Source organism: Camellia sinensis, chromosome 1 (assembly GCF_055761805.1).
Source record: "Camellia sinensis isolate YWXY chromosome 1, ASM5576180v1, whole genome shotgun sequence".
Taxonomy (NCBI): Eukaryota; Viridiplantae; Streptophyta; class Magnoliopsida; order Ericales; family Theaceae; genus Camellia; species Camellia sinensis.
The window spans coordinates 114909783-114981871 of NC_138961.1; the positions used below are offsets into that span (position 1 = coordinate 114909783).

General features: G+C 41.3%; 2 protein-coding genes across 2 annotated transcripts; both read left to right on the top strand.

The window, feature by feature from the left end:
* The first annotated feature begins 7485 nt into the window (after nucleotides 1-7485).
* Nucleotides 7486-8702, top strand: LOC145819256 (uncharacterized). The gene is made up of 3 exons (XM_082913224.1): nucleotides 7486-7722; nucleotides 7816-7871; nucleotides 8255-8702. Exons 1-3 carry the CDS (start codon nucleotides 7486-7488, stop codon nucleotides 8700-8702), a joined length of 741 nt encoding a protein of 246 aa, XP_082769350.1.
* Nucleotides 8703-27040: 18338 nt separating this feature from the next.
* On the top strand, nucleotides 27041-30882 carry LOC145819265 (uncharacterized). The gene is made up of 5 exons (XM_082913237.1): nucleotides 27041-27187; nucleotides 27310-27375; nucleotides 28008-28190; nucleotides 29206-29793; nucleotides 29941-30882. Exons 1-5 carry the CDS (start codon nucleotides 27041-27043, stop codon nucleotides 30880-30882), a joined length of 1926 nt encoding a protein of 641 aa, XP_082769363.1.
* The last annotated feature ends 41207 nt before the right edge of the window (nucleotides 30883-72089 follow it).

The window sequence follows — 72089 nt, forward strand, 5'->3', positions numbered from 1 at the left end:
ATGCTCGTGCTCCTCCAGGCACTTGAGTGGAATCTCGTGGGCTGTCCCATTTGGTGGCCAGTAGGTGATCACAGTTGGTTTCATAAGGAGACTAGCCACATGAACAGCAAGGGCAATGCCTCCAGCATTAGGCTCAGCCACAGAAGCGATACCTCCAGCGGCAGGTACATCAACAGCGCCACTTGCGCAAACTCTGATTAGAGGAGGCATAAGGTGAGTTTGGATAAAAGCAGTGTTGTCTCCCACTTCGTGGTACAGATCAACATCCTGTCCTGCCATGAATGTCACAATAGCCTCAATAGGAAGACTATTACGGTCCTCATAGTTGGAGGAGCAGGAGCAGGAACAATAAGGTTGGCAAGGCCAAGAGTTTAGCACACAAAGCGCTCCTCTAAATACCAAGTCTTGCAGAAAGGACCCTCCAGCTGAATTCTTAATCAGGAGGTATCCGAAGAACTGACATAATCATTCCTTGTCCCGGTAGGCATGATCACCTACGACAGCCAAGTAATCTACAAGTTAAGGATTCATAGTTGAAGTTAGTTGTCAAAGTATGGGCCAAAGTGATCGAGATGGAATAGAAATGGGTATGAGTTTTAGATTACCTCACGGGCTATCATTGTGTCAAAAAAGCAACGATAGTAGGCAAAAGTAGTGACACTACGATGACATGGGTAGCACCTGCCAACATACAACCTCGAGCGAGGCACAACTGGTGTCACTTCAACCTTCATAGCCAAGGCAAGAGTGGGGAAGTAAGCATAGACCCAATGCGGCCAAAGGAGAACAGTTTGTATGTCAATAGGCAGAAATAGAAATAAAGGCAGAAAATGCAAAGTAGAAAGCATAATTTACGACAAAAATTGAAAGTAAAAATGTAGGACATACCTCCCAAGCCCTCCAGTAGCCGCCAACCTTGTTCCCTTTCTTGCTGGAATCGAAACTTGTGTAACCATACAGGGTGATCACGAAAAAAGTACAGGACATACCCCCCAAGCTCTTCTATAGAAGTGATTATAAAACCAACTATATCACACCATAGATGGCCTGTCCAACTGAGGGCGCGCTTTAAGAAAATGAACCTAAGCAGCCCGGCATTGGGCCATGTCCAAGTCAAAAGGAATCAGATCACCCCCTACTGATAGCCCAGTGATCATGGAAAAATCATAGGGCGTCATTGTCATCTCACTTGTGGAGGACGAGTGGAAGGAGTTAGTGGTGTCCCATTACCTCTCCACCAAGGCACTAAGCAGAGGGCGGTTCGCCCGTAACTGTGAGAGCCTGGAGCGAAAGAGGTAGAAGCTCACATCATCTACCATCTCTTGGACCTTGGCAGGGAGTACCTAGTACCAATCCCTCACCATCACAGCCCTGTAAGCCCTCCAAGAGTAAGCATCGCGTTGTGGTGAAAGAAAAATATGTTAATTCATGGCTAGATGAAAGACTATAATGAATGTTAAAGCAAAGTTCATGAAGGGATAAAGGTCCTTACCTCAGAGGCATTGCGGGAAAGGTGCAATGTGCGCTCTCGTAGGAGAAAGTCATCGGGTGCTCCTCGGTGGAAGTCATCGAATCTCAAAATACCACAGGAAACCGTCGCGTGAGTACGTGGGTGGTAAGTAGCTGGGTCAAAGGGCCTCTCCCTCAACGGTGGCAACTCATGCTTAGGCTCAGGAAGGTAAATCTCCTCCGCTGCAATATCAACAGGGATATCCCTTACCACCACGTTTGCCTTCTCTAACATCGGGCCTTCTACACCCGCGATGGGCGGCAAAATGGATACCCTAAGAGGGGCATCCCCTTGTGGAGTATCATCAGCCATGGAAAATGTGTTGGGTGGTGAGAGAAAAGCAAGAAAAATGAGAGAAATAGGTGAAAAATCCCAAAACCAAATCCTATGAGAGAGAAAATGGGGGAGAGAGAGTTTTTGGATTATACATGTGTGAAATGAGTAACCAAAAGTGTGTTTAAATGAGCCTCAGGTTTGAAAATCCGTAACTGCCCCCGAAGTCAGTATGTTTGGCCGATCAACCATTCTTTATACAGCCGGCTAGCTATTCTTGTATGCATGTTAAAAAATAGAAAATTAAAATATTTGAGTTTGCTTCAACTTTAGAAAATTCTGAGATTGTATTCCGAATGCATCGTCCTAGGTCCCACCATTTCTCCGAAGTGTGAATGTGCCTCGAGCTCTAGCTCGAGCAGGTTTTACCCTCTTTTTAGCATTTGAGGACCTTTAAACTGTGAGTTAAAGGGAGATGTTTTAAAAACAGAAAAAAAAAGAAGAAAAAAAGAAAGAAAAGAAAAAAGAGATCCCCGCCAGAGTAAGATAGTTCATTGCTATCTTCCCTCATGGGGTGTTTTTAAAGCCACCCCTTTTTGTTTATCTTCTCTATTATGTTGCATGGAACATGCATCGCATTGTATTTTGCATCAACTATAGCAATTGTATTGCATTCATATGAATTGTGACTATATCATCTTATTTTGTCCATCCATATCACTCAACGGCTTGATTTGGCATGTATTCACTCTTTTCGTATTACATGCATTAGGCTTGTTCTCCCTTATCACATGAGTGTGGTTTGGCCTGTACCCTTTCACCTTTTCTGTGCGAGGCATAGTTTGGCTTGTATCTTTCATCCTTACCAAATAAATGTGGTTTGGCTTGATATATTTTCACCCTTTTTGCGCTCAGTGTAGTTTGGTTTTTATCTTTTCACCTTTACCAAACGAATGTAGTTTGGCTTGTATCTTCCATCCTTACCACACGAATGTAGTTTGGTTTGTATCTTTCACCCTTACCACACGAATATGGTTTGGCTTGTATCTTTTCACCCTTTCTACGTGAGGCGTAGTTTGGCTTGTATCTTTTCACCCTTTCTGCATTAGGCGTAGTTTGGCTTATATCTTTTAACCCTTTCTACGCGTGGCATAGTTTGGCTTGTATCTCTCACCCATTTTGCACAAGGTGTAATTTGGCTTGCATCATTCACCCTTTCTATGTAATACGTAGTTTGGCTTATCCCACCTCCCCACTTTATAATTTTCAGGCTCATTTGTGATTTTGATCATTGCATTGAATATTGTTGGTATTCTATCCTGAACTACGCCGGTTTGATTCGTTGCAAAGGGATACATAGGCAACTCTCGAGTTCAACGAACTGCATCTTCATTTTTTTTGTTTACCTAAGTCTTACGGCCTTGTCAAAAGGGTCGTCTTCGGGCTTTGACATTCAATCACGTCATGAAATGACTTCAAGCTTTGTCAAAAAAGGGCAACTGTAGATACCCCATTTTGACCGTCCTCAAGACATGGGTGCTTCACTCTGAACATCCAATGATGAAACGTTACGCTGCATAATCTTTCGAATCTTCAGCTAAAGAATTTGCTTTCAAGCTTCAAAACCTAAACCTTAAACCCTATTTTGACCAAAACCTTAGTTTTTCTTCCCTGACCACTCAGAAAGCTACATGCGCAATTATGGGCCGGCCGACAACTTTCTTCGGCCGGCCGTACAATTGAATGGCCAGTCAGCCATGTTTAGTGTTAGATACTGTATTTGTAGCACAGGCTGCTCCCATGCAAAGGATTTGGCACCCTGTCCTTTTTTGAAGATATTGCCGACATGAGAGGTTGAAATTCTATAAATAGAACACCACCCTCAGAGTTTGGGGCTATAAAAAATTCCCAAAAGGCCTAGAAGATTGTCCAAAACACTTCTCTACCCTCTTGAATATAGATACACTATAGAAACACCATTAAAGCTCAAACTTAACGCTTTTTGCTGAAGTTTTGAACCATATTTTAGATAATAGAGGGTGTTTGGATTGAAGTTTGCTAACTAAGAAGCTGTTCCTGACCCCGACTTGGCTGACATGAGTTTACCCAATACCGTGCTTTCCATTAACACCACAGCCATCACATTGACCATTGCTTTTGTCTCCGTCATGAGATCTCGGATCTCATTGACAATAAAGTTATAGCACCACCACCAAAACCAAATGTGACCACCAATCCACTCCCCATTCATAACCAGCTCCTTCCCATGTATAAATGCCAACCTAATCCATACATAGCCATCGACCTAAAACCCTAACATATACATCATTCCAATCCATTTACACACGCTTGAGGTGTTTATTCCAAAAAGCACGGACTTGTGCAAGTTGAATGCAACACCCGAACACCAACCAAAACTTGTGGTGACGGTAGTCGAGGAGAAGGAATAATTATTGAAAGAAGAGATGTTTGATGCCCATGTTATGGAAAAAGGACCATCGCTCGTGGAAAGGTTCGATCCCACCCGACACATCGTGGCCTTCAATCAACCAAAGCAGCCGACACATCGTGGCCTTCAATCAACCAAAGTTGACGATTGTATTACTCGACTCACTCAGTATCAACATTGTCAAAGACAATGGGCCAGAACAGGGCCTGATGACCTGGTAGAAAAAGAAGAAGACTTTGAGAGCCTCTACTTATTTGAGGGACAAGATTTAGGGAATGTACATATTGGATAGTAGGATCCAAGCCAGTCTGAAACTGATCACGGGAGGTCCAATAGGGAGGAAGAGTTTAAAACAAAGGAATAGACAGAGGAAAAGACAAACAAGAACGGATAAAAGAACATAAAAGGAAAGGGCTTGATAGAAGAGGGAAATGGTGATGGAGATGGCAAGTTTGTGAAAGTGACAATTGCTAAAAGAGAGCAAGCACTTGGACAATTTCAATAGGAAAGAAATGAAGAACTACGGAGATTAGGACTGCTCTGGGAGCAGATAAAGGAAGGGGAGACTTCTTCTGATATTCGGCTTGTCTCAGCTTTTCAGTCGGGGAATGGTTATCACAGCATCCACATGATTCGGGTAGAACTGAACAATTACTCGGTAATGATTGACGGGGAGTGGTAGGAAGATAATGATCTGAACTGCGCTTATACTAATGAGGGGTGGGGAACCAATGCCCTTGGTGATACGTGGTATACAGAGGAGATCAACCACTTGACTAGAAGTGACCGCTATTTCAAAACCCTACCCCTAGACCAAGGAGAGCCCTCTAGTAAGGACATTGAGAAAATGAAGAAAAAGAAAGTAGAGGAAGACCTAGTGTTGAGGCAACACAAGAAGATTCAGGCACATATCCCAATTTGAGGGTTACTAATTGTTTCTTGAGAACAGAGACAAGCGTTGTTGGAGGCATTGAGTAAAGTCAAGCTTCCTTTAGATACTACACCCGATCAATAGATGTCCTTTGTCACATCCAGGGACGTTACCCCAATGTTGTCATTCACCGACAAGGAATTGCCACCTGAAGGGACCAAATGTAATAAACCTCCCAATGTGACTTTGGAAAGTCATAAGAAATGGATCCCAGTGGTGTTGGTAGACACTGGCTCAACAATCAATGTGTGTCCGGTGAGGACAACTTACGCTATAGGCTTGAAACCAGCTGACTTTGCGCCTACAACTCAAGTCGTCCGAGCCTATGACAATACAAGCCATGATGTTATGGTAACATTCAAAAGCCAAATATTGGTCGGTTCGTCTGAACATGTGGTTGAGTTTCATGTTATGGATGTACTTGAGACCTTTAATTTGCAATTGGGTAGGCCTTGGTTACACCAAATGAAAGCAATTTCTTCGATGGTGCACCAATTGGTAAAATACTCATTCAAGAGAGGGTTGCAACAGTCTATGGCAAGTCTTCAATCCATCCTCCCCCAGGAACCACCACACCCTTATTGGAGATATTAGATGAGGATGTGTTCCTCTCTGGGTTCACCTTGGCAGAGGCACGGTTGGTAGAGGCCATTATGGCAGAAGGTGGGGGAAATTATGTGAGCGCATAGTGCATATACAAGATGAACAAACATGGACATCTCCCTATATCAAGAATGGATAAAAGCAAGCGGCAAAAAATCAATGCTACCAAAGAAGTGAGTCATAACCCTCATGCTTTCGGGTTGGAATATGAACCGACTAAAGAGGACTACAAGAGGAAAATAGATGAAGTGAGGGAACGAATCAAGGTAACAAAAATTGCAAGGCAGTTTCAGTTGATCCACAAACCAATCATGGGGACTTTGAATGGACGCTTTGTTTGTCAAGGACTTGACTTCCCTTCTGTGGGTTCCCAAAATCATGGAATGAACAAGAGACAAGGAAGAGATACCCGGGGTTTGAGATTTTCTTCAATCATCAGCGGTCAGATAGCAAGGAAGAATGGATCTATCCGAGCATTAATATGGGTCATGAAACAAGTGCGACTTCAGAGAGCAGTGAAGAGGAACTTCTGGGGATGACACTGACTGACCTCCTCGTTGATTCCAACACCGGGACTGAGACTACTAACTTGGGAGATAGTGTGACTGTTTCTGTGATCGGGGATGGACCAGTAGTGGATTGCACCGGTCTTATTCTGGATGCAGCAAAGGCCTCACATTTGGTTTTTGAATTCAAAAAAGGTTCCAGTGGAAGTTCTGATTTAGATAACGAGTATGAGTTTGATTCGTAAAAGTCTACTGAGTCAAAATCAGAGTCAAGTCAATCCGGTGAGTCCGAGCCTGGCACTTCCAGGGGTGGTAACTCGAGTGCCAAGGTCCTATACAGGATGTTTTTTAGTTTTTCTTTTGAATGAACTGTAACCAAGGACCCTGATTTTATCAGTGAAAGTGCAGTAGACTTTGCTTACTTTTTTATTCCTTTAATTTTCTATTTTGAAAGTGATTTTCAAAATTTTGACCAAAACAAAGAGGATAAAATTCCTCGGGATTTAAAAACTTTACTTGATCGAGAGGAGGAAAGTTGTGCTAAACTCTTATTGGATGAGATTGTGTGAATTAATGTGGGTACTGAGAAAGATCCACGCTTAATACAGATTGGTTCCACGTTGTCTTCGGAGGAGCGTGAGCGATTAGTCACTTTGTTAAAAGATTTCAAAGACGTTTTTGCATGGTCTTACGAAGAAATACCTGGAGTCGATCTTGAGATGGTACAACATAGGATCCCTCTTGACCCTATGGCCTGACCAGTTTGGCAGAAGCTTCATAGGATTCATCTAGACTGGGCATTGAAAATCAAAAAGGAAGTCACCAAGAAGATCAACACAAGGTTCCTAATGGTGTACGAATATCCGACTTGGTTGGCAAACATCATCCCAGTTTCGAAGAAAGATGGCAAAATCAGAGTTTGTGTCAACTTCAAGGATTTGAACAAGGCTAGTCCTAAGGACGACTTCCCGTTGCCACACATTGACGAGCTAGTGGACTTCACTGTAGGGCATGCCTTGTTGTCATTCATGGATGGGTTTTGGGATATAACCAGATCATGATGGCACCAGAGGACAGGAAAAATACTACATTCACCACACCATGGAGTACCTACTGCTCCAGGGTCATGCCATTTGGGTTGAAAAATGATGGGGCTACGTATTAGAGGGTTACAACCATAATACTGCACGACATGATCCACAAAGAAGTCGAGATGTGTGTGGATGATATGATTGTGAAATTCAAGGAGCAAGAAAGCCACTATGTTATCCTGGAGAAGTTCTTTGAAAGGATCAGGGAGTATAGGCTAAGGTTGAATCCACAGAAGTGCACTTTTGGGGTAACTATAGAGAAAATGTTGGGTTTTCTGAGTACACAGAAAGGAATTGAAGTTGATCCATCTAACATCAGGGCCATCGTAGAAATGCCACCACCAAGGACTGAAAAGGGGGTGCATGGCTTTCTAGGAGAAGTACAATTCATAAGACAGCTTATTTCTAAATTAACCTTAACTTGTGAACCACTATTTGGTCTCTTGAAAAAGGGGAAGAAATTCCAATGGGACGATCGATATCAGTTCGCCTTCGAACAAGTTAAGCAGTATCTATAGAATATGCCTGTGTTGTCACCACCAGAGCCTAGAAAGCCACTAATCATGTACCAGTCAGTGACAGAGTCAATTATGGAATGCATGCTAGCACAAGAATCAGAAGCTAAGGTTGAGAAGGTGATTTACTATCAAAGTAAAAAGCTACTGGAGTATGAGACCCGTTACACTCCTTTGGAGAAAGCTTGTTTAGCTTTGGTTTGGGCCCCAAGGAAGTTGAGAGACTACCTGTTAGCCTATTCGGTGATTCTGGTTTCAAGATTAGATCCTATTAAATATCTCTTTGAGAAGCCAACACTTATGGGTAGGCTAGCTCGTTGGTTGCTTCCTCTCTCTGAATTCAACCTCTAGTATGTCACACGCAAGTTGGTCAAAGGAAGGGCTGTAGCGGAATTTCTGGTAGGCCATCCAGTGCAGGGAAGGAAGAAGTAGAGTATCTATTCCTTGATAAGGAGATCCTACAAGTGGAAGAAGAGACGTGTAAAATGTACTTTGATGGAGTGGCTAACCAATACGGTTATGGATTAGGCGTGTTGCTTATAGCACCCGATGGTTCCCATATACCCCTAGTTTTCAAACCTTGTTTCAAAGTGTCCAACAACGAAGTGGAGTATGAGGGGTGTATTACTGGATTAGAAGTTTCCCCAGAACTAGTGACAATAAGATTGGACATCATTAGAGACTCGAACCTGGTTGTTTCTCAAGCCAATAGAGATTGGATGATTGAAGACGAGAAAATGAAAGTTTATCACCAGACGCTAGACATTCTGATTCCAAGGTTCAAAAAGCTGACATTTACACACCTGTTAAGAGAGAACAACTGATTTACTGATGCATTGGCAACTCTATCGTCTATGGTAGACATATCGATTGGGGTTAAGATGCGTCCAATTATTATTGAACAAAAGTATCCGCCCGCTTACAAAACAATAGCTGCAATAGAAGAGGTTCAAGACAAGAATCCATGGTATCATGATATTTTGATCTTTCTGAAGGATATGTCCCCACAAAGGGTAAATGCCAAAGATAAAAGGGAAATACGGCATCTAGCCATCCAGTTCACATATGTAGAAGTAAGTTGTACAAAAGGGGGCATCTAGGAATGCAAAAACTGTGTGTGGAAGATGAAGAGTCGAAGCATCTTATGGAAGCCATTCATGGAGAAGATTGTGGAGCACACATGAATGGTGTAATGCTAGCCAGGAAGATCCTCAGCCAAGGTTACTATTGGTCAACCATGGAGGGCGATTGTGTGAACTTCGTTCGGCGATGTTGTAAGTCTGAAATCCATGCTAATCGCATGAATATTCAGTCATCGAAGCTATACAATATGACTTCACCATGGCCTTTCTCAGTCTGGAGAATAGACATCATCAGAGTAGTCTCACCCAAGGGCTCGAATGGACACGAGTTCATTTTAGTGGCAATCGACTACTTCACCAAATGGGTAGATGCACAGTCATATTCTGTGCTGAAAGCTTTGTACGTGGCCAAGTTCATTAAGAATGACATCATTTACAGATATGGGATGTCAGAAATTATATTGGACAGTGGCTCACACTTCAAAAAGGAAGTTGTAGATTTACTTGAGAAGTACAACGTGGCTTTTCCAAGTCATCAAAATACCAATGGAGCCGTTGAAGCCGTAAACAAGAACATCAAGAATATTCTGCTACAGATGGTGGAAACCTACAAGGATTGGCCAGACAAATCACCTTTTGCACTTTGGGGTTATAGAACATCAATCCGAACTTCTACAAGGGCAACCCCCTACGCTTTGGTATATGGGATGGAAGCTGTTTTGCCAATAGAAATCAAGGTGCCGTCGCTGAGAATCATGGCTGAGTGTCAGATAACAGTGGCAGATTGGCAACATAACAGTTTTAAAGAGTTGTTGTTGTTTCATGAAAGGAGATTGAAGGCGTTGTATCACATCTAGGGTTATCAGCATAGGATTGCTAGAGCATTTAATAAGAAAGTCAAGTCCAGAAATCGGAAAGATGGAGATATGGTGCTTAAAGATGATCGAGCTCCTATCCATGACCCTAGGGGCAAGTTCTGACCCAATTGGATCGGTTCCTATATCATCAAATCTATCTGGTCAGGATGAGCAATCATCTTCTTAGATTTAGATGGCTTGGAATTCTCACAACCGATTAACATGGACAAGTTCAAAATGTACTATCATTGAGTGGCTTGCCAGGCCAAAAACCCAAAAGGGCAACCTAGGCAAAAGTTAGACCATAAAAAATTGGAAATAAATGAAAATAGAGCTCACAAGGATGAAAACCTGAAAGGCGGCTTTGACAAATGTTAGAGCACAAAAGGAGAGAGTTAGTACCCAAGTGGACCCTACCTGGGAACTATGTAAGGCCTGATTCCTATCTTTAGGATATGTAGGCAACTTTATCTTGAAGTTTAGCCCTAACCATTTTCAACTCAACTGCCCTATCCATTATTAATCGGTCCATCTCACCATCAGTTGGCTTGATTGTTTCACCTCCATCTGGCTGAACGTCCTATTGCAAGATAAAGAAAGAGGTAGAACAATAGTGAATGTGAATGTAGTTATGAGCAGTTATGATCCTCTTGATTCGGGATTGCACGTCTTGAGGATTGATTGCATGTGTATTAGGTAGTGACCACCTGTGAAAATTTGTTTTGAAAGGTTTTGATGAAGTTGATTTTCTGAAAATTTTACTTTTTGCAAAACAGACCGTTCTTTGGACCCAAGAAGGAAACTTTTTAGTACTCACAACTTTAATTATATGACTTCACAACAAGTGCACCATCCAACTCTCAGGTTAAATCAAAGTTGCTTTTACATTATAAAGCTTCAAAAGAAAAGTCAAAATAATAAACTAGGGGTACAGATAAGTCAAGTGGTGGTCCTCCGCCGCTTGCCTGCACTCTCAGAAGTTTCTGCCACCGAAGGTGGCCTAACCCATGTCTCATCCTCAAGACAAGCCAAGCACTCGCCAAAAAGGGCACAACTAAAGCTAGCAACAAGGGACAAAAGCTTTCTCATCTCCAAGAAGTGAGATATCGAGCCAAATGTGGAGCACAGACTGGAAATGGAGTTGGATATTCGACTCGCTCATTTGGGCGAGTCTAGTCTTGCGTAAACTGTCGTCTCATCCGAAATGGGAAGTAGAAAACATAATGTGTGAGACCGATCACTTGTATACCTGGCCGACTGGACATGCTGTAACTCATCTCGGTCAAGTTAAGCTAATGGTATCACCAAGTGATGTTAGTTGCTGATCTGCTTCACATCCACTTGCATCAAAACCCCTCTGTGGGAAAACTCACTAGTTGTAAACAAAAGAATTAGGATCTACCTGAGTACTCACGGCAAGGGTGCACAACTTTCAGCTTATCCATCAACCACACTTGGGAAGGGATTAAAAAAAAAAAAAGAGATTTTAAAGAATAGAGAGATTAAAGAATAAAGAGATGTGTTGAGAGAAAAAGTAAGGAAAGGGTTTTCTTAGAGAAAATAGAGATGGAGTGCCAAAGTGATGTGAGAAATCATAAATGAGAAATGATGGGAAACAATGCCTGGAGAAGCAGTGGACTCCTCGCAAATGGAAAAGTCTCCTGCTTGTGGAAAGCATCCAAGCCCATTAACGTTTCGGCCAGTGCCCAACCTATACAGCTTCGGCCCTCCTTAAGGCGTTGGGCCACTTCGATCAATCTAATATTGACTCCACTACCACAAGTAGAGAGCGTGTTGGTGATAACCTCACCAAAAAAGATCACGCCTATTTCTGATATCGGAGAAATGGCGAATCAAACCAAGAATGTCCAACTCTCCATCGTGAGCCAAAGATTCTGCCTCATTGAAAGAGAGACCACACATCTGTTCAACAGCTGGCGCATGGCCAAAGTGGGGTTGAGGCGTGATCTCTTCATTACGACGAGACAACATTAGCGTTCAAAACACTTCAAGAGTGGGATACATCTCTTGCGATCTAAAGCAAAATACATGAGGAAATGGGTCCCAACAACGAGCAGTTGCGTGGAGAAATGGAAACTAAAATGGAGTGTGGCTCAAGGAGAAAAGAATGTTTATGCTGAAACCATTGAAATTCATCTTTCCATGCCATCCAAAGTGGCTGTCCAATCTTTGAGCCTATCAATAAGGAAAATCTCCATTTTTAGAAAAAACTATCAGAAAAGTGCTGCTCTGTCGTAAAAGCAGCAAGACGGGGCCTTTATAGGGAATAGGGGTGTGTGAGTGGCTGCCAGCTATTGCTAGCTGTCTAATCGCATTTTTTGGCTGACCGGCCATTTCATCAGTTGGTCGAACATTCAATTGGTCGGCCGGCTAAATATGCCCACCAAACAGTTTGGCATAAGTATTATGTCTATCCTATTTGTTTTGAGTCTTGTTTTGAGTCCTTTTGTTTCTAGTAAGTGTAACTAGATGTGTTTAGGTTGGTTTTACTTTGTTTTTCTTTTGTTGAGTCGTATTTTGTACTCTGGTCAGTCGTTCACTCAATATCCGATTAATAACGCATTCTCAATTTCAATTTTAGAAATAAATCATTTTTGTGCTCAAAGTGTTGTGTCATTCTCAAACATGATATGCAAAACAAAATTTTATTGTTCATAAAATGGAGGGTCTGACCCTGATCATAGTTTTACAAAAATATACAAGCTGTCAAAAAATAGAAAGCAAAAAGTAAAGGACATATCTGAAGCTACATAACTTCTGAGCTACAAAGCAAAAGAAAAGAGAAAGTGCAGTTTAAAGTGAGTGTCAGTCGCATCAGGTACGTCAAGAAGCCATCTTCGTCCTCTTTCAAAGACAGGATCACTATCACCATCAGCATCGCTATCACTGGAAGAATGTGACTCTGAGCTAGTATCATCCTCTCTGTCCTTGGACTTAGAATGCTGACTCGCCGTCTGCTCGGTGTCCCTGGTCTCGGTATCATCTCCAGTCAAGGTCCTCTCTAAGGAAAATGAGGTCTCCTACACCCGGGACTCTCTATTGTGGCTCCGACTCTGGGCGTCTCTACCCCTACCTCTACCTCTACCTCTACCTTCACTCTTACTGTGTGCTGGAGCCTGTTTGTTCTTCCTCCGCGCAGCTAGTGGGGGTGCCACTAGTGCAAACGGTGGCTTAAAAGAGTTTGCAAGAAAAAGCGTCAGAACAACTTGGTGAAGTATTAGTATGAGTATTGCAAAAGGAAACCAGGGGAGTCTAAGGTATGAGAAAACTAGATACCTGATGACCGTAGTAAGTGAGCAATACCCCCTCCTCTGTACCATGTGGGCCAAGGAGTTGACCAACTCGAGGAGGCCGTCCAGATAGCCCACCAGCACCAACAATTAAGCTTGAACATTAACATATAGGAAAAAGGTAGTATAAAATACGAATAGCAAGAAAAATTGCATACCTACTAGACATTACGGTCTAGAACATACTTTCGCTTTTTCGGGTGCTCGAGTGGAATTTGGTGGGCTGTCCCATTCGGTGGCCAGTTGGTGATCACAGTTAGGATCATAGGGAGACCATCCACATGAACGGAAAGGGCAACACCTCTAGCATCAAACTAAGCCACAGGAGCGGCACCTCTAGCAGCGGATACATCAACAGTGCCACCTGCGCAAACTCTGATTAGAGGCAGCATAAGATGTATCCGGGTAAAAGCAGTGCAGTCCCTGACCCTGCGGTACAAAATAGCATCCTACCCCACCATGAAAGTCACAATAGCCTCAACAGGAAGACTATCAGCAATACTCATAGATGGAAGAGGGGGAGTAAGAACAATAGTGTTGGCAAGGCCCAGATTCTGGCGCACAAAGCGCTTCCCAAAATACCAAGTCTTGTAGAAAGGACCCTCCAGGTGAATCCTCAATTGGGATGTATCCCAAGAACCAGCATAATCATCCCTTGTCCCGGTAGGCATGATCACCTACGGCTGCCAAGTAATCTGTAAACAAAGGATTCACAGTTGAAGTCAATTGTCAAACTATGGGCCAAAGTAATAGAGATGGAATGGAAATGGGCATGAGTTTTAGATTACCTCATGGGCTGTAACTGTGTCAAAAAATGGCGGCAATAGGTAAAAGTAGTGACACTACGGCGATGAGGGTAGCACCAGCCACCGTACAGTGTCGAGCGAGGCACAGCTGGTGTCACACCATCCTTTAGAGCCAAGGCGAGAGTGGAGAAGTAAGCATAGACCCGATGCTGCCAGAAGTGAACAATTTGTATGTCAATAGACAGAAACAAAAATAAAGGTAGAAAATGCAAAGCGGAAAGCAAAATTTACAACAAAAATTGAAAATAAAAGTGAAAGACATACCTCCCAAGCTCTCTAGTAGCCGCTAATCTTGTTCCCTTTCTTGCTGGAATCGGAACTCGTGTAACCATACGGGGTGGCAAGGCCAGTGCCACCCCAGTTGTAGAAGCAAACCAGTGGCAATACCACTAGTGCACTTAGAAGGTATAAGCCCACGATGTTCCAAATGTTTACAAACATAGCGGTGCCAAGAAGGTACATGGGAAATCCTCGGGTGTATTGCTTCACCTGCTCCTCAGTCATCGCGTGACTCCTATAGAAATGATTGTAAAACCAACTATACCACACCATAGATGGCCTGTCCAACTGAGAGTACGCTCTAAGAAAATGAACCCAAGTGGCCCGCCACTAGCCCATGTCCAAGTAAAAAGGAATCGGATCACCCCTACTGATAGCCCATTGATCATGAAAAAATCATAGGGCATCATCATCATCACCCTTGTGGAGGAGAAGTGGAAGGAGTTAGTGGTGTCCCATTTCCTCTCCACCAATGCACCAAGCAGAGGCCGGCTCGCTTGTAACTGTGAGAGCCTGGAGCAAAAGAGGCAGAAGCTCGCATCATCTACCATCTCTCGGACCTTGGCAGGAGCACCTAGTACCAATCCCTCACCATCATGGCCCTGTAAACCCTCCAAGAGTATGCATCGCGCTGTGGTGAAAGAAAAATATGTTAATACATGGCTAGATGAAAGACTATAATGAATGTTAAAGCAAAGTGCATGAAGGGATAAGGTCCTTACCTTAGAGGCATTGTAGAAGAGGTGCAATGTGCACTCTCAAAAGAGAATGTCCTCAGGCTCTCCCTGGTAGAAGTCATTGAATCTCAAAGTAGCATCGAGAGCCATCGTGTGAGTATGTGGGTGGTAAGTAGCCGGGTCAAAGGGCCTCTCCCTCAACGGTGGCAACTCAAGCTTAGGCTCAGAAGGAAAAATCTCCTCCGCAACAATATTAGCAGGACTATCCCTTCCTACCACGTCTGCCTCCTCTAACATTGGGTCTTCTACACCCGCGTTGGGCGGCAGAATGGATACCTTAGGAGGGGCATCACCCTATGGAGCATCATCAGCCATGGAAAATGTGTTGGGTGGTGAGAGAAAAGCAAGAAAAATGAGAAAAATAGGTAAAAAACCCCAAAACCAAATCCTAGGAGAGAGAAAATGAGTGAAAAAAATAAAAACTCAAGAGTGAGTATGAAAAACTAAGAGAGCTCGTGAGAAACAAGCCAAAAACAATGAGAAGTCCAAAAACTCAACCAAATCAAAATCCAATCGGTTCAAAATGTAGAGGGCCAAAGGGATTTCAAGAAAAAAGTTTGCGAGGCTCGTTGGGTAAAGTGAATAAAGTGAAAATCTAGAGAGAGAGAGAGAGTACCTAAGAAGGGAGTTTTTGGATTATACATGTGTGAAATGAGGAGCCAAAACTGTGTTTAAATGAGCCTCGGGTGTGAAAGTCCGTAACTGCACTAAAAGTCAATATGTTTGGCCAGCCGACCATTCTTTTGTATAGCCACCTGACTATTCAAGTGTGTTTTGGTGTGTTTTGCTGGAATTTTGCCTAATTTAGGCATGGTTGTTCTTGTATTCATCTTAAAAAATAAAAAACCGGCGTATTTGAGTTTGCTTCAACTTCAGAAAATTCGAAGATTGCATTTCGGATGCACCGTCCTAGGTCCCACCATTTCTCCATAGTGTGAATGTGCCTCAAGCTCTAGCTCGAGCAGGTTTTACCCTCTTTTTAGCATTTGAGTACCTCTAAACTGTGAGTTGAAGGGGGAAGTTTGAAAAACAGAAAAAAAGAAGAAAAAAGGAAAGAAAAGAAAAAAGAGATCCCCATCAGAGTAAGACAGTTCATTGCCATTTCCCCCCATAGGGTGTTTTCAAAGCCACCGCTTTTTGTTTATCTTCTCTATTATGTTGCATGGAACATGCATCGCATTGTATTTCGCATCAACTATAACAATTATATTGCATTCATATGCATCGTTCCTATATCATCTTATTGTATCCACCCATATCACTCGATGGTGTGATTTGGCTGGTATTCACCCTTTTTGCATTGCATGCATTAGGCTTGTTCGCCCTTATCACATGAGTGTGGTTTGGCCTGTACCCTTTCACCCTTTCTATGCGAGGCGTACTTTGGCTTATATCTTTCACCCTTACCACATGAATGTGGTTTGGTTTGATATCTTTTCACCCTTTCTGCATTCAGCGTAGTTTGGATTATATCTTTTTACCCTTACCACACGAATGTAGTTTGGTTTGTATCTTTTACCCTTACCACACGAATGTAGTTTGGCTTGTATCTTTCATCCTTACCACACGAATGTTGTTTGGCATGTATCTTTTCACCCTTTATGCGCGAGGCATAGTTTGGCTTGTATCTTTTCACCCTTATGACACGAATGTAGTTTTGCTTGTATCTTTTTACCGTTTTTGCGCAAGGCATAGTTTGGCTTATATCTTTTCACCCTTTCTATACAAGGCATAGTTTCACTTATATCACTTATCCATTCTGCGCTAGGCGTAATTTGGCTTGTATCATTCACCCTTTCTACGTAATATGTAGTTGGCTTGTTCCCTTCTCTGTTTTATGATTTCTGGGCGGTATCCTCGTTTGTGATTTTGATCAATGCATTGAATATTGTTCGTATCCTGCCCCTGAACTACGCTGGTTTGATTCCTTGCAAAGGGATATGTAGGTAACTCTCGGGTTTAACCAACTAGATCTGCATTTTGTTTGTTTGCCCAAATCTTATGGCCTTCTTAAAAGGGTCGTCTTCGGGCTTTGACATTCACTCACGTCATGAAATGCCTTCGAGCTCCATCAAAAAAGGGCAACTGTAAACGCCCCATTTTGACCGTCTTTAAGACTCGGGCGCTTCACTCTAACCAACCCATGATGAAATGTTATGCTGCGTAATCTTTCGAATCTTCAGCAAAAGAATTCGATTTCAAGTTTCAAAACCTAAACCTTATACCCCATTTTGAGCAAAATCTTCTTTTTTTCTTCCCAGACCACTCAGAAAGCTAAAAGCCCATTTATGGGCCGGCCAGCCCCTTTCTTGGGCCGACCGTACAATTGATTGGCTAGCCGGCCATGTTTAGCGTTAGATACTATATTTGCAGCACAGGCTGCTCCTATGCACAGGGTTTGGCCACCTGTCCTTTTTTGAAGATATTTTCGACGTGAGAGGTTGAAATTCTATAAATAAAACACACCGCTCAGAGTTTGTGGTTAGAAAAAATTTCTAAAAGGCTTAGAAGCTTGTCCAAAACACTTCTCTACCCTCGTGAATATAGATACACTATAGAAACACCATTGAAGCTCAAACTTGAAACTTTTTGCTGATGTTTTGAACCATATTTTAGATGCTGGAGGGTTTTTGGATTGAAGTTTGCTAACTAAGAAGCTCTTCCTGACCCACTCCTGGCTAAACATGACCCTACCCAATACAGTGCTTCCATTAGCAGCACGGCCATCACATTGACCATTGCTTTTGTCTTTGTCATGAGATTCAGGATCTCATTGACAATAAAGTTATAGCACCACCACCAAAACCAAATGTGACCACCAATCCACTCCCCGTCCATAACAAGCTTCCCCATCCAAAAATGTCAACCTAATCCACACACTGCCATCCACCTACAACTCCAACATATGCATTACCCCAGTCCATTTACACACGCCTGAGGTGTTTATTCCAGAAAGCACGAACTTGTGCAAGTTAAATGCAACACCTGAACACCAACCAAAGCCTGTGGTGACGGTAGTTGAGGAGAAGGGAGAATTATTGAAAGAAGAGATGTTTGATGCCCGGGTTATGGAAAAAGGGCCATCACCCGTGGAATGGTACGATCCCAGCCGACACATCGTGGCGTTCGTTGAACCAAAGCCGATGATTGTGTTACTTGACTCACTCAGTATTAACGTCGTTAAAGAGAATGGGCCAGAACAAGGCCTAGACGACCTGGTAGAAAAAGAAGAAGACTTGGAGAGCCTCTACTCATTTGAGGAACAAGATTTAGGGAACATATAAATTTGATGATGAGATCCAAGCCAGTCTGAAACCAACCATGGGAGGTCTAGTAGGGAGGAAGAGTTTAAAACAAAGGACTAGACGAAGGAAAGGATAAACAAGAACGGAGAAAGGAACATGAAAGAAAAGGGCATGATGAAAAGGGGAAATGGTGATGGAGACGGCAAGTCTGAGGAAGAGACAATTGCTGAAAAAGAGCAAGCACATGGACAATTTCAATAGAAAAGAGAGAAAGATAGAGATCAGGACTAGTTTGGGAGCATATAAAGGAATGAGAAATTTCTTTTGATATTCGGCCTGTCTCAGCTTTTTAGTTGGGGAATGGTTATCACAGCATCAGCATGATTCGGGGCAAAACTGAACAATTACCTGACAATGATTGACGGGGAGTGGTGAGAAGATAATGATCTAAACTCCGCTTATACTGATGAGGGCTGGGCAACCAATGCCCTTGATGATACATGGTATACAGAGGAGATCAACCACTTGACTAAAAACAGCCGCTATTTCAAACCCTTACCCCTGGACTAAGGAGAGCCCTCTAGTAAGGACATTGAGAAAATGAAGAAAAAGGATGTCATGACCCGAACCCGCTCCCATGGGTCATGACTCGAACCCGCCCCTATGGGTTAAGGACATAACTGGCCAGTAATCCTGAGATTACCTACGGCCTCAAACCGAATCAGACATAACTCATCAGAGTAAAGGGACCAAACGGAAGCAAAATTTAAAACATTGTCTGTAAAGCTGTGCTTACATGGCACGTCATAACAAACCATACACATACATGTTAATAACTCACTTCAGAAAATATAGTAGCATAAGGTTCTGTGCAGACATGATCATTTAAGTCTAAGTCAACCCATGAAAACTATATACAATAGATTCAAAGTCTTCGCCAACATGACAAAATATAAATACATAACAAAAAGGCAAAGATGAGTCACGTGCGTGAGACGCAAGGGCTGACTCTTCAAAACCTCGGTTGTTCCACACAGACTTCACTGAGGCTGGGTCTTGACCTCTCTTGGCTCACCAACAAACACATGAATGAGCGTGAGCGAAAGCCCAGTGAATAATATCAATTGAAGAAGATGCATTGGAACAATATACATCGGACGGCCTTAGGCCCAATTCATATTTCTATCTAGTATATAAATAGCTATAAATCAAGTGACTTTGGTTCCCAACACTTCGGATGGCCTCAGGCCCAATCCATTCATGTCAAACTGGCCTTTGGCCCATTTGTCATTCATTCATGTTAGACTGGCCTCTGGCCCATTCATTCTTTCATTCAGATCGTACTAGTTTCTGGCCCATTCATTCTATCTTTCAGATCATATTGGCCTCTGGCCCATTCATCCATATATGTCAGACTGGCCTTCGGCCCATTCATTCATTCATTCGTGTCAAACTGGCCTTTGGCCCATTCATACTTTTATGTCAAACTGGCCTTTGGCACATTCATTTGGCATAGCAGACATTGTCCACCAATCAGATTAACAAACTTATAAACTTACATAGAAGTAAGCAATTGGACAACAACATATTTCAGATATCTTTGTCAATATATTACTCACAGTGATCGGTTGGTTGGTTTGCCCTGGAGCTTGACCCTACACATCACATAACACATACGGGTCACAGATGATTCAATCCGTTCTTTAATTCACATATTCCTCTTTAGGCTTTATTCTTATCCCTTTAATTCATTTACAATGCTTAATGCATGCCTAAGAGTACTTAGAAGTGAAAGAGAACGGAAAACGAAACACAAAATGCACTTTTAAAATTTTCAGATGTAGGGTCCCCGCTCGAGCGAACCCATCAGGTCTGCAAAAGTGCTGGTCACATCAAATTTACGCTCGAGCGCGTACTCGGACGCTCGAGCGCGAACTTAGACGCTCGAGCTCGAACTCAGTCTACATAGCTCCCCGCTCGAGCGTGAACTTCCCCGCTCGAGCGGACGTCATGTCTGCAGAAAATACTAGGAGCTCGAATTTTACGCTCGGGCGGCGATTCTCCCGCTCTAGCGGACATCAAATTTTTTGGATTTTCCAGAACTTGTTCTTGAGCTTCAACTTGACATTTAAAGGCTCCAAACACATAATTTCAGCTCAAACTTCACATATACATGTACTAACATGGTACAAACACTAAATTACAACATTATGAAGTCCAATTTCACAAATTAATCACATGCATGTCTCAATCTCACATCAAATTCATTTCCAACATAACAAATTCATGCATTAAACTCATATTCTTATAGATTGTACATGCACGTGAGATATACTCATTGTTCCCAACTTAATTGGTAAAGAGATGATCAAATACATGGACTTCATTCACATTCAACATGGATTACACACTTTATGCTCAAACATGGAAATTTATAGCAATTTCCTACATGCATGTGTCTATTGACTTCAAATTCAAAAAAACTAACTCAATTCATATTCTTTATCATCATTCAACTTTGAATTCATAAATTACAAACTAAAATCCATGAGTCAAGGGTTGATTACTCACCTAGGAGCCTTAATTCTCACAATTGTGGTTGAATCTTGCACCTAGCCTTCCCAATTCACAAATCTTGAGCCAAAATACACAAAGGTGTCTCCTCTCTCTCTCAAGGTCGGCTCTCTCTTTCTTTAGGGAGTTGATTTCAGCCAAAATCATATTAAAGAGAGGAATTAAACATAATAAGGCCTTTTATATGCCCCCACTCAAACGCATTATTTTAATACCAATTAATTGAGCACTATGACATTAATTTAATTTGATTAATTTTATCCAAATCAATTTCCAATTAAATTTCACTGTAGGCTTTAAAAATTACGCTAATCACAAAGGCGTAATCAATTTCGGGCTCTGTGGCCGATAAGACCTTCAATTTAAATTCCAAAGCAGATAATCAAACAGATATTCCTACGGTAAACAGATAGAAATTCAAAACCACATATTTTCACATAATGGCACACAAAATCATATCAAACACATAATCACATTTATAATATGGACCAATTAACATTATACGGAAGAGGGTTATCACAGTCTTCCTCTATTTAGGAAGTTTGGTCCTCCAAACTTATTTTACCTTCGTCGGGAAACAAATATGGATAGCATAGTCGCATTTCCTCCTCTTTTTCCCACGTGGCATCCGTCCCATAATGTTCTTTATATTCCACTTTCACCATTGGGATGGACTTGCTTCTCAGTTGTTTCACTTGCCGGTCAACGATTCGTTCCAGCCATTCGGCGTATTCCATATTTTCATCAATGGCTACCCGGTGATAATCAATCACATGAAATGGGTCTCGGAGGTAACCCCTCAACATCGACATGTGAAACACATTATGGATTTGTTCAAATCCTGGTGGCAAAGCAATTCTGTAGGCAACTGGGCCAAGTCTTTCTAAAATTTGAAACGGCTCGATGTAACGGGATGACAGCTTGCCCTTCTTTCCAAACCTGACTTGGCTTTTCATTGGGGACACACGAATAAACACATGGTCACCGACCCCATACTCAAGAGGTCTTCTTCAAACATCCACATAATTCTTCTGTCGGTCCTGAGCTGTTTTGAGCCTTTGCCGAATAGTTTTCATCTTCTCAGAAGTGTCTTGCACAATTTCAGGCCCAAGAAAAGCTCTATCCCCGACTTCTGTCCAACAAATCGGTGATCTACACCTTCTACCATGCAAAGCCTCATATGGTGCCATACTGATGCTGGAGTGAAAGCTGTTATTGTATGCAAATTCCACAAGTGGCAAATAGTCTTCCCAACTCCCTTGAAAATCTAAAGCACACATCCGAAGCATATCTTCCAAAGTTTGTATTGTTCGTTCTAACTGCCCATCTATCTATGGGTGGAATGCAGTACTGAACCTTAGTTCTGTCCCCATAGCTTCCTGCAAACTCTTCCATAATCTTGAAACAAATTTCGGATCACTATCCGACACAATAGATATCGGGACTCCATGTAAACGGATAATCTCATCAACATAGATGGTAGCCAATCTATAAGCATTAAATGTAGTTCTAACTGGCAGAAAATGTGCAGATTTAGTTATTCTATCAACCACAACCCAAATAGAATCCATACCTCGAGGAGTCCAAGGTTGGCCAACAACAAAATCCATAGTCACATGCTCTCACTTCTATTCAGGAATATGGAGAGGTTGAGGTAGACCACCTGGTTTTAGATGTTCAGCTTTAACTTGCTGACACTGAAGACATTTGGACACATATTCTGCAATTTCTTTCTTCATTTTAGGCCACCAATAGGTTTGTTTCAAATCCCGATACATCTTATTGTTACTCAGATGCAAAGGAAACACTGATTTGTGGGCTTCATCTGAAACCCTTCTCTTTAGTTCTGGAATATCCGGGACGCACATTCGGTTTCGAAACCTCAACACTTCATTTTCAATACTAAACTCTGCTTTCCGACTTGTCTCAAATTCATCAATCACTTTCTTCAGGAATTCATCCCTTTTCTGTTTCTGTTTAATCTCATCAATGATTGCCGATTTAGCTGAAATAGCGGCTATCAATCCGCCCTGTTCACACAACACCACTTCAATTTCGGACTTCTCGAAATCTTGTAAGATCTCTTTCTGTTCAGTAAGCAAACAAGCCATACTTCTTGTTGATTTTCTACTCAAGGCATCAGCAACTGTATTAGCTTTTCCAAGGTGATACTGGATCTCAAGATCATAGTCTTTTATCAGTCCGAGCCATCTCCTCTGTCGCATATTCAATTCCTTCTGCGTAAAGAAGTGTTTCAGACTTTTGTAATCCGTGTAGACTTCACATTTTGCCCCATACAAATAGTGTCGCTAGATTTTTAAAGCAAAAACAACTGCGGTCAATTCCAAATCGTGTGTTGGGTAGTTTTTCTCGTGTGATCTCAACTGTCAGGAGGCGTAAGCACTAACATTTCCATTCTGCATTAATATACAACCCAAACCTTTATAAGACGCATCACTGAAAATTACAAAATTTTTCGTACCTGTTGGCAATGTCAGTACTGGTGCAGTGGTCAGTCCCGTTTTCAGTTCGTGAAAGGCAGATTCTCTTTCGTCGTTCCATTCAAATGATTTCCCCTTGCGTGTCAATTGGGTAAGAGGTACAGCTATCTTGGAAAAGTCTTTCACAAACCTTCTGTAGAAACCAGCTAAGCCCATGAAGCTGCGGACTTTTGTCACATTAGTCGGTGTAGGCCAATTCACAATTGCCTCTATTTTCTGTGGATCCACTGAAATTCCTTCCTTGTTGATCACATGCCCTAAGAAAAAAATTTCATCCAACCAAAACTCACATTTCTTTAGTTTAGCAAATAATTTCCTTTCCTAAATTATTTGTAGGACAGTTCTCAAATGATGTTCATGTTCAAGTCTATCTTTAGAATATATCAAAATGTCATCAATAAAAACCACAACAAATTTGTTAAGGTAGGTTTTAAAAATTCGGTTCGTTAAGTCCATAAACGCTGCCAGAGCATTAGTCATCCCAAATGGCATAACAAGAAATTCAAAATGACCATACCTCGTTCTGACTGCGATTTTCTCAACGTCCTCTGCCTTTACTTTCAGTTGATGATACCCGGATCTCAAATCGATTTTGGAAAACACTTGTGATACCTGCAACTGATCAAATAAGTCACCAATACGGGGTAAGGGATATTTATTCTTTGTTGTTACCTTGTTCAGTTCTCGATAGTCAATACACAAAAGTAGGGTTTCATCCTTCTTTTTCACAAACAATACAGGTGCACCCCATGGTGAAGTGCTAGGTCAGATAAACCCTTTGTTAAGCAAGTCTTGCAATTGTTCTTTCAATTCTTTCATTTCAGTAGCAGCCATTCTGTAGGGAGTTTTGGAAATAGGTTGGGTGCTTGGCATAGTCGCAATTGTAAACTCTATCTCCCTGTCTATCAATTTCCCTAGTAATTTGTTTGGAAACACATATGGAAATTCTCTAACAATAGGGATATCATTTAATTCAACATTTACAGATTATGCAGACAACACATAACACAAATAACCCTAGCACCCTTTCCTGATCAGTTTGCATGCCTTCATTGCAGATATTAATAAGGTGGAGGCACTACCCCGTTACCTACAAACACAATTTTTGTATGTTCTGGCGGTTTAAATACAACTTGTTTGGTCACATAATCAATGGTGGCACAATATTTAGTTAACCAATCCATGCCCAAAATTACATCAAAATGCCTAAAGTTCAAGGGCAACAAATCTACATATAGGATAGCATCCTCAATACGCATGTCACAAAACCGGTATATGGATTCACACAATACAGATTCCCCAGATGGAGCAGACACACATAGCAGATATGACAGTAATTCTAGAGGCCTACTTAGTCTAGATGCAAATGCACATGTCACAAAATAGTGTGTTGATCCGGAGTTAATTAACACAAAGGCATCCTGATTGCATATAGAAATAGTACCTGAGACAACTACGTTGGCATTCTGCATATCGCCCGGAACAAGCACAAAAACTCTTCCCTGTCTCACGGTATCCCCGGTGGTAGCAGGACTCATGGTATTCCCCGGCTTTGGGATTGATGCAGTGGAACTAGCAACTATCTTCCCAATATTCTGATTACAATCTCGGGCCATATGCCCCCGTTTCCCACATTTAAAATAGGCTCCTAACACATGATAACAAACCCCACGGTGCCTTTTGCTACAAATATTGCACATGAGAGATGTGTTCCGGGAAGAATTTGAAGTATTTGAGGAGCCCGTGTTTTGCTTTTTCAAAAATTTCTTCTTTGAGAAGAAGCCTTGCCTTTCATTGCCTTTCCAGTCAGTTGTGGACTTAGTCTGTCTAGCTATATTAGCTTCTGATATTATGGCTCTGTCTAGCACCCCAATGTAGGTTTCCAACTTCAAGACATTCACCCTTTCTAAAATGTCACTTCAAAGCCCACCTTCAAAATGTCTCGCCTTCTTATAATCAATATCAATCACATGTGGTGCAAACCTGGCCAATTCAGTGAATTTGGCCTTATACTTGGCTACAGTCATACTGTCTTGCCTAAGTTCCATGAACTCTGACACTTTCCTATCCCAAACACACTGTGGAAAGTACTAGTCATAGAAAATCTCCAGAAATTTCACCCAGCCAACATCTTTGTGATTCTCACGCATCAACATCCACCATCTTCTTGCTTTGTCTTCTAGCATAAAAGTGGCCAGAAGTACTTTATGTGTCTCCGAACACGGGAACACTTCAAACAATTTTTCGATGCCGAGAACCCATGCTTCGACCTTCAACGGATCTAATCCACCATGGAACTGTGGTGGTTTCATTTTCTTGAATTCTTTGGTGAGAGCTATTATCCGATCATCGTTTTGATTATCTAGCACGGGTGGTGCCGGAGGTGGAGATGGAGGATGTGGCTACTGCCACTGTTGTTGCCACTCTTGTTGTTGTCTCAAAGTCTTTGTCATTTCCTGAATCAACCTTTCCATTCTATTTATTCTGGCAGTAGAAGACTCCTCTATCTCATCACCTCTTGTTCTCACCATCTGATTAAACTTACATCATACTTCATACAAGAGTTTCACAAGTATGCATATACTAGAAAGCATACATATTCAAATAATTTGCAATACAAGCAAATCACAAACTTATAACATATAGTTGTTCATATCAAAACATTTAAGCATATTCTTGATGCTTTCAAATTCATAATCATCACATGAATGCATCCTAGATCTTTTCTAGACACTTATTGCTCTTTTGGACAAGTTTGTGAGTTATTAACTCGTGCTCTGATACCACTCTGTCATGACCTGAACCCGCCCCTATGGGTTAAGGACATAACTGGCCAATAATCCTGAGATTACCTATGGCCTCAAACCGAATCAGACATAACTCATCAGAGTAAAGGGGCCAAACGGAATCAACATTTAAAACTTTGTCTATAGAGCTGTGCTTACATGGCACACTACAAGAAAATGCATGTTTGGCGACTAAAATTGGCGACCAAACCAATTTTAGTCGCCAAAAACACCACATTGAGTGACAAAAAATAGCTTTAGTCGGCATTGATTGAACCTTTTTTGCTACTAAAGTATTTTAGTCGCCATATATTATAATTGGCGACCAAATTTTCCTTTAGTCGTTGTTTGTTACCCAATTAGGCTACTAACATTTAATTTTGTCGCCGTATTGTATCATTTGGCGACTAAACACTTTTGTCGCCTAAAAATGGGCATTTTTTGTGATTACTTTTTGCGACCAAATCTGGATTAGTCGTTGTTTATTCAGTATTGCCAACGAATTTTTTAATTTCGTAGCCAAAGAGGCATCTTTAGGCGACCAATTGTTTGTCGCCGTTAAGGTTTGTGGCGACAAATAATCGTTTAGTTGCCAAATGTTGGAAATTTTTTTTAGAGGGAAAATAAGTAATTTCGCGCCCAGTACATATATATTACACAGAGAGTTTTTCGTTCTCTTCTGTCTCACACACCGACATCAACATACCAAACCCGTCCCTACCAAACCCGTCGCTCATCACCGGCGATCATCACCATCGGAGGCCACCGGCGCTCGCCACCACCACCACTGCAAATCGGCGATCATCACCATCGCAGGTATGTTTCTATCGTCTTTTTCCCTCTCTGTCGATCTGGTTCTATCTGTTTGTTGATGTCTCTCCCATCCCCTTCTCTCACCATTAATTTTAGGGCTTGACATTTTTTGTCCTTTCATTTCCTATTTATTTCGTACACAAATTGTTAGGGCTTTTCCTGATTTCGTGAATGGGTGTGGTTGAAATTGTGGTTGTCCATTTGGATTTTGGATTGTGGATTTGGATTATTGATTTTGGATTCTTTTTGTATCGTTTAAATGTGCCTCTGTTTCTGCAAAAATGTTCCAAATGCGCCTCTGCTTTTTCTCCCTTTCAGGTTTTACCATGCTTATGACAACTATATGACTTATGCTTTTTCGGTCAGTTCTAGTTCCCACTATATGAAATATTATTTATATTTGATGAATATTATGAAGTTGTGGTCTATTGGTTCTGTAGCATGATGAACTAAAGCCTCTAGCCGAAACAATCACCGACTCCCTTGTCGAGCTGGGAAATTTGAAGGTAATTATTTATTTTTGAAATCTTTTGCAGTGTTCAGCTTTAAATGGATAATTTAAAATACCTACTGTTTCAAATTTTAGCTCGAACATTTGCCACAACAGTATCATGGATCTGCCCTCACACTTGTAGAATCGCTATCCAGGTATGATATACTCTTTCTTAGAGACAAGTTCTTAAAAATCAATGTAGTTGTATTTTTATCTTATATGCCCTTCTTATGCTGTCACCAAATATCTTTTCATTTCATTTTATTTCCATATTGTTACTGATTATGCCACTGAAGTACTTGTAACATAGTATTATGTTAATACTGTTTCTATTTCTCAGCCTTGTTATCATGGGGAACAACACAGAATTTGAAACGGGCTGCTCTTTGGCTTTCTGAAAATGTAGCTTTTGATGTTGATGCGAGGATAAATCTTTTTTAGGTATTTTTATTTTTTTCATTTAGGATTTAGTGAAGTTGTTTGACTTAAAGTTTCATTTAATGTGGCCTCAGTTGGCTAATGAAATAAAGCTTGAGCAATGTCGCTTTTTCTTTTTCTTTTGTTTTATTCTTTAGCAGGGAGTGCTAAATCAAGTTGCATTTGAAGTATCAGATTGTCTTTAATGGTGTTTTCACTGTTGTGTAGTGCAACATAAGAGTTCTTGGAGGACTTGTTTCTACTCATATTCTTGCAACTGATTCTACAAACAGCTTGGTCCAAAGAAATTATAAGAATCAACTTCTTATCCCGACTGAAGATTTACGGCGGCGCTTTCTACCTGCTTTTGATACCCCCACTGGATTGCCATATGCATGGATTAACTTGAAGGTACTTCTTCTATCATGCTTAAGTTATAAGACAAATTCCAATTCCCCAATTGTTTACAAATTGTTATGTATCCAAGATGTTTTATTTAACCTGGTAAAGTTGCTTTGAATTTTTTGTATCTCTTCTTAATCATCAATGGTGCTTTGCATTTGCTGTAGTACCATGGTTTCAAATGTTTGCATTGTGTTAACGTTAATGTTTGGGAATTTTGTAGTGTATACTATGTGGAACTCATGCCATATTGACTGTACGATGATATTTCCATTGTGTTGGCGTTATTTGTCACACTTAAGTATCTTATCAATATCACTTATATATTCATAAGTTTTTACCCCTCTTCTCTTGTAAAAACTTGAGGTTGATTTCTACAGGTGAAAATAATTTCTTTAAAAGTCAGCCTCAGTTGAGAAATCTGTGGCCACCACATAAGAAATTAGGATTACAAAGTGTGATTAATCAATAGCCTAAATACTCTCACATCTTTCTACTACAAACCTTTGGAACTCCATAGAAACAATAGAGGATAATATTCTTAATATGATGATTAAAGAACATGGTCGTCCTTTCACGCATAATTCGTTGAAAACAGATGAAAAATAATCTCTCTGATCTCCTGGGATAGCTGTACCCTTTCAACCATACCGTTGATTTTGAAAGCACCTACCTTGACAATCTAAGTTGCACAAGAAGTTGCACTATCTTACTGTAGAATGGGGACAACAATAGAATGGCAATGGCCAATGTAAGGCACCAAACCACATTCTAACTACATTTCATTTGTCTAGGCCCTCAATAGGCTTGGGCCATCTCTAGTTCTTGAGTGCTCTTGTGATATTGTTTAGTGTCAAAATTAGAGTGAAATTAGCCAACTATATGCAATTGACAAATTGGCAAAACATCCCGATCTGTTATTACTATTTTGTTCATTTCAAAAAAGAATGCTAATCGAACTCCTAAACTTACTTAAGCTCTCTTCCATTGCAGAGTATTTTTCCAAGTTGTCGTCCATTCGTAGGTTCATCTTCACTTCATGTCTACTGTTCCAATAATGGACAAGAGTTGGATGATGATAACGGATAGGCTAAAACGTAAAGAGTATGTACAAGGTGTTCAGTCATTTATTGAGTTCGCTAAGAAGAATTTAGGGCCGCGGGATGAAATCCGTTGTCCTTGTGTTGATTGCTTGAACGGCACGAAATTACCTCGACATGTTGTACGGTTGCACTTGATTCGAAGAGGAATCGCATGTTCTTATCGAACTTGGGTCCACCACGGGGAACGTGTTCCCATGTTTCGTGCTCATCCTACTATGCGAAACGATGATACTGAAACCGATCGAGCTGGAATGACAACCAATCACAAAAATGTGGATGAACTTCCAACCATGTTACAAGGGATTTACATGAGTGGTCTCATGGATGATCATATCGACGAAGAACGTACTTGTTTGGAGAGGCACAATTTGTTGAAATTCATGAAGTTGTTCGATGATGCTCAACGTCAAGTATATCCACAGTGTGAAAAGTTCTCCATCTTGTCTTTCGTAATTAAGATGCTTCACTTGAAGGTGTACAATAAATGGAGCAACAAATCTTTCGATATGGTTATGCAAGTTTTCAAAGACATTCTACCAAAGTGTGATGAAAATGTTCCATGGACCCTTTATGAAGCGAAAAAGTTCTTACGTGAGTTGGGTTTGGGATATGAGGCCATTCATGCATGCAAGAATGATTGTACTTTATTTTGGAAGGACAACACCGCATTGGAGAATTGCCCTACATGTACGGAGTCTAGATACAAGTTGAACGACAAGACGGGTAAAAAAATTCCACACAAAATTTTGAGGTACTTTCCTTTGACACCGAGGTTGAAGAGATTGTACATGTCGAAAAAAACAGCTACATATATGAGATGGCACAAAGATAAGTGTCTGGATGATGGAGTATTGCGTCATCCAGCTGATGGTGAGGCATGGAAGGACTTTGATAGGCTGCATCCTATGTTCTCTGCGGATCCTCGGAATGTACGGCTAGGGCTTGCGACGGATGGTTTCAATCTATTCGGACATATGAGTACATCATACAGCATGTGGCCCGTAATTTTAATACCTTACAATCTACCACCATGGAAGTGTATGAAAGATCCATTTGTCATGATGTCATTGCTTATTCTCAGACGATCCGCAGCTGGAAGGGACATCGATGTTTACTTGCAACCATTAGTAGAAGAGTTAACTAATTTGTGGGAGCATGGTGTGCAAACATATGATGCCTCAAACGACCAAATATTTACAATGCATGCAGCAGTCATGTGGACCATCAATGATTTCCCTGCATATGGTTCCTTGTCTGGTTGGAGTACAAAAGGTTACCTGGCCTGCCCTAATTGTAACATCGATGCATCATCTCAGAGTTTGCGAAGTAAGATTGGGTATATGGGTGCTCGGCGGTACTTACCTGAGAACTATAATTGGCGTAGAAGTGAGCTATTCAACGGTGAAATTGAGAATCGATCCAAACCTGTGGAGTTATCGGGAGAACAAATACTGCAGCAAATTAATTTGGGGACGTACAGGCCATATGGGAAGCATCCAACTAACCAAAAAAGACAATGGACTGAAAATCCAACTCCAAACTGGACAAAAAGAAGCATTTTGTTCGACCTACCCTATTGGAAAACACTTAAACTTTGACATAACCTTGATGTCATGCACATAGAGAATAATATATGTGACAATCTGCTTGGGACACTATTGAGCATTGATGGCAAGAACAAGGACACTGACAAGGCACGTTTGGATCTGGAGCACATGCAAATACGAAAGGAGTTACACTTGATAAGGCATGCAAATGGCTCTTTCCAGAAGCCTTCGGCATTGTACACATTGTCCCTGACAGAACGAATAGGGTTTTATGATTTCTTGCAATCAATTAAGTATCCTGATGGCTATGCAGCAAATGAATCCAATTGTGTCACGGCAAAAGGTGGAAAGTTAGTTGGCCTCAAGAGTCATGACTGTCATGTCCTTCTACAACGACTTCTTTCCATTGGGATGCGAGGATACCTTCCTACCGAGATTGGCCCCACGTTGTTTGAGTTTGGAACTTTTTTCAAACAGTTGTGCTCAAAGACATTGAGGGTGACTGATTTGGAGAAATTGCAAAAACAAAATCATACTTCTGCTTTGTAAGCTTGAAAAGATTTTTCCTCCTGCTTTTTTCGATGTGATGGTCCACTTGGCAATTCATTTTCCTTACGAGGCTAGGCTTGGAGGGCCTGTTCAATATCGATGGATGTATCCTATTGAGAGGTATAACAACGAGTCATAACTTTTTTCTTGTAATTATAGTTCAATATGAACATATTGACAATCACGCCAATGTTTACGTGTAGGATGCTCGGTCTTCTTAAAGGATTTGTGGGCAATAAAGCTCGTCCAGAAGGATCCATTGCGGAGGCTTGCATATCGAAAGAGTGTACGATGTTTTGTTCAATGTATTTGCATGGAGTTGAAACGGTGTTTAACCGGGAAGAAAGGAACTACGATGGGGGTGACAATGGCCCGGGGTTGGCGATTTTCACTCAAAATCTTCGTCCTTTTGGTCAACTCCCAAGGGTAATTGATGTGTCCATAGCTGACCGCGAATTGGCTCATTGGTTTGTCCTACATAATAGTTTGGAAGTTGACGAATATCTAGAGTATGCTTCTTCATCATATATGCAACATACCTTTTCTACATGGTTTTTATTTTTCAAAGTCTTCATTATTCCAATTACTTATGACTTACATCGTATTAACTAGGGAACACAAGCTCGTGTTACAACAAAAATATGGAAGTTCATGCAACATTGCAATGCGACAATGTAAAGAATTCCCTAAATGGTTCAAACATCGCGTAAGATTATGTAACATGTTAATGTTAAGTGTGGAGATAACGTTAAATTATTCTAAGTTTTAATTGACATGACATACTTTCTTGTGTAGATGAACCAATTGCGAAATGAAAACTCACCCGAAGCAACCGATGAGATGTGGTCATTAGCCAATGGACCTAATGCCTTAGTGAATACATATTCGGGATGCACTTGTAATGGCGTCTGATTCCATACTATCGACCGTGATAACTATCGTAAATGTCAAAATAGTGGGTTGGTAGTGGAAGGCAACCACGAAGGCCAGTTGATAAAGTTCTACGGCTACCTTTGTAAAGTGTGGGAACTGACATATTTGTTTGCACATCGGGTTGTTTTGTTCCAATGTGAATGGTATAACACTGGTAGTAGTCGAACTTTGCGCGTCGAACCACATGTGACAACTGTTGACGTAATAAGTCGATGGTATAAAGATGACTTGTTTGTGTTCCCAAGCCAAGTTCGACAAGTTTTCTACGTTCCTGATACGAAGTTAGGGCCCAATTGGCGAGCCGTAGAAAAGTTTCAACATCGACGAATTTGGGATGTGCCAGAGCTAGATGTGCCAGAATTTGATAAAGTGTTCCAAGATGATGAAAATAGTACTGTTGTACCAACTGAGCCTATTGATGATGTTGTTGTTTTACGTCGGGATGACATTGAACCGCAAATTATTTCAATGGAAGTTTCTCAGTCCAATAAGCGTGTACAACCGGAGGGTGTTATGGATGATGCGTTCATCAGCGATGACGACGATGAACTAACAATCTCGGGTGATGACGAAGAAGATGAGACGGAAACTGATTTTGATACAGATACGGGCCTAGAGTTTTAACTCAGTTTGTTTCTTTGTTCGGCTTGTTTTGTTGATGTCATGGGGCAATTAAGAATATTGATGAAATTGTAATTTCAATTTCATGCCTACTCTTGAATTTCATGTAATTTGAACCTTGTACTTTTAATTTCCTCTACGATTTCTATGAACTGTTAGAGCAAATTGAAAATCGTGAACATACTTAGTTCATATTTTCCATTCAGACAGCTGTGTTGTGTGGCTACTTTTCCCACAATCTGTGCAGATTTGCACAATTGCTCTATCTCTGTTTGCTGAGTTTGACAGTTCGCCGCTGTGTGCCGTGTGCTGTGTGCAGTCTCTGTAACGTGCTGTGTGCTGCTGTTTGGTTGTTAGATTTTATTTTCAAAATACTACTTTGCAATTACTTTATGTTGTTAGATTTTGGTTGGTGTCAATTCTTTTAAGCTAACATTCATGTGCTATTGCAACTTTTCACTTACCAATTCCATTTTAATGTTCTAAGTAGACTGCGTGGCCATGGGATCAAGATGGAATTTCACCTGGAATAGTTCTCAAGGGGGCACTTTGATTATTTTTACTATATGTTTGCACAAAATTTTGAACATGTTATATTGTTTCCTGAAGTGCACACAATTTGTGAAGCAAATCAACCATCTAGTTGTTATTACTTTTGAGGTCATTTAGATATACAGTTGTTTTGTCCTAAGTTCGTAACCTAAATTAGTATTATTAGTCGGCACTGCAATGGACTTTTGTTTTCTTGATGGGAGATTTGCAAAGAACATTTAAAAACTGTGTGTTTTAATTAATAGAGTAGCTGTTCAATTCCTTACTGGCATGTGGTTGTAGGAAATCCTTATAATAAGATACCGCTTAAGAACTGAAAGCAAGCTATTCCCTTCTGAAAATAAGAGGTTTTATTTTAATGAATGAGATTGTAAGTATCATTAAAATTATTTTAAAATTTAAAATAAAATTTTATTGATGCAACTCATTTGCAGTCATTAATTATGAAATAATAATATCATCATTTCCTACTTAGTCAAGACTCATGTCCATTAATCCTAATCCTTGCTCCTTATCCTTGTTGTACTTTCAGTAGGGTTAAAATCATTCTATGCCTCAAGCAAAGAGCATTTGCCGATCCCCGTTTGTAGTTACTATTACATTGTTGGGCCTATTTATGCCTCTATGATCCAATTCAATGATAACCATCTTGTTTTCATCATAGGAGGACAGTGTTATGATGTAAATCCCTTCCAAGCCAGCCCCTCCCTCACCCCTCTCCAGCCACCCACTTCCTTTTCTTGATTCACTATATAAATTACATTTATATATATATATATACGTTGTGTGTATTAAATTAGAAATTTAGTTAATTTCTAGAAATGAAAAGGTGTACCCATGATTATATTTTGCTTCGCTAGTGTCTGCCATAGAGCCCTTTTCCTTTTTAAAATTGGAATTAATTATTATAATTAGGTGAAGTCAAGGTAATGCATTGTTCATAAAACTTTTTTCACAAACAAATTTCTAAAATTCTAGCACAGCCATAGCCACAGCCACAGCCACTACCTCTCAAAATAATTTCTAAAATGAAAACACAAACAATAAGGTATTAACTGATGCTCCTCTAATCTTCATACTTTCAATCCTTCCTAGAAATGTTTATATCTTCAATAATTAATCTCATCCCTAAATATTGGAACCATTCAAACTGTCATCAGATATTTGACTGTTCAAAAGGGACACGAACAAAGAGTCGACCATGCAGGCTAACCACAACAGATGTCTGAAGCGGATCAATTCTTGCAGGTAAACTAACCACCTGAAAAACCCCACACAGCATCAGAATGGTATAGATTCAAACCAGCATATCAAGGAAATGTAATACCAAATGAATGATTTATAAAACCTTAACAAGATTGTGTGAATAATGTATGCTGATTAAATTGTGCAGGTTTTACATGCTGGTGGGAAATTTGGTGGTTCAAGTAGTGGTTATAGTGTCTCAGGGGCCCTACATGGTCTAGGCTGATCTGTTGTTAATGCATTATCTGAGTTGCTAGTTTCTTTTCTTACAACTTTATTTGGCCATTCACTTCAAGGTGGTTGAGATATGTATATATATTCATGGTTTTCTCTTTCATTTTAATGCTGTTGGTTTTGGTGGGCCTTTGAGTTCCTTTTGGCAGTGGAGTAGGCTTCAGTTGACTATAATTTTGTTGATATTATATATATATATATTGGTGTCAATTAACTTCGGGTCTCCACTTATGTATCCCTGCACTATGGTGGAAACATTTAAAATGATGGCCTTCATTTCAAATTTCAAGTAATGATGAAATGAGCTTTATACATCAATGATGAGAAAGGGTTACCCTTTGTCACCCTTACTGTTTACCTTAGTGGTTGATGTTATAGGAAGATTGATGGGTAAGGCTAAAGAGGTTGTTCTGTGAGTAGGAGGGATGGTGTATCTGTGTTTCATTTGCAGTAGTAAATATGATACCATTTTTTAGGCCTACCTAATGCTTGAAATTCAACTCGGAATGACCCTTTGTCTTATTTTCCTATTCTGTGACTTTCAGTTTGGTGGCTCATGGGTCATGGAAGTATTGAGACTCATTTATTCAAGAATCTGTCGAGTCTAAAGTTAGTGAGACTAAAGCGACAGTCAAATTCCAACTGATGAAGGTTCTCAACATGGGAGTTGCTGTTTCAAAATGTGCAAATGAGTGTTAATTTTCTGGTTTCATTTCATTAGAAGAACTGGCAAAATGTGAGTTTAGTCTCTTTACACAACTAGACTATGAAGTTGCCATGAATTCATGATTAATTTTACTCAACTGTTACTAGGGGCTGTGCAGGTGTATCTGAATTTCTGCTGTACTTTTCTATTATCCTTGCTTCGTAGGCAATTATAAACAAAAAAAACCAAAACATGAAGCCATTGCTACAACAACCTATCTCATTAATAGGCTTCCTATTGTCTCTCTATCAATTTGCTCTCATTTTGAATTGTTATATCACACTAAACCTGACTATACTTCTCAAAGTGTTTGGTTGCCTATGGTACCCTTGGCTTAGGCCTTACTCATCCCATAAAGTAGCCCCTAAATCTGAGCCTTGTGTTTTTCTCAATTACCTCCCCTGTGTCAAAGGCTATAGATGCCTCAACCTTCTTATTGGTTAAATTGTCTTATTTAGGCATGTTAGGTACTCTAGAGTCTACTTTTCCCTTTTCTTCTATTACTTCTCTCCCCACCCCTCATTTGTCCTCTTTTTAGTCCTTCTTTTGGTCTCCCTCCCCTACCTTGATATCCTCTTCCTATCAGCCTACTTCTTCACCTACCACTACTGTTTTCCCTCCACAGCATTTGTCCACATCAGTTCGGCCTTGTCCTGCATCTCAGCCACCTCACCACTAGTCCTCACAGGCTTACTTCTCAGCCTACTTATGTGCTGAGCTCAGACTACCTGTACATCTGTTTACTGCTTTGAAAACGTTGAATTAGTTAATGTACTTGGTATCAAAATATGTAGTATAACTATTTAATTAAGTGATGCAGGCAGCTTTTCTCTTTACGGTGGCAGGGACAATAGGCTTTTTGGGTGTTCTTGCCGGTCATCTTCCTGGGGTAACTTCACATAATATCCTCTATCCTCTTTCTCTATCGATGTTCATACACATTAATAAACTGTCATAAGAAATAATTTCAAATTCATATTATGTAGAGTTCTAAATTTCTCTTTTTTTAAACCTTTCTATTGTTTATTTTCTGTAAGTTTCAAGGAACAAAGGATAAAGGAAGTACAATTGTAGCTGTGGATTATGCTCATAGAAGCTTCTTTCATTCCTTTCTTATGAGATGGCTGCCTCAGTGACTTTTGATATGTTTTAATGTGAATAAAGATTCTAATGTCTTAATGTTCTACTCATCTGGGTAATAAATAAAGATATTTTTTTTTTTGCACTAATGTGTATTATGGTTAGGCTGTCAGACTAATACATTTTATTTTATTTTTTTTGTAAAGAGAATGGAAGGAAATTGAGGCATTTTCACATCTACTAACATTCTTATCCACATGTAATTGTCACATAGGATTGGGGCTTCTTTGTGCCATACTTGATTGGGAGCATTTCTTTAGTAGTGTTGGCTATGGGAAGCATTTCACCTGGGTAAGTTGTTAGGCATTAACTACGTTATTTCCTTACTACAGGCTGTCTTGAATATGTCAACAAACCTTTCAATTTTGAATTACCATGATGTTTAAATCAGAATATTGTATAATTGTTAGCTCAGTTGGGCACTTTTAAATTGTATAATGATTTATTGAAGAAGAGCACAGTTGAGGGATGACAAAGAATTTCAGGATCCTTGTTCTAAAGATGGGAAGGGTAATGTTCATTATTGGCTATATTACAGTTAGTTCATTATTGCTTCTCTCCACATTACCTTTCCCTGCACAAATCCCTTCCCAAATCCAAAATCCAAACACATCCTTAGGCTAATGAAGGGCATACCTTTGACCTTCTTGTATATACACATTTCTGCCAGCATCCCTACACCAACTCCAGCAACAATCCAGATTTCTGCCAGCATCCCTGCACCAACTTATAACAGAGTCACATGAGAAGCAGAGACACAAAATTGCACCAAGATGGTTCAATATCAAATTTGAGACAAATATGTTCACAAACAGGAGGGAACAACATAAGTACTGGAAATTTATGCAAAAGTTTCAGTTTTGCAGTTGAGATTAGACAACTATAGAAAACCATGCTGTGCAATACACTTTGAGTAGTCATCAGAATTCATAGTACTAGGGCCTTGAATAAATTCCTAAGGTAAGAATTATGGATACTAATGGAAAGAGTAATGCCATACAAACAAACTAATGTTGTAGCTGAGTTGTTCTTATCAATGGTTTGTTATCAAAATTTGTTGGGGTAATGAGTATATTAAATGAACAATGGACTATTGAGAAGTTTGTTTTTGTATCATCATCATGTTTTCTTAATTTATTAGTTAACATTGATTAACGAGCAATTTATTATTGAGTAGACATTGTTGTGTCATTATTGTAGTAGTTACACTACTAATGTATGTGATGTTTATTACTCATGGACGTTTGTTACGTAATGTAGGTACAATGGTTCTGGGAATCAAGACAGGGCGACAGAAGAGAGCAACAAGTGGCAACGTACTATCAACATCTGAAGCATGTGCACAGGAGATTGGCACCCCGATGACGTTCTCTGATGAGACGCAACCACCAGATGATACACAAACTGTGGTGGAGAAGATGCAACCAGGTGGAGTGGGTAAGAGCATACTATTTAGTTGTTTAAAAAAATTTTGGTTTTGTTTTGTTTGTAATGTTGACTACCTTCCCCTTTTGTACCAGGGAAAACGAGGTCAACTCGTGTTCGGGGATGTACATTAGGCAAAGGCGTGCAGAAAAAAATTGCTAGGAAAAAAGGGGAGAAATTACACGTCTATGTCAATCGGGTGTTGAACGCAATCACAGGAGGGAATGCTACCCCAGCGACGAATGAGTTGTGCCTTCAAATTAGACGGTTGTGCCCTCTTCAGAGCGTGAAGTCATGGATTAAAATTGATCAAAGTACGAATGATACGGTCGTCCAGGCGGTGCTAGTATGAGATTCATCTTGCCATAATGTCTTTATTATGTAATTTGTAATTAGTTAAATTAATTGTTCTACTAATTCTCTTACTATGTTTGTAGGACAAGCTTGTTATCGGCGATGATTTTGATACTGATGAACAAGCTCAACAGATCCTCGATAGGAAGGCATATTTCTATACAAGGATTGGAGGTACAATCTAAAGCAAGAGTTCCTCGAACTTGAGAAAAAGGGTGTTGATGACCCCTATTGTCATCCACCTAGTGGAGTGAGCTTGGAGGACTAGAAATATCTGATTGATGCTGCTTGGAAAGACGAATCTCACTTGGTAACAAATTAATTAGAAACCCCATTATTGAAAGTAATTTATGTGTTAATATGTAAAAATTATTCACTAATATATGTAAAACTTCTTCATTGAAACTAAGTAAAGCATGGTAAATTTATTTTTTTTCATATTATTGTAGAAACGCTCTACGGCTGGTAAAGCAAATAGGGGTATGCTCCCCTATAATCATACAAGTGGATCACGATCATTTCCTATAGAAATATCGCTTATGGTGAGAAGTTAATTTAGTAATGTAATGAATGATTGATTCTTCTTGATTTTGAATATTACCATGTACTAATTCGTCAATGGAATTTTTCCATACGTAACAGGCAAATGAGGATGGAGATATAGATTGCCTCGAATTTTATAAGAAGGCACACAAGTCCAAGAAGACGGGAGATTGGATTGACCCCAAATGTGGTGAGCTACATGTAAGTATTGAATGTTGAAACCAAGTGTGATGCATATCAATTAATAACGTTGTTGTTAAATTCCTTCTCCCATCTTGACTTTATTGTTTTCTTGCCATTACAGGATGATATGGTGAATCTACAACTAACAGCCACCGATGCGGGGTTGCCATTGACCCACGAAGAAATATCAAGGCAAGTGCTTGGGGAAAAAAAAAATTACTTGCGTGGATGTGGGATAGGTCCACAACCCTCTTCCACAGCCTCTAGTGCGGCACGAGCACGTGATCAACATACGGAGTCAATGAGAGCGGAACTGGAGGTTCTTTGTGAGTAGCGTCAAAGTGATCACAAGGAGTTATTGAAGGAAACAGAGGAGCGTAAAAGAGATCTGGAGGAGCTATTGAAGGAGAAAGAGGAGCGGCAAAGAGATCGGGAGGAGCTATTGAAGGAGTAAGAGGAGTGACAAAGAGATCGGGAGGAAATTACGAGGGAAAGAGAGCAGCTGATCAAACAAGTCGATGAAAAAAAAAAAAGCACGGGAGGCACAAGGTGTACAACTCAATCATCTGAATGACGTGGTGTCACGGCTCACAACCCTCTTGCAAGGTTCTGATGGTCATCCTACTATTCGGTAAACAGAATGTTCTTAACAAGCTACTGCAACTTATACAAAAAATATGGATCATATTGGCATAGAATTGTTTTCTAAAGTTGGTATGCAAATATTTTTTTCGTGATGTGCTTCGAATAGGTTTTGAGGCAAAATGCGAGTAGAAATTGCAGCAGCCAACTTGGTGTTTTGATATATTACACAAAGGACTGTGACGTAATTTCCATAAGGTAACCAAGTCCAATTGAATGTCATTTCAGATTTAAGAGTAATTGAAGAAACCAAGAGAAAGTAGAATGAATTTTGATTTAGTACAATATAACTAGTACAAAGGAGCTTTGATTTCAAAACTCTAACTGTGAAGAATGAATATGTGATATTAAGTTTCTTAATAATAAATCTTTACAAATAAAACCAACACTAATTTGATGAACAAAGCTCCACATTTTCAACTTGATTTGGCCTAGTTACAGGAGCTGATGCAACCTGATGTAACCTGGTTGGATAAACACTTGTGCTTGAGGCTGCCCACAACAGATTATCAACCTGATTTGGCCTAGTTACAGGAGCTGATGCAAACAAAGTTTTGATCCTTGAAACCTCCACATTTTCCTAATCATAAGCTGCCTTCTAAGTGTGCCATGCATTCTAATCACCTTATCATACAATTTGTTTGGTTCTTGGTTGTTTTCCAAGAGCTTATTGACTCATAAGAAGTATATTCAGACTAGAGAATCAAATCAAGGAAATCGGTTACAATATAGCCATAGGAATAAACAACCAAATTTCATTAAACTAAGGGAGAAAAATCCATGAATCCTCACCTTGTTGCCTACACTTGCATCCACCTGTACAATTACAGATGCGCCTATGTTTAGGCTAAGATCAATTAAATGTGTTCTCCAACATGCTAACCTGGTGGTGGATTGGCTCATATAAAAACACCATAAACATAGCCGAAAAAAGGCCTTTGAGGGTCGAAAATTGAAAGCAACCCCTGAACCATTGCGGGGATGGCACGGGTAGTTTCCTCGTGTGAAATAGGACCTGTGGGGATGGATGGGACGTAATTAGCACGTGTACGTTGGGCGTTGGCGTGAAATGCGCCATGAACTTAGCTGAAAAAAGCCCTTCGAGGGCCGAAAATTGAGAGCAACCGCCGAACCACTGTAGGGATGGCACAGGTAGCTTCGTCATGTCAAGTAGGACCTGTGGGGACAAATGAGACGTAATTAGCACGTGTACATTGAGCAAGGGCGTGAAATGCGCCATGAACTTAGTTGAAAAAAGGCCTTCGAGGGCCAAAAATTGAGAGCAGCTCCCCAACCATTGCGGGGATGGCACGGGTAGCTTCCCCGTATCGAATAGGACCTGTGGAGACAGATGGGACGTAATTAGCACTTGTACGTTGGGAGTTGGCGTGAAAAACGTCATAAACTTAGCCGAAAAAAGGCCTTTGAGTGCCAAAATTTGAGAGCAGCCCCCGAACCACTGCTGGGATGGCACGGGTAGCTTCCTCGTGTCAAAAAGGACTTGTGGGGACAGATGGGATGTAATTAACACGTGCACGTTGGGAGTTGGCGCGAAAACGTCATAAACTTAGTCGAAAAAAGGCCTTTGAGGGCCGAAAATTGAGAGCAGTCCTTGAACCACTATATTGATAGGACGGGTAGCTTCCTTGTGTCAAAGATGACCTGTGGGGATAGACGGGACGTAATTAGCATGTGTACGTTGGGAGTTGGCGTGAAAACATCATAAACTTAGCTGAAAAAAGGCCTTTGAGGGCCGAAAATTGAGAGCAGCCCCCGAACCACTATATTGATGGAACATGTAGCTTCCTCATGTCAAAGACGACCTGTGGGGACAAATGGGACGTAATTACCACGTGTACGTTGGGAGTTGGCGTGAAAAACACATAAAGCTTATACAAATATATATATGTTCTATAAGCATCTCTATATATGTACAGTTACGAATAAAATATATATATGTTTACACATTAGACTAAACTTGACTTGGGGTTGACTTGGAAATTTCTTTGCAGATTCAATACAACTTAATGTATAGAGAAACTATATTGAAATTCCTAAATTCAAACAATATTTACATACAATTGCAATTACAATTGACATGCTTGCAATTTGTGTTTTATAGATGGCTATAACTTTTTGTTTACAATGGAACTAATGAGTGTAATTTTTGTTGTGTAGATGGCTTTTGACATTGACATGTGGATCTTCTATTTTTTTGCCCGGAAGATAATTCACACTTATGCAAAGTTGGGAAGTTTTTTGTCATCCTATACTTTTTGTGTGGACTGTGGATGCATCGAACATATAATTTTGGGCGGGGTACAAACTATTTTTGGAGCTTGCATTAATTGCTCTGGTGGAATAGCATCAATGAACCGTGGAATTTGGATGCATCGTACAGATAATTGATAGTGGGGTACATAGTATTTTTGGAGCTTGTATTAATGGCTCTAGTATTAATTAATATAGATTACCTTTTGTTGTGGTACATATTACCATAGTAATTTGTACCTTGTCAAATGGTCATTACAATGCGTAGTATATAGTAAAAATGTTGTGTATAGAGGACATTGTTTTGGTAACGTATTTGGAATGTATGACGTTATTATTTGTAATTGAAATATATATAGTTGGTTCGTACATAAGTTTATATTATTATTTGTAGTTGGAGTATATATAGCAGGTGTTCATTTTTGTTTCATGGTTCTATGTGAAACATGCATTACGGAATAGGTGATAATATATATATGTTGTACACGTACAAGTTGTGGTGTATATATAATATAAAATAATAATATAAAATGAAACAAACAAAATGAAATAAATGACGTTTTTGGTGACAAATCAATTGGTAGCTAAAAAGAAATAAATCTTTTGGCGACTGAATATTTAGTAGCAAAAACGAATCAAAAACAGTTATGGCGACTAAATGTTTAGTAGCTAAAACTCAAACGACTTTTGGCGACTAATAATTTAGTAGCCAAAACAACTTGAAAATAGTTATGGTGACTAAATGTGTAGTAGCTAAAAATCAAAAGGCTTTTGGCGACTAAATATTTAGTAGGCAAACAACTCGAAAACAAAATAAAATAATTATGGCCGACTAAAGTGTTTAGTAGCTAAAATCCAACATTTTTTAGCGACTAAGGTTTTTAGTCGCCAAAATATAGTAAGTAACTATGGGCGACTAAACATGTGGTAGGTGAAAGTTGCACTCTTGCCGACTAAAAATGTCGTCGCCGAAGATATTTCACCTTTTGGCGACAAAAACTTTTAGTAGCTAAATATGTGAGTTAAAGAAATTAATCAACCGTTTGGGCGACTAACATTTTAGTCGCTAATGTCCCTTATCAGCGACTAAGGCTCTTTTAGTCGCTAATACCTATTATTTTTGCCTACTAAAAGGTTACTCGGTATTTTGTACTACTTATGGCGACTAAATCCTTCGGCGACTATGCATCCCCGACAAAGCCAGCGACCAAATTATTTAGTCGGCAATGTGTTTCAGCGACGAAATTTAATACTTTTGGTGACTTATTTTTTAGTCACCAAAAGTGTATTTTCTTGTAGTGGCACATCATAACAAACCATACACATACATGTTAATAACTCACTTCAGAAAATATAGTAGCATAAGGTTCTGTACAGATAGGATCATTTAAGTCTAAGTCAACCCATGAAAACTATATACAACAGATTCAAAGTCTTCGCAAACATGACAAAATATAAATACATAACAAAAGGGCGAAGACGAGTCTCGTGTGTGAGACGCAAGGGCTGACTATTCAAAACCTCTGTTGTTCCACACAGACTTCACTAAGGCTGGGCCTGGACCTCTCTTGGCTCACCTAGAAACACATGAATAAGCGTGAGCGAAAACCTAGTGAATAATATCAATTGAAGAAGAAGCATTGGAACAATATACATCGGACGGCCTTAGGCCCAATTCATATTTCTATCTAGTATATAAATAACTATAGATCAAGTGACTTCAATTCCAAACACTTCGGACAGCCTCAGGCCCAATCCATTCTTGTCAAACTGGCCTTTGGCCCCTTTGTCTTTCATTCATGTCAGACTGGCCACTGGCCCATTCATTCTTTCATTCAGATCATACTGGCCTCTGGCCCATTCATTCTATCTTTCAAATCATACTGGCCTCTGGCCCATTCATCCATTTATGTCAGACTGGCTTTCGGCCCATTCATTCATTCATTCGTGTCAAACTGGCCTTTGGCCCATTCGTACTTTCATGTCAAACTGGCCTTTGGCCCATTCATACTTTCATGTCAAACTGGCCTTTGGCCCATTCATTTGGCATAGCAAACATTGTTCACCAATCAGATTAACAAGCTTATAAACTTATATAGAAGTAAGCAATTGGACAACAACATATTTCAAATATCTTTGTCAATATATTACTCGCAGTGATCGGTTGGTTGGTTTGCCCTGGAGCTTGACCCTACACATCACATAACACATACGGGTCGCAAATGATTCAATCCGTTCTTTAATTCACATATTCCTCTTTAGGCTTTATTCTTATCCCTTTAATTCATTTACAATGCTTAATGCATGCCTAAGAGTACTTAGAAGTAAAAGACAACGGAAAATGAAACACAGAATGCACTTTCAAAATTTTTAGATGTAGGGTCCCCGCTCGAGCAGACCCATGAGGTTTGTAAAAGTGTTGGTTGCATCAAATTTACGCTCAAGCGCGCACTCGGACGCTCGAGTGCGAACTCGGTCTACGTAACTCCCCGCTCGAGCGTGAACTTCCTCGCTCGAGTGGACGTCGTGTCTATAGAAAATATTGGGAGCTTGAATTTTACGCTCGAGCGGCGGTTCTCTCGCTCGAGCGGACATCAAATGTTCTGGATTTTCCAGAACTTGTTCTTGAGCTTCAACTTGACATTCAAAGGCTCCAAACACATAATTTCAGCTCAAACTTCACATATACATGTACTAACATGGTACAAACACTAAATTACAACATTATGAAGTTCAATTTCACAAATTAATCACATGCATGTCCCAATCTCACATCAAATTCATTTCCAACATAACAAATTCATGCATTTAAACTCATATTCTTATAAATTGTACATGCATGTCAGATATACTCATTGTTCCCAACTTAATTGGTAAAGAGATGATCAAATACATGGACTTCATTCACATTCAACATGGATTACACACTTTATGCTCAAACATGGAAATTTATAGCAATTTCCTACATGCATGTGTCTATTGACTTCAAATTCAACAAAACTAACTCAATTCATATTCTTTATCATCATTCAACTTTGAATTCATAAATTACAAACTAAAATCCATGAGTCAAGGGTTGATTACTTACCTAGAAGCCTTAATTCTCACAATTGTGGTTGAATCTTTCACCTAGCATTCCCAATTCACAAATCTTGAGCCAAAATACACAAAGGTGTCTCCTCTCTCTCTCAAGGTCGGCTCTCTCTTTCTTTAGGGAGTTGATTTCAGCCAAAATCATATTAAAGAGAGGAATTAAACATAATAAGGCCTTTTATATGGCCCCACTCAAACACATTATTTTAATACCAATTAATTGAGCACTATGACATTAATTTAATCTGATTAATTTGATCCGAATCAATTTCTAATTAAATTTCACCGTAGGCTTTAAAAATTACGCTAATCACAAAGGCATAATCAATTTCGGGTTCTGTGGCCGATAAGGCCTTCAATTTAAATTCCAAAGCAGATAATCAAACAGATATTCCTACGATGAACAGATAGAATTCAAAACCACATATTTTCACATAATGGCACACAAAATCATATCAAACACATAATCACATTTATAATAAGGATCAATTAGCGTAATACGGAACATGGTTATCACAAACGAAGTAGAGGAAGACCTAGTGTTGAGACAACTCAAGAAGATTCAGGTGGATATATGTAGACCACCCGAACTCCATCCGCGCGCCCCCCTTTTCGGAGAGGGCGCAGATTGTAGTTCTAGCTACTACAGTTCGGACTCCTATCACGGTTCTGAATCTAATCTCACAAAGTGTAATGTAAGACTGATAAATCACCAAAGAGTCTAAATCCGGCAAATCATTTCAGAAAATTGATTTTAATCAAGATGTGCCAAACATGGACTGCTTTTCCAGATTTCAGAGTCGCCACCTAAATGTTTTGTTTTGGAAAATTTAGGAAATCCTGACTCGTGCCTAAGACCACGTGTCTGTCATCACCAAAGTTACCTCGGCTCGGGAACCTGGGTACGAAGGGGGAAGGACATGAAATGAGCACCCCCGCTCGCCCGATCAAAGGACCGGCCTCTACTAACATGATATGTTGTTTTTGAAAACACATGTGTTCTTATTCCGGTTATTAATCTAACTTACTACGTGATGTGCACAACATACAAGTTTAGACTCAATCACTCAATTTGGAACAAAACATCTCATGTTTGTTTGTTTGAAAATGGTTTGAAGGTGCTACTCGCAAGTAGGCTAAGACACGGATTTGCCACCCTGAAGTGGGCTTAAAAGAACATGATTTTGCCACTCCGCAAAGTGGGCTTAAAACGCATATTTTGATGAAATTTTCCAATCCAAGCAATGAAGCCTTCATTCATAAGAATGCATGCAGTTAATCAATTAAGCAATTAGCCTCATGGCAAGCATGCTATCATGGCCGTCACTTACACACATGCAAGGATGCTAAAGTATAAACACTTACAGTGTACTCTAAGCCCCAAAAGAAGCTAATTAGAAATCATGCATGATCCTAACTATACAAGATGCCTAATGCAACGCACGCAAAAATGCAACTAAAATAGGCTCGGCTATCTAAGATGGCATATAAATGCTACACTTGAAACATGTATTCAAATAGGAATTGAAATAAAGTGCAGTTTGAATGATGCGCCGAGCCCGGTGCATGTAATACGAATGAATGATGTATGCATGCAATGTATAAGTATGCTAATTGAAACATGTCTTAAAACTAACCATCAAAAGTTGGTAAATAAAAGGGAGAAAGACGTGGGGTTGGAAGACATTCACACACTCACGCACACTTATTACAACATTGTGCCCTCTCGATGGAGGGTTCGAATGAACAAGCTAAGCTAGGTACACAAAGCTAAGCTACTTAACTAATATAATAATCTAATTAGACTGGTTATTACACAACACAAATTGAATAACTAGCTACAACTAATTATTACATCACTTTAATTAATTAACAAATTAACTAAGTTACAAAACTAGCTAAGTAAGAAAAAGAAGCTAAATTAGGCTGCCACAGCTCTGCCTCGGAATAATGAATGATGCATGCTTGGTCGGCTTCGCTCGGAAATCCATTACCATGCCTCAAGATGCCTCTGTTTGCACTCTTTTACACTTTTGAAAATTGTGCCAAATTTCAAGATGCTTTTGATCCACCTTCGGAGCATGCTGAGGGATGATCAGCCAAGAGAGATGGCCATCGGCCAAAGTTAATGACCATCGGCCACTTCTGATAGTCGATCGGCAGTCTTGGTGGTCGGTCAGCAGACTTTATGGCCGGTCGACCACTGCTTCCTGCAATTTCTCCTTTTGCTGCAACAGAGCACAAATAGAGGTGTGGCAATGTATTTTCAAGAAAATGTGTGTGCAACCACACTTCTTATCATGTCTCAAGCTCAAAGGAGTGTGGTGCTCGGCTCTCGAGCCACCAATCACGCATCTCGATGCATGATGGCCAAAGAGTTAAGCTTGCACAATGTTGATGAATGCACAAACAACACATATGACTCGATGAACCTCCACCTTATCATAGATGATCAAACGTGTCGGTGACCTAAGGAATGAGGCACATTTCATTACTTTGAGTATGAAACGTCCCTTGTTCCTCATGTTTTGATTAACGACCGATCCAAACACAATGCAATGCAACGCACATGCAAACAATATGCTATCTACCAATGCTAGAGTGGCACTCATGAGGTTTCATCATATAAGCAATGCATGCATGGCATGTTTGGAGACTAAAGCATCAAAGCAAGTAAAGGGCATCATACAAGAGGCATGCAAGACAATGCTTAAGTGGCCAAACCAACACCAAACAAATCTCATGCATGCCAAAACAGTGGCCAATATGATCTAAAATGATAGCATGAATGGCAAGAGAATGATGCTCATGCAATGGCTCACAAACAAGGCATGAAGGTGGAAACCTCAAGAGCACTTAAAAAGTGAAAAACATGGAAGTGTGACAACACTATATGCTTTGGAATAGCATGCCAAATGATGCCAAAACATGCAAATAGCCCAAGCAATGCATGTTAGGAGACTCAAAGCTTAAGGCTGACAAAGGCATTTGCACCATAGCCATATCAAGCAAGCCCCAAAGGGCCAAGATGACTCAAAATAGCCTCAAGGCAGGTCAAAACAATGCCAAAACATGCATGGAGTAAAGCTAACACATGCTAGAATGGGAGGCATAAAGCATGACGCATACAAGGCCAATGAGGAGGATTACACTACACCTACCAAAACCAAGCATGAGATGACTTTACCAACAAAAATCAGAGTTGTATCATGGCAAAATGAGGCCAAAAAACACACTGAGATGGTAGCCCAAAAGCTTAGGCATGCATGCATAAAAGTTAGGCCATGATCAAGGCATAAAGCATGACTCTCCAAAAGCATTGAAAGAGTGAAGCATGAGAGAGTATGACCACACTACACATACTAAAATCATGGTAGAAATGAGGCCAAAGCATGCAAACAACTCAAGTAAAGCATGCTAGAGACTTTGAAACTCAAAGCTAGTGAGCAAGATTGCACTATGGCTATACAAATCAAGGCATGCATGACCCAAAACACTTAAAATAGAGCTTAAGCATGGAAAAACATGAGTAAAAGCTTGCTGGAGTGGAGCCAAAAACAAGCTAGAATGATGGCCCAAAGCATGATACACGTTAGGCTAGTGAGTGGAATTGCACTACAAGTGCAAGGAGCATGCAAGAGGTAACCAAACCGACCCAAAACGGAGCTAAGGCATGCTAAAATAACACCAAAAACACACTGAGATAGAACCAAAATAGGCTAACATGATGGCTCAAAGCATTGCGCACACAAGGCTAAATGGAAAGATTACACTATAAGTACAGAAAGCTTGCATAAGGTGATCAAACCAAGCCGAAACAGTGTTATGTCATGCTAAAATAAGGCCTAAGACATGCTAAGATGGAGCCTCAATGAGGTAGAAAATCATGCTAACTTGGTGAGCCATCAACACAAGCACACAATGGAAGAGGAGGGGGGACAACCCCCACCCATTTGGGGCCTCCAAACACATTTTCTACCAATGAAATCCACTGGATTTCAGTGGCTAAAAGGCCAAGAGAGGGTAATCTCAAAGGCCTAAAGAGATGGCACAAAACAAAGCCAAACAAGGCACAAAAGGGGGTAGACCACCCCCAACACCAAAGAGGCCTCAAACAAACACTTTTAATACTTAAAAATGAAGCTTTTTACAGTTGAAAGTTAAGCCAAAAGAAGCATGCAATTAAGGCCATATAAGCAATGAAAACAAAGCTTTAAAGATGCTAAAAACTCATCCTTGAAGAACAACATCAGAAAAGCAACGTCGAAGGCAAAAACCAAGCTAAAGCCACTCAAATGCAACCTCCAAGAACCTCAGCTCAATAGTGAAGGTGTTTCACTAGGTACTTTAGTGCAAAAGTGTGAAGAAAAACCACTTTAAGGCACAAACTAGTGCAAATATAGATAGAGAGGGAGAAATATATATATATATAGAGAGAGATATATATGTTTTGTATCTAAAATTTCTCAACCTCTGAAAGGGGACAGGAGCCTCCCCTTATATAGAATCATAAGTCTTAAGCTTGTTGGACAAGCTAAAGGCTTGTTACAATCCCTCCATACATGTATGGAGGATGCATTCTATGCTCACCAGCGGGCACAGCTGGCAACAAAATATCTAAAAAAGCGAAGAAAAAGGTCTCAGCCAAAAAACATGGCCGACCGGCCATCAGTAAAGCCGACCGGCCACCACTGATGGCCGATGAAAAGGGAGCATGGCCGATGGGCATGGGGCCTGGCCGATGGGTTGTAGGTTTGGCCAACAGGCCACCCACTTCCCTCAGAAATAAAGCCACAGGAACTTGGTCCATAACCAAGCACAAAACAGAAAAGTTGAGAGGCTCCAAGGCAAGGCGCACAACCAAGACCTTCAAGAACTCAAAACGAACACAAGCATGGATGATTATTGAGTGTTCAAACGATGACGTCCAAGTCTTGAGGACGGTAAAAAATGGGGTGTCTATAGGTGCCCCTCTTTGACAGAACTCGAAAGTCATGAGATGACGGGAATGAATGTCAAAGCCCAGAGACGACCCATTTTTGACAAGGCCGAAGACTTAGACAAGCATACAAAGCAACAATACAGAGATATGCCCGCGGGCTGGGGCAAAATGCAAATGACATGCACAATGCAGAACATAACTTATGATTATGCAAAGAGGGCTGTAAAGAAATATCATGCAATTGTTATGCAAAGAAATACTACATCAAACTCGTACATAAGCAAGTAAGTGAACACACCACGCTAGGGAATTATAGGCCGAACTACATTTCATGCAGAAAGGATGTAAGAAAATTATATAATTCTCACTGCGTCTCACGTGGAGAAGGCTAAAAGCGACTGTCGGGAACACCCAAAGTCTCAAACGAAACACCTTCTAGCGTATCAAACATAAAAGGAGCAAGGTATCCAAACGCGGGTCAAATGCGAAAGGAGAAAGATACGTCCAAACGCGTGTCAAACGCGAGAGGAGAAAGGATACGTCCAAATGCATGTCAAACGCGAATGGGGAAGGGTAGCAGTCAAACTGAACCGGAACTTCTCTTGAATGAACCGTACATACAATATCGTCTGGTTTCACCAACTTCAAATGAACCGTACATACAATATCGTGCCTGCACAAAAGAGAGATTTTGACAAGTACAATGTAATAGGAACACATGATCAACGTTATATCAAGATACAATTTCCATACAAGATAAACGCGTACACATATGATGCCAATGGAAAGGTGCATAACAATGCATGGGAGATGTGCATAATAACGCAAATGAAACAAGCATAACAATGTGAATGGAAGGGTGCATAACAATGCAAGTAGAATAGTGCATAACAATGCAAGTAGGACGGTGCATAACAATGCAAGCGGAACGTGCATAACAATGGAAGTGGAACGTGCATAACAATGCAACTGGAATGTGCATGACAATGCAAGTGAAAAAGGTACATAACAATGCAAGTGAAACGGTGCATAACAATGCGAGTAGAACCGTACATAACAATGCAACTGGAACGAGCACAACAATGCAAGTGAAATGGTGCATAACAATACAACTGGAACGTGCGTAACAACGCAAGTGGAACGTGCATAACAATGCGAGTGAAGTGGGCATAACAATGCAAATGAAGTGTGCATAACAATGCAGGTGTGCATAACAATGCAAGTGTAACGTGTATAACAATGCAACTATAGTGTGCATAACAATGCAACTGAAACGTGCATAACAATGCAACTAGAACGTGCATAACAATGCAACTAGAATGTGCGTGACAACGCAAGTGGAGTGTGCATAACAATGCAACTGAGAGCGAGAAATGTATGGTCCATGCAACATTAAGATGCGCATTTCATGCTAGGGTGAGAAGTGCGCATTCTATGCAAGCAAGGTTAAAACGCGCTCCATGCAATGCACATGCCTTATGCAATGTAAACACGAATACCTATTCGAGACAACGCGCATATGTTATGCAAACACGATGATGCATGTCCGATGCAAAAGTGAGAGAGGCATATCACAAATGCAAACCTCCTGAATGGGATAAGAACACTGTAAAGCCACACATTAAAGATAATTTTTGAATCTAGCATTATGCAAAAGGATACAAAAAGGATACATTTTGTGCATATCGAGTGCCACACACGAAAAACACGGTTCAAGGTCACCACAGAGACTGCTTGAGCTCAAAGGTGTATTTTCTTGAACTTTCTTGAGAGATGAGGGTACAAATCAACAGAAGAACTCCAAACAAGGGCATTGGAGGTCCATCGGCCGCAAGGGGGAGCCATCGGCCATCCATCGGCCACCATATAAGCTAATCAGCAAACAAAGTGGCCGGCCGGCCAACAATTTGGCCGATCGGCCAAACATGGTAGATTCGGGGCAGTTTGGTCCATTTGCCTCGAGTCTTTAAGTATAGGGTTCCAAACCCTATTCTTTCACTTTCTCAAGCTCGAAACTCCTTCCCCTTGTGCTCTAAATTAATTTCTTCCTTCGATCCACGCTTTATACACACTTTCAAGCGTCCCACGAACATTTGATTCGTGAAACCCTTGAGATTTCAAACACTTTGAACCGATTGAAAAGTGTTTTGGCCACCTCATTCTTGATTTCCATCACTTGGGGTTTGTTTCCCCCGAGTTAGCCTTGATCTTCATGCCCCCTTCCACATTTTGACCTTTTCATCCATTTTTCACCCCTTGGAGTTGACTTTTTGTTGACTTTTGGCATTCTTGCCCATTTTCCATACCTTTGATCATTTTCTTATTCTTCTAGAGATGGCAGATGATGTTCCACACGATGGGGCTCCTCCAGGAATGGAGATGGATCCCGAGTTCAAGCCCTTGCCGCTTGGCATTCGACCCTTCGACCCGACGACGTACGATCCTGACGTACAGGTGTTGCCTCCCAACGGTATCAGCCAGTTCAGGAGATTTGCGCGAGGTGCTCCGGACGACCTCCTACTAGGCGAGCCGGAGTCACACTTATCTTACGTTGCCTTTGAGGTACACACTCCCTCTTTACTTTTCACAATGTAGATCAATATCTTGGATAGCCAACACTGCTCTTCACCTGATTATCCCCAAATAGACTTGTACACCACATTCCTAGTTCATTCTGAGCACATTCATACACTGTATTTCTGACAATTTGAACTCATACATTCACTGCATTTCTATCAATTCTGAACATATGCATACATTGTATTTCTGACACCGTCTTGCGTCTGTTTATCTTGAACACATGGAGATTCCCATGCCTTCCGAGGTTATGGAAACACCATTGCACGAGACTGGTACCTGTAGCTACCTGTTGAAGTTCGCCACATCATTGATGAGGCCGGTTTTGGTGTATTCTGCATGGGACTTTCGCCCCTCGCTGCGAGTAGGCCTCTTCTAGGGGCCTTAGTGGAGAGGTGGTGGGACACCACCGATTCCTTCCACTTTTCTACAACGGAGGAGATGATTATGGCTCCCTTCGACTTCTCTATGCTCATCGGCATCGGAGTAGGGGGTGATCCGATCCCTTTCGACACTGATATGGGCGAGTGGGATGCTGCTTAGATCTTTCTGATAGGGACTCACCCACCTCTCTCCCGGCCAAGGATGGTGCGATATTCATGGTTCACCGACCAGTTCAGGAGGGAGACGTCAACGACTCGCGAGGAGGTCGAGCACTACGCTCGGGGGTTCCTCATGTTCTTGCTTGGCACCACTCCATTCACCGACCGGGTGAACACCGTTGGCCTCTACCTCTTGAGTGCACTGGTAGACGTATCTCACATCTGGCACTATGATTGGGGCGGCGCAGGCTTGGCCACACTGTATGGATACATGAGTTCCTCATCTTGCCCGAGCGGGCACTTGTTAGGAGGCTACTGGAGAGCCTGGGAGGTACATCATTCCCTTATGTTTTACAGTCCTGCTTTACATTATCTGTACACCACACACACAGCATAACACGCAATCTTCTTTATCTGTAGTTGTACACTGCAGGCACTGCACAAGATACTGCACATCATTCTCTGATTTCTGCTTTATCTATATACTGCTTTACTGATAAACATAATCATTATCACCCTCTCACATTCCGTAGTTGTGGGTATATGCCTACTTTCCGAGGCCTGCACTAGAGCTGGAGGTAGAGACGCCTCCCATGGTTCCGTATTCACATAGGTACGATGTGAGGTGCGAGCGGAGGCCGTGAGAGTCTTTCTCATTCTTCCGCCGATATTTTGACACTGTAGCCGCGACAGAGGTATTCCAAACCTTACAGTTCATCTGAGCTTTGTTTTATATTGCATTTTCAATAGCAGATAACAACCTGTATATCCATCATTTGCAGATCACTTGGGAACCCTTGGCAGTGCTGCCTGACGTAGTTAGAGAGCGGTTTATGGGCACTCGGGAGACTTCCCAATTTCGGGTTTTCCTTGAGGGTCCGGTCTGTCGGGCATGGTACTTGGGAGAGCGCTTCTTGCGACAGAGCCTCGGTTTGCCCGAGCAGATAGTCCCGATGCCACTTCCTTCGCACATAAGGCATACAGAGACGTACACCCCACAAGAGATGACCGATTTCACGATAGGTTTGGATGCCGACCTTTTCAGACTTGACGGCGACTATACGGTCTTCATCCAAACATATCTCAAGCCGCCTCTGGCTAGTGCTCTCCGAGGTGTGAGAGAGAGACCTGTGGCTACAGCAGGAGGAGTGGGAGGATCTAGGACGACTCGGGCCTACGGTAGGAGGGTTTCCAGGAGGGGACAGAGGGCGGAGTGGCCAGATCTGCCCACTACTATGACATGCCGAGGACGGGCCGAAGAGATTTATCAAATTCCCATCACTCCTTCTCCAGCTAATCATGAGCTCGTCGAAGTTCGAGGCTCGACCCCGATATATGCTATACTTTACATTCTGTACATTCATTTCATTTCAGTTGATATCTCGCAGACTACTAATTACCTCGACACTTTTACAGGCTTCCATAGAGTACACTGGGCAGGCTCTAGAGCTGTCGGCTTCGGTGATGGGGATGCTGCAGAGGAGCATGGACCTGTTGAGTATTTACGGTATTCCGGTAAGTTCTTTTAATCTCTGTCCTAAAACCTTGCATAATCCGCTCCATACTGATCTGATGGATCACGTTATCAATACTGCATTTGGTACACCACACTCATATGCCACTCACGGCACCGATACACTACATCTTATATACAGGCCACGGCCCTCATACACAGCAATCATATATTGCATTTGATACCATACTCAGCTTTGCAAAGCATAACTGATGCATTTGCCACATTGTTCTTTTTAGGCCCCATTCCAAATACCAGCCTCAGCGGCACCTTCAGTGCCTTCCCGAGCAGCAAGGGGAGTGAGACGAGGGACTCTAGCGCACAACCGGAGCAGAGCTTGGTGTGCTCACATCGGGAGTAGTTCATGGGAGCCTGCCCCAGCTGATGATGAGTTTGACGAGAAGGCAGTGAGTCCACAGTCGGAGTCGTCTCAAGATGGAGATGAGGCTGGAGATGGCTCGGGTTCAGACTCAGGTAGCGGAGCTGACGGCGGTAGTCCTGGGCCTTCGTCGAAGAAGAGGATGAAGAGGGCTTCCTGCTCTTGAGGCGACTGGCGCCGATTAATATGTTTTGTTTTTTGCTTTATTTCTCCTTTTGCCTATAGTTTTTTCATGTTGTACAGCGTCAGACAGTTTTATTTTGTTTAAAACTTTGTACTTTTGCAAAAAAAGAAACCATAATGGAATGAAAATAGATTTTTGTTCAAAAAGTGTTACATTTTACATTCTAAGGATCGCATCACATCACACAGCATGTAAATGAGATTGATGGAAATTGAACATTCGTGTATTGCCAAGTCAGGTAGTGAACCAACGTAACAAACAAAACAACTTAAAGAACAATTTGATAAACGAATTATAACAACTCGATAATCAAAGAGCAACAACTTGATAAGCAATGCAATAACTCGATAAACAAATTGAAGTAACACATGCACGACTTCACAAAGTCGTCACAAAAAGGCATTCGAAGTGGAACAAGTCATAAGTTCTCAATATTTCCAACACATGGACAGCTCAAAGAACAAAGGAGGGGCCATCGGCCAAGATGGGAGTCCATCGGCCACCATAAAGATCTATCGGCCACAAAAACTAGCCGGTCGACTAAAACGATGGTCAGTCGGCCATCAGACTTAGCCGGTCGGCCATTAATGCAGAAAGTGCTTGGATTGTTGACACCCGTCTTCCACTCAACACCTTGTCTTCTACAAAACTGCCAGCTTTGTAGTTTCTTCATTTCAACTCTGCTTTTGCACCAAATGAAGGCATTTCTTGTCCAAAATCTCACAAATTGGATTGCTAACTTGGATGGCTCAGAAAAGCTAAATTTCTAGGGCTTCGGAATAAATCTACTATTCACACTGAGCCGCACCCCGCTATATTTTCTGTTCCTCCATGCCACGGCAAGGTGTTGGAATCTGGTAACCCAAGTTTTTAGCTTTGGCGGACAAGAGATATGTCCCATTTTCGAAGACTTCCAAGCTTTGATGGAGTCTCAGGGCGATGAAGAGATCTTGCCTCAATTCCGTTTTGGCCATGTCCAAGCTCTAGGACGGATGTGTGGGCTTACCTAGCATGACACTCAGTCTTTGATTCGCGACAGAGACCTAGACATTCCGAGACTGATTCCTCAGCTTTTTGATACCGGTGACCGTGGCGATCATCACTGGTAGGGTTTTCGGCGACATGCACTTTACTTGTGCATGTTGTCTCATTTCTTGCTTACCCCATGCTCCGTTGGGTGTAGCGTCCATTTGGTTGAGGTTGCCCACGGCTTAAAAGAGGGCAAGAGCTTCATTGCCATGACGCTAGCTGAGACACTGATGGGTTTAGATGCCTTCCATCGCCGAGCGACGACTAGATTCGCGAGAAGTCCACTACTGTTGCAGGTAATGTTTCCCACCCTATCTCACATATATTTCTCACATCACTCGGCCCGCAGGCCCGGTTTTTCTCTCAAAACCCTTTTCTCACTTTTCTCTCCACGTACGCCTCTCTATTCTTTAATCTCTCATTTTTCATCCCTCCCAGACATGGTTGATGGATAAATTGAAGGTTGTGGACTCATGCCCAGCATACTCAGCTCGCGCTATTTCTTCTGACGACGTCTAGTCGATGCCCCTGATGAGGGATGGTGGTGCGAATGGATGTGCAACCTATCCGTTGTTAACATGGCTTGGCGTTGCCCCTGGCTTAATTTACCGGTGATAAGTTACAGCATGTCTCGCTAGTCTGGGATTCAGTTGATCGGCCTGACACACTGTGTCTTTTACTTCCCGTTCCGATTCCGGCACCAATTTGGACATGATCAGACCTACCCAGAAGAAGGGATAGAATACCCTGCCGCATTTCCAGTCTGAGGCACACTGCTAGCTTGGTATGCCACAGCATGGAGGACGAGAGAGCTTTTGGCCCCCGCTCCCACTTTCAGTTGCACCCTCTCTGATAAGTGAATTGCTTGGCTCAATGAAGAGGCGTAGGTTGGACCTACTTTGGCATCAGGGGGCGCATGAACACCTAACTATGCCCCGAATTTATTTACTTTAATCAATACTTTCAAGTTTTCATTATGAATGTAATAAAAAGAAACTTCAATTTGTATTCAAGAGTAGGAGAACTCAGCATTGAAATCAATGTAATTGAAGGTTGTGGGTACTGAAAATTTTTCGTTTGGTTCAAAAATGGTCTAAGTTGTAAAAAGATTAATTTGAGTAAAATCAACTTTTATTAAAACTTTTCAAAACCATTTTCGATATGGATCCCAATTGGACACGCCCGAGATCTATCACTGAGATGTACAACTCTGGATCCAGCATCTGGAAAGTTGCCCATAGTCTGAATAGCACTGCACTGGAGATCACAACCGAGCTCTTGCATGTGGAATAGACAAAGATGACCAATAGGATCACATGGACAAAGTTGATTTGGAAGTGCTTATGGCTGGACTTTATAATGAAGTTAACTACGTATCCTAAGGATGGGAATCAAGCCTTACGTAGTTCAATTCAGGTTCACTCGTGTATTAACACTCTCCTTTTGCGCTCTAACTTTTGCCAAGGCCGCCCTTTCTGGGTTTTCAACCTTGCGAGCTCAGTTTTTATTATTTCAAATTTTTCATGCTCTAACTTTTGCCTAGGTCGCCCTTTCGGGTTTTTGGCCTAGCGAGCCACCCAGGGATAGTATTTCTTCAACTGTCCATGTTGATCGACTGGGAGAACTCTAGGCTATCTGGGTCCATCATGATGACAGCTCGACCCGACCAGATTGAATTGATGATGTAGGGACCAGTCTAATTAGGTCTGAAGTTGCCCCTAGGGTCGTCGACGGGAGCTCAATTGTCTTTGAGCACTAGATTACCCTCTTTCAAATTCCTGGACTTAACCTTCTTGTTGAAAGCCTTGGCAATTCTTCGTTGATAGCCCTGGACGTGATACAGTGCTTTCAACCTTCTTTCATCAAAGAGCATGAGTTCTTCGAACCTGCTTTGCTGCCAATCTGCCTCAACTATCTAACACTCAGCCAATACCCGTAATGACGGAACCTCAACATCGATAGACAGAACAGCCTCCATCCCACAGACCAAGGAATACGGAGTTGCCCCAGTAGAAGTTCGAATTGATGTCCGGTAGCCCCAAAGAGCAAATGACAGCTTATTTGGCTAGTCCTTGTAGGTTTCCACCATCTTTTGCAGAATGTGCTTGATGTTCTTGTTGGTGGCCTCAACTGCTCCGTTGGTTTGTGGCCGATATGTAGATGATTTATGAAAAGCCACGTTGTATTTCTCCAACAAGTCGATCACCTCCTTCTTGAAGTGGGAACCATTATCCGAAATAATCTCATTCGGGACCCCATAGCGATAGATGATGTTGTTCCTGATGAACTTAGCAATGTGCGACGCCTTCAACATAGCGTAAGATTGGGCCTCAACCTACTTCGTGAAATAGTCTATCGCTACCAAAATGTACTCATGCCCATTGGACCCCTTCGAAGTGACAGCCCCAATCACATCAATCCCCCAGACTGAAAAGGGCCATGGCGAAGTCATGTTGTACAGCTTTGACGGCAGAATGTTCATGTGGATTGCATGGATCTGATATTTGTGGCATCGCCAAACAAAGCCAATACAATCCTCCTCCATGGTTGACCAATAATAACCTTGTCTAAGGATCTTCCGGGCTAGCATCACCCCGCTCATGTGCGCTCCACATTCTCCTCCATGGATGGCCTCCATCAAGTGCTTGGATTCTTCAGTATCAATGCATAGCCTATGCATCTCAAGATGACCCCTCTTGTACAGTTTACCCCCACAGACAATGAACTGAGCAGCCATTCTTCGAATTCCTCTCTTATCTTTGGCATTTGCCCCTGGTGGATACACCTCATTTTCCAAGAAGTTCCAGGTGTTGTAATACCAGGGATTCTCATCTTGTACCTCATCTATGGCAGCAATCAGCTCGTAGGCCGGCATGACTTTATGTTCAATGATGATCGGACTCATCTGGACTCCGAAAGAGATGTCTATCATAGAAGATAGAGTTGCTAATGAATCAACAAACCTGTTGTTCTCTCTTAATAGATGAGCAAAGTTCAGTTTCTCAAACTGAGGAATCAGAACATCCAAGGTCTGGTGATAGATTCTCATCTTTTCTTCTTTAACTTTCCAATCTCCTTTAGCTTGAGAGGTAAGAAATCACTGCTGCCAAAGAAGTGAGTCATAAACCTCATGCTTTCCGGTTGGCATATGAACCGACTAAATAGGACTATAAGAGGAAAGGAGATGAAGTGAGGGAATGAATCAAGGCAACAAAAACTGGAAGGCAGTTTCAGTTGATCCACAAATCAATCATGGGGACTTTGAACGGATGCTTTGTTTATTAAGGAGAAGACTTCCCCTTTTGTGGATTCCCAAAACCGTGGATTGAACAAGAGACAAGGAAGAGATACTCAGGGTTTGAGATTTTCTTCAATCATCAGGTGCCAAATAGCAAGGAAGAATGGATCGATCCGAGTATTAATATGGGGCATGAAACAAGTGCCAATTTAGAGAGCAGTGAAGAGGAACTTCTGCATATGACACTGACTGACCTCCTGATTGATTCCAGCACCGGGGCTAAAGACTACTAACTTGGAGGACAGTGTGACTATTTCTATGATCGGGGATGGACCAGCAGTGGATTGCACTGATCTTATTGTAGATGCAGCAAAGGCTTCACGTTTGGTTTGGCATCTTAAAAAGGGTTCCAGTGGAAGTTCTAATTCAGATAACGACTCTGAGTTTGATTCATCAAAGTGTGCTGAGTCAGAATCAGATTCAACTCAGTCTGGTGAGTCCGAGCCTGGCACTCCCAGGGGTGGTAACTCGGGTGCCAAGGTCCTGTCCTGGTCATTTTTTAGTTTCTTTTTTGAGTCAGCTGTAACTGAGAACCCTGATTTTATCATTGAAAGTACAGTACACTTTGCTTACTTTTTTGTGCCTTTAGTTTGTTGTATTGAAAGTGATTTTCAAAATTTTGACCAAAACGAAGCAGAAATAAATTCCTCAGGATTTAAAAAATTTACTTGACTGTGAGGAGGAAAGGTGTGCTAAACCCTTATTGGATGAGATTGTGTCAATTAATATGGGTACTGAGAAAGATCCACACTTAGTCTAGATTGGTTCCATGTTGTCTTCAGAGAAGCGCACGTGATTAGTCGCTTTGTTAAAAGATTTCAAAGATGTTTTTGCATCGTCTTACGAAGACATGCCTAGAATCGATCCTGAGATGGTACAACACAGGATCACTCCCAACCCTAAGGCCTAACCAGATAGGTAGAAGCATCGCAGGATTCGTCCACATTGGGCATTGAAAATCAAAGAGGAAGTCACCGAGCAGATCAATGCAAGGTTCCTAATGGTGTCCGAATACCTGACTTGGTTGCCAAACATCATCCCAATTTTGAAGAAAGATGGCAGAATCAAAGTTTGTGTCGAATTCAAGGATTTGAGCAAGGCTAGTCCTAAGGACGACTTCTCGCTGCCACACATAGACGAGCAAGTGGACTTCACTATAGGGCATGCCTTGTTGTCGTTCATGGATGGGTTTTCAGAATATAACCAAATCTTGATGGCACCAGAGGACAAGGAAAATACTGCATTCACCACGCCAAGAGATACCTACTGCTCTAGGTCGTGTCATTTAGATTGAAAAATGTCGAGGCTACGTATTAGAGGGCTGCAACCACAATACTGCACGACATGATCCACAAAGAAGATGAGGTGTATGTGGATGATATGATGGTGAAATCCAAAGAGCGAGAAGGCCACTACGTCATACTAGAAAGTTCATTAAAAGGATCAAGGAGTACAAGCTAAGGTTGAATCCACACTTTTGGGGTGACTACAGGGAAAATGTTGGGTTTTCTGATTACATAGAAAGGAGTTGAAGTTGATCCATCTTAGAAATGCCACCACCAATGACTAAAAAGGTGGTGTGCGGTTTTCTAGGAAAACTACAATTCATAAGATGATTTATCTCTAAATTAACCTCGACTTGTGAACTACAATTTGGTCTCTTGAAAACGGGAAATAAATTCTAATGGGACGATCGATGTCAGTTCACCTTCGAACAAGTTAAGCAATACCTACAGAATCTGCCTGTGTTGTCATGTACCTATCAGAGACGGAGTCAACTATGGAATGCATGCTAGCACGAGAGTCAAAAGCTAAGCTTGAGAAGGCCATTTACTATCTGCATAAAAAGATGCTGGTGTATGAGACTCGTTACACTCCTTTGGCGAAAGCATGTTTAGGTTGGGTTTGGGCCACTAGGAAGTTGAGACACTACCTATTAGCCCATTCGGTAATTCTGGTTTCACGATTAGATCCCATTAAATATCTCTTTGAGAAGCCAGTACTTATGGGTAGCTAGCTCGTTCATTTTTTCTTCTCTCTGAACTTAACCTCAAGTATATCACTCGCAAGTTAGTCAAAGGAAGGGCTATTGCAGAATTTCTGGCAGGCCGTCCAGTGGAGGGAGAGGAAGAAGTAGAGTATCTATTGCTAGATAAGGAAATCCTGTAGGTGGAAGAAGAGTCGTGGAAAATGTACTTTGATGGAGCAGCTAACCAATATGGGTATGGAATAGGTGTGTTGCTTATAGCACTCGATCATTCCCATATACCCCTACCTTTCAAACTTTGTTTCAATGTATCCAACAATGAAGTAGAGTATGAGGCATGTATTGCTGGATTAGAAGCTGCCCTAGAACTAGGGGCAATAGGATTGGACGTCATCGGAGACTCGAACCTGGTTGTTTCTCAAGCCAATAGAGATTGGAAAATCAAAGAAGATAGAATGAAAGTTTATCAACAGACGTTGGACATTTGGATTGCAAGGTTTGAAAAACTGACATTTACACATCTGTTAAGAGAGAATAACCAGTTTGTTGATGCATTGGCAACTCTATCCTCTATGGTAGACATACCGATTGGGATTAAGATGCGTCCGATTATTATTGAACAAAAGTATGCACCCCCTTACAAAACAATAGCTGCAATAGAAGAGGTTCAAGACAAGAATCCTTAGTATTATGACATTTGGAACTTTCTGAAGGATATGTATCTACAAGGGGCAAATGCCAAAGATAAAAGGGAAATACAGCATCTAGCCATCCAGTTCATCATTTGTAGAATTAAGTCGTACAAAAGAGGGCATCTAGGAATGCACAAACTATGTGTGGACGAGAAAGAGTCGAAGTGTCTTATGGAAGCCAATCATGGAGGAGAGTGTGGAGCACACATAAATGATGTAATGCTAGCCAGGAAGATCCTCAACCAAGGTTACTATTGGTCAACCATGGAGGACGATTTTGTCAACATTGTTCGCCAATGTCATAAGTGTCAAATCCATGCTAATCACATGAATATTCTGTCGTCAAAGATGTACAATATGACTTCACCATGGCCTTTCCCAGTTTGGAGAATAGACATTGTCGGAGTAGTCTCACCGAAGGACTTGAATCGACACGAGTTCATTTTAGTGGCGATCGACTACTTCACCAAATGGATAGATACGCAACCATATTCTGTGCTGAAAGCTTCGCATGGGGGCCAAGTTCATTAGGAATAACATCATTTGCAGCTATGAGATGTCGAACGAAATAATATCGGACAATGGCTCACACTTCAAAAAGGAAGTTGCAAATTTAGATGAGAAGTGCAACGTGGCTTTTCACAAGTCGTCAAAATACCAATGTAGTTGTTGAAGCCACAAACAAGAACATCAAGAATATTCTGCTACAAATGGTGGAAACCTACAAGGATTGCCCTAACAAACTGCCTTTTGCACTTTGGGGTTATAGAATATCAATCTGAACTTCTACAAGGGCAACCCCTACTCTTTGGTATATGGGATGGAAGTTGTTTTGCCAATCGAAATCGAGGTGTTGTCCCTGAGAATCATGGCTAAGTGTCAGATAACAGAGGCCAATTGGCAACCGAACAGGTTTGAAGAGTTGGTGTTGTTTGATGAAATGAGACTGAAGGCGTTGTATCACATCTAGGGATATCAGCGCAGGATTGTTAGGGCATTTAACAAGAAAGTCAAGTCTAGAAATCTGGAAGACAAAGATATGGTTCTTAAAGATGATCAAGCTCCTATCCATGACCCTAGGGACAAGTTCCGACCCAATCGGACCGGTTCCTACATTATCAAATCTATTTGGTCAGTAGAAGCAATCATCCTCTTGGATTTAGATGGCTCAGAATTCTCGCAACTGATCAACATGGACAAGTTGAAAAAGTACGATCCTTGAGAGGCTCGCTAGGCCAAAAACTCAAAAGGGCGACCTAGGTAAAAGTTACACCATAAAAATTGGAAATAAATGAAAATAAAGCTCGCAAGGATGAAAACTTGAAAGGGCAGCTTTGACAAATGTTAGAGCGTAAAAGAAGAGAGTTAATACCTGATTGGAACCTACTTGGGAACTACGTAAGGCCTTATTTCTATCTTTGGGATACGTAGGAAACTTTATCTTGAAGTTCAGCCCTAACCATTTTCAACTCAATTGTCCTATTCATTATTAATCGGTCCATCTCACCATCAGTCAGCTTACCTTCATTTGGCCGAAGGTCCAGTTGCAAGATAAAGCAAGAGGCAAATCAATAGTGAAGGTGAATGCAGTTGTGGGCAGTCATGATCCTCTTGATTCGGGATTGCATGTCTTGAGGACTGATTCCATGTGTATCAGGTACTGACCACCTACGAAAATTTGTTTTGAAAGGTTTTAATGAAGTTGATTTTCTCAAAATTTTGCTTTTTGCAAAACAGACCATTCTTTGGACCCAAAAAGGAAAATTTTCAATACTCACAACTTTGATTATATGATTTCACAACAAGTGCACCATCCAACTCTGAGGTTAAATCAGAGTTGCATTCACATCATAAAGCTTGAAATGAAAATTCAAAACAATAAACTAGGGCATAGATAAGTCAGGTGGTGGTCCTATGCCTTTTGCCCGCACTGTCAAAAGTTTCTACCACCAAAGATGGCCCAACCCCGTGTCACATCCTCAAGTCAAGCCAAGCCAAGCACTCGCCAAAAAGGGCACAACTTAAGCTAGCAATAGGGGCCAAAAGCTTTCTCATCCTCCAAGTAGTGAGATATCGAGCCAAGTGTGAAGCATAAATTGGAAATGGAGCTAGATATTCGAGCCCACGTTTGGGCGAGTCTGGTCATGCCTAAACTGTCGGCTGAACCGAAACGGGAAGTAGAAAACACAATGTGTGAGACCGATCAATTGTATACCTGGCTGGCGGGACATGTTATAACTCATCTCGGTTAAGTTAAGCTAAGGGCATCACCAAGCCATGTCAGTTGCAGATCTGCTACACATTAAGTCGCACCACAACCCCTCTGTGGGAAAACTCACTAGCTGTGAACAAAAGAAGTAGGATATACCTGAGTACTCTGGAAAGGGTCCACAACTTTCAGCTTATGCATCAACCACACTTGGGAAGGGATAAAAGAAAAATAAAAAATAAAAAAGAGTTTAAAGAATAGAGAGATTAAAGAATAAAGAGATGTGCGTTGGGAGAAAAATTAAGAAAAGGGTTTTCTTAGAGAAAATAGAGATGGAGTGCCAAAGTGATGTGAGAAATCATAAATGAGAAAGGGTTGGAAACAATACCTGGGGAAGCAGTGGACACCCCACAAAATCGAGAAGCCACTTGCCTATGGAAAACATCCAAACCTGTTAAGGTTTCGGCCAGTGCCAAGCCTATATAGCTCTGGCACTCCTTAAGGCGTTGGGCTATTTTGATCAATCTATTACTGACTCTGCTGCCACAAATAGAGAGCATGTTGGCAATAACCTCACCAAAGAAGATCACACCTATTTTCGGTACTAGAGAAACAGCGAATCAAACCAAGAATGTCAAACTCTCCATTGTGAGCCAAAGATTTACCCTCATTGAAAGAGAGGCCACACATCTGTTCAATAGCTGGTACATGGCCAAAGAAGGGTTGAGGCGTGATCTCTTTGTTACGACGAATCTCCATTAGCGCTCAAAACTCTTCAAGAGTAGGATACGTCTCTTGCGATACAAAACGAAATACATGAGTAAACGGGTCCCAACAACGGGCAGCAGCGTGGACAAACGGAAAATAAAGCGGATTATGGCTCAAGGAAAAAAGAGTGTTTATGCTGAAACCGTTGAAATTCACCTTTCCATGCCATCCAAAGTGGCAGTCCAATCTTTGAGCCTATCAATAAGGAAAATCTCCATTTTCAAAGAAAACTATCAAAAAAGTGCTGCTTTGTCATAAAGGCAGCAAGACAAGGCTTTTATAGGGAATAGGGGTGTGTCAGTGGCTAACAGCTATTGCCAGCTGCCTACTCACATTTTTTAGTCGGCCCACTATTTCATCAGTCGGCCGTACATTCAATTGGTCAGCTGGCTAAACATATCGACCAAGCAGTTTAGCATAAGTATTATATCTGTCCTATTTGTTTTGAGTCTTTTTGTTTCTAGTAAGTGTAAATAGCTGTGTTTAGGTTATTTTTACTTTGTTTTTCTTTTGTTGAGTCGCATTTTGTACTCTGGTCAGTCGTTGGCTCAATATTCGATTAAGAACTCATTCTCAGTTTCAATTTTAGAAATAAATCATTTTTGTGCTAAAAGTGTTGTGCCATTCTCAAACATGATATGCAAAAAAAAATTCTTTCGTTCATAAAATGCAGGGTCCGACCCCGATCATAGTTTTACAAAAATATACAAGCTGTCAAAAAATAGAAAGCAAAAAGTAAAGGACCAATATGAAGCTACAAAACTTCTGAACTACAAAGCAAAAGAAAAGAGAAAGAGGAGTGCAAAGTCAGTGTCAGTCGGGTCAGGTACGCCGAGAAGCCCTCTTCGTCCTCTTTCGAGGATGGGACTCAGGATCACTATCACCATCAGCACCGCTATCACCGGAAAAATGTGACTCTAAGCCAGTATCATCCTCTCCACCCTTGGACTTAGAATGCTCACTCGCCATCTGCTCAGTGTCCCTGGTCTCGGTATCAACTCCAGTCAAGCTCTCTCAAAGGATGACGAGGTCACCTGCACCCGAGATTCTCTATCTCGGCTCCGACTCTGGGCATCACTGCCCTTGCCTCTACCTCTACCCTCACCCTTGCCGCGTGCAAGAGCCTGTCTGTTTCTCCTCCTCGCAGCTAGGGGGGATGCCACTGGTGCAGGCAATAGCTGAAAATAGTTTACAAGAAAGAGTATCAGAATAGCTTAGTGCAGTATTAGTATGAGTATGGCAAAAGGGAACCATGGCAGTCTAAAGAATGAGAAAAATGGATACCTGATGACCGTGGTAAGTGAGCAATGCCTCCCTTCTCCGCACCATGTGGACCAAGGATTCAACCAACTCGAGGTGGCCGTCCAAATAGCCCACCGGTACCTATAATTAAGCTTGAACATCCACATATAGAAAAAAGGTAGTATGAAATACAAATTGCAAGACAAATTGCATACGTGCTAGACATCAGGGTCCAAAACATACTCACGCTCCTCTGGGTGCTCGATTGGAATCTGGTGGGCTGAGGCTTGGTGAGGCATTATTTAGCTTATTTAGTGATTAACACTTAACTTACACAGGTGTGAATGTTGTTTGTCGAGGCTTTATATAGGGGGAGATCACACCAGCTGGGGGGGCGCTATATAAAATATTACCAGCGCCCCCCTGTTGAAATTGTACCCGTTAGGTAATTTCATCCGTTGATGGACGTACGGATGGTGACGTGTGAGGCGGAGATTAAATCCGTACTCACACCAAATAGTAATCACTATTTGGTGTGAGTAGCCGGGGCTTGGTGTGAGTAGACGTGGCCATCTCCTGTCCACCCACGTGTCACGACCGTGGTGGTTTTGCTTGGATATAAAGCAAAGGTGCACAGAATTTCGCGTGAATGAACAGTAATGGGCGGGAATTCAAATTTTAAATTTTGAATCTCCGTATTTACAGCTGTCTGTATATCTGGGTGCAGCCTTAGATATTTGTCGGTGGAGAGAGATAAGAGAGATATGCTTTTGCAGTTGGAGAGTTATTACATTGAGGTGATTTTCTGGTACCTTGTTTCGTCCCTCCTTTTCTTTCTGCCATTTTTGTCGATTTATTTGGTATACAATGTTGTACTCCTTAGAAGAGTATCCCGAGAATTACGGGCAGTTCACTCAAATGTGTGTAGATCTCTTTTTGACGTGGCAACTAGGACTGTAGGAAGAGAGCTGGCAGAGAGCTCCGGTGAAGTTTGTTCCGGTGTACGAAGAGCAGAGGGCAAAAATATCAAAGCCAAGGTGTCAGAACAGAAGGGTTAGCAAAGGTAACAGATCCTATAGAAGTGTTCATATAAAATATTTGGAGTTATTTATAAAAAATGGAAGGAATAGGAAGCAGCCATTACCGGACCCCCCTTGCGTACCGGAGGTCAAGGACACCGGCGGCCAGTGGATATAGGCGTAGTTGCCGTAGTCGTGCACCTTTTAAGACCCAGTATGTTCGCAGACGGTACGTTCAGAATATTCCCCGATTTATTAAGAAGACTAAGAGGGGAGTAAGGAAATTACAGCTATACGATGAACAATTAAGGGACGTTAAGTTTGATAATAAAGGAGTGGCAAGATTACTTAATGGTATTGAGTTGGGTAATAAGAGATCTGACCGTCAATCAGACAAGATCGTGGTTAAGGGTATCAAATTCATTGGTAATGTTCAATTGGGACAGGATGCTAAGGACGAAGCTGTGGTCCACCACGTGTTGTTTTTTGTCATCAGTGATAATAGTCCGTCAGATTCCGTCCCTACACCTGACAAGATATTTATTGGAGTTGGCGAGGGTAATCCTGAGACCTAGATTGTTGATCCTGACCAGTCCGACCGTTTTTGGATGCTAAAGAAAATGAGATTCAAGCTCGTTGGTGGCAAGGACAAAGAGTACGTTCGTCACGGGATAGAAGTTGTAGACCAGTTCTTCCCAGTTGATGTTTGGACAGACTACAAAGATACGCCGTTAGGAAATGTTGGAAGCATTCAAAAGGGTGCCATATATTTAGTGGTTGCTACTGTTAGTGGAAAGGAATGCAAAATTACTTTAAGGAGTCAAATGTACTTTAAAGCTGTTTAGAATTGTAATTTGATGTATTTTTATTTTTAATGTTCAGGTTAATGGAGGTAGACGATATAAAAACTAGGGTTGTTGAAGGTGTTTCGGCATGTGATTTCAGTTGTATTGAACTTGTGTTGCCTAATTTATTTTCTCAATTGAGGTTAAGATACAAACAAAAAAGTATTAAGGTTGATAAAATATTGATAAAATATTCCCCCCTTTGCGCACCCAATACTAGTGGGTTGGTCAGAGTTAATGTTTATGATTGGAGGTTAGACGGTAATGACAGTTTGCAGGCATGGTTTATTTTCCCAGTAGATTGTCAATGCGAGTTAGTCTATTATGGGAATGGTTATTGTTCAATTAACGACAAACAGGTGCCATGGATGGTGAAGTATCAACTTGAAAATTCCAATAATAAAAGGAGGCTTACGTATTGTAAAATGAAGGGGTATCTAAAGTATTCGACGAGTGACATGCCAGAAGATTACCAAATGAGGGCCCCCTCTATTGTTGTGTTATCTGAAAAATATACTAATGATAATGTTGATGTTTGGCATTGCCCTCCAACGAAGGCCATTTCGATTTTGACACGGACTAAGTCTATTGGTTTACCGAAGAGGCGAAGAGATTTGTTGTTAGGAGGTTTTGGGAAAAGTGGTTCCACTATTCATGAACGCAGAGGTCGTCTGAGTTTGTCAGATATTGATGTATGCCGGGGTGGTGATGACACTATTGATGTTGATCCTGGTCCATAGGGAGACCAGCCACATGAATGGCGAGGGTAACACCTCCAGCATCAGGCTCAGCCACAGGAGCAACACCTCCAGCACACAGGTACATCAACAGTGCCACCTGCGCGAACTCTGGCCAAAGGCGGCTTAAGGTGCGTCCGGATAAAAGCAGTGTAGTCCCTGACCCCATAGTACAGATTAGCATCCTACCCCTCCATGAATGTCATAATAGCCTCAACAGGAAGACTATCAATGGTCCTCATTGATGGAGGAGGGGGAGTAGGAACAATATGGTTGGCAAGACCCGGAGTCTGGTGCACAAAGCATTCCTCTAAATACCAAGTCTTGTAGAAAGGACCCTCCAACTGAATCCTCAATCGGGATGTATCCCAAGAACTGGCGTAATCATCCCTTGTCCCTGTAGGCATGACCACTTACAGCTGCCAAGTAATCTACAAACAGAGGATTCACAATTGAAGTCAGTTGTCAAAGTAAGGGCCAAATTAATAGAGATGGAATGGAAATCGGTATGAGTTTCAGATTACCTCATGGGTTGTGACCGTGTCAAAAAAGTGGCTGTAGTAGGCAAAAGTAGTGACACTACGGCGACGAGGGTAGCACTTGTCATCGTACAGCCTTGAGCGAGGCACAGCTGGTGTCACTTCATCCTTTAGAGTTGAGGCAAGAGTGGGGAAGTAAGCATAGACCCAATGCTGCCAAAAGAGAATAGTTTGTATGTCAAAAGGTAGAAATAGAAATAAAGGTAGAAAATGCAAAGCAGAAAGCACAATTTACAACAAAAATTGAAAACAAAAGTGCAAGACATACCTCCCAAGCTCTCTAGTAGCCGCGAACCTTGTTCGCTTTCTTGGTGGAACTAGAACTTGTGTAACCATACAGGGTGGCAAGGCCAGCGCCACCCCAGTCGTGGAAGCAAACCAGTGCCAATACCACAAGTGCACTCAGAAGGTATAAGCCCACGATGTTCCACATGTTTGCAAACAGAGTTGTGCCAAGAAGGTACATGAGAAATCCTCTTGTGTACTGCTTCACCTGCTCCTCAGTCGTCGACTGACTCTTATAGAAGTAATTGTAAAACCAACTATACTGTACCATAGATGGCCTATCCAATTGAGGGCGCGCTCCAAGAAAATGAACCCAAGCCGTCAGCCACTGGCCCATGTCCAAGTCAAAGGGAATCGGATCACCCCCTATTGATAGCCCAGTGATCATGGAAAAATCATAAGGCGTCATCGCCATTTCCCCTGTGGAGGAGAGGTGGAAGGAGTTAGTGGTGTCCTATCACCTCTCCACCAAGGCACTAAGCAAAGGTCGGCTCGCCTATAACTGTAAGAGCCCAGACCAAAAGAGGCCGAAGCTCGCGTCATCTACCATCTTTCGAACCTTGGCAAGGAGCACCTAGTACTAATCACTCACCATCAAGAGTAACACCTCTAAGAGTAAGGATAGCACTGTGGTGAAAGAAAAATATGTTAATACATGGCTAGATGAAAGACTATAATGAATGTTAAAGCAAAGTGCATGATGGGATAAAGGTCCTTACCTCAGAAGCATTGTGGGAGAGGATCAATGTGCAGTCTCCTAGGAGAAAGTCCTCAGGCGTTCCATAGTAGAAGTCATCAAAACTCAAAATACCATCGAGAGCCATCGCGTGAGTATATGGGTGGTAAGTGGTTGGGTCAAAGGGCCTCCCCCTCAATGGTGGCAACTCAAGCTCAAGCTCAGGCTCAAGCTGAGGCTGAGTAGGGTAAATCTCCTTCATAGCAATATCAACACGAATATCCCTTACCGCCACAATTGCGTCCTCTAACATCAGGCCTTCTACACCCGCAACGGGCAGTAGAATGAGTACCTCAGGATATCAGCCATGGAAAATGTGTTGGGTGGTGAGAGAAAAGCAAGAAAAATGAGAGAAATAGGTGAAAAACCCCAACACCAAATCCGGGGAGAGAGAGAAAATGAGGGGAAAAAATGAAAACTCAAGAGTGAGTATGAAAAACTAAGAGAACCTATGAGAAACAAGCCAAAAACAATAAGAAGTCCAAAAACTTAACCAAATCAAAATCCAATCGGTTTAAAATGTAGAGGGCCAAAGGGTTTTCAAGAAAAAAGTTTGCAAGGATCGTTGGGTAAAGAGAATAAAGTGAAAATCTTGAGGGGGAGAGAGAGAGAGTACCTAGAGAGAGAGAGGGATGGAGTTTTCGGAATATACATGTGTGAAATGGGGAGTCAAAAGTGTGTTTAAATGTGCCTCAGGTGTGAAAATCCGTAACTACCCCCGAAGTCAGTACGTTTGGCCGGTCGACCATTCTTTTGTACAGCCAGCTGACTATTCAAGTGTGTTTTGGTGTGTCTTGCTGGAATTTTCTCTAATTTGGGCATGGTTGTTCTTGTATTCATCTTAAAAAATGGAAAATTGGTGTATTTTAGTTTGCTTCAACTTCAGAAAATTTTGAGATTGCATTCCGGATGCACCGTCCTAGGTCGTACCATTTCTCCGAAGTGTAAATGTGCCTCGAGCTCTAGGTCGAGCAGGTTTTACCATCTTTTTAGCATTTGAAGACCTTTGAACTATGAGTTGAAGGGGCAAGTTTGAAAAATAGAAAAAAGAACAAAAAAATAAGGAAAAGAAAAAAGAGATCGCCGTCAGAGTAAGGCAGTTCATCTCCACTTCCCCCTATGGGGTGTTTCCAAAGCCACAGCTTTTTGTTTATCTTCTCTATTATGTTGCATGGAACATGTATCGCATTGTATTTCGCATCAGCTACAGCAATTATATTGCATTCATATGCATCGTGCCTATA

Excerpts from the sequence above, each read along its gene's own strand:
- LOC145819256 (XM_082913224.1), top strand. The coding sequence starts at position 7,486 with ATGTGTGTGGATGATATGATTGTGAAATTCAAGGAGCAAGAAAGCCAC. Across the intron at positions 7,723-7,815 it reads CACCAAGGACTGAAAAGGGG|GGGAAGAAATTCCAATGGGA; the intron begins GTGCATGGCTTT and ends CTCTTGAAAAAG. Across the intron at positions 7,872-8,254 it reads GCCTTCGAACAAGTTAAGCA|GAAGGGCTGTAGCGGAATTT; the intron begins GTATCTATAGAA and ends AGTTGGTCAAAG.
- LOC145819265 (XM_082913237.1), top strand. The coding sequence starts at position 27,041 with ATGGGTGTGGTTGAAATTGTGGTTGTCCATTTGGATTTTGGATTGTGG. Across the intron at positions 27,376-28,007 it reads TCGAGCTGGGAAATTTGAAG|TGCAACATAAGAGTTCTTGG; the intron begins GTAATTATTTAT and ends ACTGTTGTGTAG. Across the intron at positions 29,794-29,940 it reads GCAACAAATCTTTCGATATG|GACAACACCGCATTGGAGAA; the intron begins GTTATGCAAGTT and ends TTATTTTGGAAG.